The 72,089-nt window shown below is 48.1% G+C and overlaps 1 protein-coding gene across 1 annotated transcript; it reads left to right on the top strand.

Moving 5' to 3' along the window:
* Positions 1-33,857: 33,857 nt before the first annotated feature.
* On the top strand, positions 33,858-40,568 carry LOC100279781 (uncharacterized). Its single transcript, NM_001152739.1, has 6 exons — positions 33,858-36,132; positions 36,711-36,905; positions 37,529-37,833; positions 37,948-38,133; positions 39,043-39,220; positions 39,684-40,568. The coding sequence occupies exons 1-6, from the start codon at positions 33,916-33,918 to the stop codon at positions 39,825-39,827; spliced, it is 3,225 nt and encodes a 1,074-aa protein (NP_001146211.1). The 5' UTR covers positions 33,858-33,915; the 3' UTR covers positions 39,828-40,568.
* Positions 40,569-72,089: the final 31,521 nt, after the last annotated feature.

The raw sequence follows: 72,089 nt of genomic DNA, 5'->3' as shown, positions 1-72,089 counted from the left end.
CACCGCCAGCGCTGAGAGCGCCACTCTTCGCCACAGGCACTGTGGCAGACACCGTTGTCACCATCGCAGGCGGAACAACAACCAGTTGCCCCTCGCCTGATCCTGCGACGCATCAACAGTAAAAAAAAACGGGCCAACGACTTACCAGTGAGATAATCATCCACACTAATATCAGTGCCGAAATCGGCAATGCGCTTTCCCGGCGGAGGCAATTCTCGGGCCTTCGCGGCTTCGGTCGAGGTAGACTTGGCTCCGCCGGCGCCAGCTGCCTTCACGACATCCGGCACCTTGCTGGACCCAGGGCCGGTCGACTTCGCCGCCAGCGTCGGCTGGCTACCGCCGAGGACGGCAGCCTTCGCGGTCCCCCGCGCCCTCTTCGGCCTAGCCTCGGGCAGCCTGACGACCGCCCGACGCTTTTGCGCAGCTTCCTGATGATCCTTATCCATCACTGCCGACACAACAACAGCAATATTCCGTTCATAAGGAAACACTCTGAAGTCACGAACCATGCGATATGTAAAAAAGTCTTCGCCGACCGTGCGGGGGATCGGAACGTTCTTAGGCCACCAACCCCCGGTAACCTTCAGCATCCGCGCCGAAGACTCCCGGAGCTCGGGCGAAGACATCCTTCCCCCGGGGGCCGCGCATGTCCCCATCAACTCCATAGCAAAGCTATCGGAGACCCCCAGTCCTCCCATAGCAGTACCTAGCTTCCTCTTCTTAGAGGATGGGGCAGCCGCCGGTGCGGGGTCGTCTCCGGTCTCCGCCGCCGGTTTCTTCCCGCGACGGTCGACATCGTCCTGCCCGGGATAACCGCCATACGGTAGACGGTTCAACTCGAAGACCCTGTTCAAGCGATCCCACCGCACCATCCTCCGCCTCACGCACGAATGCGGCGGGATCGCGGCTATGCAAATCCAGTGCGAAGGCGGGACTTCGCACTAGCATCCCACCACGGGAAGGCATCTGGCGAGGGCATACTTCGCCCAGCGCACAGCCATGAGCCAAGGGCCACACCCCATACGCGACAAATTCCTCAACCAGATCCCGCCCGCTACTCAGGCCGGCCGCGCATCGCAGAGCCCCTTCGTCTGCATTCTCCTCCGCCACTTCAAACTGCGGGTATGCTGAGTAATAATGCGAGCACATCTCGGCCACGGGGAGCCCTGGATGGTCTTCGACTGTGCCCTCGGCAACGTAGAACCAAAACTCCCACCAGTTGCCCCATTTATTGCGGGCGCAAGGAACCAACTCAACGACTTCCATCGAAGTCTTGCCGGTCTTCGACGTAAATGTACAGGACCCAAATTGGGCAATCTTATCTCCGATCATCCTTTTTTGCCAATGCAGACAATAATACTTCGTGAAGACTTCGACCGATGGCTGCCCGCCGTACGAAGTTGTTGCCCAGACATATTTTGACAGGGCCACCACGGCATTCGGCGTCAGCTGGTGGACCTGGACGTTGAATCTGCGCAGGACTTCTCCCACGAATCGATGCGCGGGCAGACGAAGACCAGCGGCGAAGAACGCCTCGAAGACAACCAACTCGCCTTCTGGCTCGGGGACCTCCTCCGCCCCCGGGACACGTGCCACTCCGCCGCCAAAATAACCAAGCTGCTGCATGTCTTGCACGCGAACCGAGGACATCCACCATGCGCCGAAATCCACCATGTCGCCGGCGTGCAACTCCTCCGCCGCCACGTTGCTCAGCGTCTCCTCAGACGACGCGTCGGCCGGCGGCGTAGCGGCAGCAGAAGAAGAAGAGGACGGCATCGCTACGTACCGGCGGCGGCGGGCGGTCTGCTTCACACGGGCTAGATCTCCGACGAGCAAGAGCAAGGAGGGCAGACGAGCAGCGAGCGATTTCAGAAGGCAGTTAGGGTTTTTGCGGAGCGCGGAAAGATAAAGTTCAAAACGCGCCACCCCCCGCCCCCTTTTATACACAGGGCGCGACGCTTCGGGAAACCCGCAATCCCACAGTACGGCGTCAATCAACGGTCATGTCAAAAACCCCCGCGGAACCACTTCGAGCGAGGGCAGCATCTCCGCCATCTAGCGACGTCTTCGGCACCAGATGACTTAGTCGAACTGGTCCCTCGGAGGGCAAATGTTGGGGTGAAGGCGAAGACGCCACCCTTCGCTCGATGCCTTCGCCGTCCTCGCTGCACCAACGGAGACAAGACAATGGGCAGACTCACCCTTCATCCCATACGTCACCGGTTGAAGACCTATGACGAGGTCGTCTCATCTTGCGACCTCGTCCAGCATGGAGGCCCACGTGTGATCCGGCCCATTGTAACAGGCCCTGCGTGGCCGCTGCGCATTACGGGCCTAATTTGTAAAGGCATCCCTGTAATTACGGTCTGTAACCCCGCTTTATGGGAATATTCCGGGGATAACCTAGGTGTCTGAGGGCACATGCATCCTTAACACAGGACGCTGGGCACACAGATACCTATAATTACCCCCGCACAGTGCCCTTGAGAGGCTAGATTAACAGAGCTATTGCCATCTCGTGCAAAAACCCTGTTTGCGTTGCTACACTCCCCCGTTGGATCAATTTGCATCGGAGAGCAAGTCCCAACAACCCTTATAGGGCATCGAGCTAAGCCAATTAACATGGTATCGGAGCCAAGGGCTTAATCACTCGATCCATGTTCATTGTTATATCCTCCTCCTCTCCTACTGTCGTCTCATCTGTTGTGCCGTCCATCATGTCCACCACTATCATTCCCCTCCACCATGTTGTCACCATCAAGCTCAACAAAACAACTTCTTTATATGGCGTGCGCAGCTGCTTCCATACCTACGTAGCTCCAAGCTTATCGGATACCTTGACGGCACCCTCATCGCACCGGCGTCACAAATCGCGGCGTCCGCACAAACTGGCGTTGAGCTGGTTCCCAATCCTGCCTATGAGCAATGGTACAATACTGACCAGCATGTCCTGAGCGGGCTCCTCTCATCGTTGACTAAAGAGATGATTTGCGATGTCCTGGATGCCAAGACGTCAAAGGAAGTCTGGGATTATATCCGGACGAAATTTTCCCCCTCGACCCGTGCTCGCACAGTGCAATAACGCGTCGAGGTTGCCACCGTCCATTAAGGTGATCTGTCTGTGGTAGATTACTTTCACAAAGTCAAGAACCTTGCCTCACAGTTGGCTACTGTGGATGTCGCTCTTCATGATGAGGATGTGCAAGCATATCTTCTAGCTGGGCTTCCGTCGGACTACGACCCCTTGGTTACATCTATAACGACCAAGGACTACATCTCCCTCGACAACGTCTATGCTCACCTCATCACTTTTGAGGCGTGTCAACTACGACATCATGCAGATCTTCAGCTATAGATGGGGTCATCTGCCAACTACACTGGCTGAGGTGGCCAGTCCAAGGGTCGTGGTGGTGGCCGCTCCTGTGGTCGTGGAGGTGGGCGGCCTCTTGGGGTGCTCTTTCACGTCCCAACGACCGTCGTCCGTCTAGCTCTACTTCGCGCCCCATCTGCCAGATTTGCGGCAAGGAAGATCACATGGCCATACGCTGCTGGTACCACATGGACGACACCTACTTCGAGGAACCTCCTTCCACACACATCGCCACCACATCCTCGAAGGTTGATACCAACTAGTACACCAACACCGACGCCACCGACCACATCACCAGCGATCTAGACCGTCTTAACGTCCGTGAATGCTACCACAGCAATGAACAAGTCCATGTCGGCAATGGATCAGGTTTGTGAATTACGCATATTGGTCATTCCTCTCTTAATATTGCCAACCGTCCTCTTGTGTTATGTAATATCCTTCATGTTCCCAACATTACTAAAAACCTTCATTCAGTGCATATTTTTCACGAGATAATGTTGTATTTTTTGAATATAATCCTTGGTATTTTTCCATTAAGGACCAGCAGTCGAGGAAAAGCCTTCTAGACGGGCGATGTGAGTCAGGACTCTATCCAATCAAGTCCACAAATCTTCCGCGCTCAAACATGCTCTTGCAACAAGATCTACTACATACTCTTATTGGCATGCACGCCTTAGACATCCTGCACCCCAAGTAGTTCGGTCTATTTTGCATTTAAATAAACTCTCGTGTTCTAGAGATCATTCATCGTCACTTTGTAATGCGTGTTAGCTTGCTAAAAGTCATCAATTGCCTTACACACATTATGTTCATCGTTCTACTTCTCGTTTGGAGATTATTCACTCAGATGTTTGGGGCCCTGCCCCTAGCTCTATTGGTGGTTTTTCTTATTACATCAGTTTAAATGATGACTTTAGCAAATTTTGCAGGATTTACTTAATGCATGCCTAAACTGATTCTCCTCGTATTCATAGAGTTTAAGACTCATGTAGAGCGTCTCCTTGATAGAAAGATCAAATGTATTCAATCTGATTGGGGTGGAGAATACCAAAAAATACACATCACTTTCTTCCGCTCCATGGGTATTGCCCATCGCATCTCGTGTCCTCACACACACCAGCAAAACGGCTTAGACGAACAAAAACATCGACACATTGTAGAGACCGGGCTTGCTCTTTTAGCTCATGCACATGTTCCCATTAAATTTTCCCGCTTTTCTCACCACCACCTATCTAATAAATCGCATGCCTACTCGTGTCATCGATAATACTAGCCCTTTAGAGCGCTTTTTTCACACTTCTCTAAATTATTCTATGTTGTGTGTTTTTGGATGTGCTTGTTGGGCTCATTTCGGCCCTACAACAGACATAAGCTATCCTTTCGATCTAAGGAGTGTGTTCTTGGGCTATAGATCACTCCATAAGGGGTACAGATGTCTTGATCCCAATTTTGGTCACATCTATATTTCAAAAGACATTGTTTTTTATGAGAATGTTTTTCCTTCCAGAGTTTGTCCTATGATCCTAACACTCCATTACGTAACAAAGAAATGGACGATTGCAAGATTTTGTTGAGCTATGATCCTATGCATGTTCGTTTGTCTGTTGTTTCTTTGGATGCAGCAGATCTGGCGCAATCCTCGGTGCTAGGACCATCTCCCGCTCGGACGGAGGAGCCTCAGGATTCAGCAGACAATTATCCTGCGCCCTATATGGCATCAGTGGACGCCAATCCATCTACCCACACTCTGCTTGGAACGACACCACATGGTGCCCCAGTAGCTTTGGTCCTTGCTTCTAGTTCTGAGGAGCATGCAATACTGGCACCGGTGTCTCACCCTGCTGAACACCCATACGACACGAGACTTTGGCACAATATTCGCAAGCCCAAGCAATGCACAGATGACACTGCTACATACTTTGTGGTACTGTCATATGATTCATCTCCTACTTATCACATTGTTTCTCTTAATGATCCTCTTTAGAGACTGGCTATGGATGATGAGTATTGTGCTCTCATTAAAAATGCTACTTTGCACCTTGTTCCTCCTCGACTTGGCTTGAATGTGGTCGATTGCAAATGGGTCTTCAAAATAAAGCAAAAACTTGATGGCTTGGTTGATCGCTATAAGGCTCGACTTGTTGCTAGAGGATTCAAGCAGCAATATGGTGTGCATTATGATGGCACCTCCAGTGCAATTGTAAAGCCCACTACAATTCGACTTCTTCTATCATTGGTTGTCTCTTGTGGCTAGGTTATTGTCGGAGGGGAAATTCTCCGACCGGGTGGCGGAATGCACCCGCCCTAAATCCTAAGATGAGGGGGGGCCTAAGCGTTTTGCAAGTCTGTTAAGCGATGAACAAACACAAGAACACACAAGAGTTTAGAGTGGTTCGGGCCGCCGGAGCGTAATACCCTACTCCACTGTGTGATGTATTGAGCTTGAGAGCTTGTATGAACTTGTGAGCCTAAGCTTGGTCTAAGTGTGTCCGAGTGAGCTTGAGTCTGTAACGTTGTGTGCCTCCCCTTTTATAGCTGAAGGGGGGCACGTACAAGGGTGCTAATCCCCAACATGCGGGCCCAGGGGCATAACGGATGTAATCCTTGGAGCAACTAATGCCAGTCGCCAGTGCAATCTCCTTGCGCCCAGATATCCGTAGCGCGCGTAGTATTGGCGTGCAGGGGAAGCTTCCCTGGCCACGTACGAGTGATGATTAGCACAGTGTGTGCCGCAGCTTGGGTGCACTGCCTGCCAGCGGAACAGACAGGCATGCCGCCTGTGAGACGGCCTGGTCACTGCCTGCCAGTGGAGTGGAGAGGGCACATTAAATGCTGAGGTGGCACATCGCCTGCGAGTGGAGTGGCAGGGCTCATTAAATGCTGAGGCGGCACATCACCTACCAGTGGAATAGATAGGCGGCGCGCCTTATCCGCAATAAATGCAGCACCGCGCGGCCTAGAGGCCTTACGTCAGGCTTCGCCTGCTGGCTTACGTCATGGGCAGTAGGCCACGTGGCAGCATCGAGTCTCTGCCTGAGCGGGGAGCAGAAGTGTACATGGTATGGTCCGGACACGTGTCGGCTCCAGACCCCCGCCTGGCCTTGATTAAGGCCTGGGTATTCTTTATCCCAGAATCCCGGGACCCTGCTGAGGGTGGCCCAGACCCTACACAGAGAGGTCTGGGACCCGTCCCGAGGGTCTGGTCTGTACCCGCGGAGGTCCTGGACCCTGCCCAGAGGTCCGGTCCGGATATGCAGGGGTCCAGCACTTTCCCATTGGGGTCCAGACCCACCGTTGATACCTTGGAGGATATTGTCTTCCCTGGCCATGTGGCGACCTCGGAGCCGCCCACGTGGAGGGCCCGGGTGCTGTTCACCGCGCGACTAGGGATAGTCGCGCGGGCACCGTGTCTTCATACTGTAGTAAGGGGTACCCCTGATTCAGGGTATCGACAGTGGCCCCCGGGCCCGCCTCATGGGAGGATACGAGCCTGTAGATGGGGCCAAAGCTTGATCGGCGGTTGGCGCGCTGCTTCCGTGCGCTTGTTGTAGTAAGGGGTACCCCTGATTCAGGGTACCGACAGTTATTCAGCAAATCAATATTCAAAATGCCTTCCTTCATGGTTTTCTTGACGAAGACATCTATATGAAGCAACCACCTGGGTTTGAGGATTCCACTCGTCGAGAGTATATTTACAAGCTTGATAAGTCATTGTATGGCCTCAAATAAGCTCCACGTGCATGGTTCTCTCGCCTAAACACTACATTACTTGCCCTGGGTTTTTCGGCCTCAAAAGCAGATATATCTCTGTTTATTTTTAACAAAGGTGGCATCAAGATCTATTTTATTATATATGTTGATGATATAATCATCATTAGTTCCAGTTTAATGGCCATTGATCGCTTGCTTAGGCAACTCGGAGATGGTTTCGTAGCAAAAGATCTTGGACCCTTGAGCTATTTTTGGGTGTTGAAGTACATCATCATATTAATGGTCTCATCTTAACACAACACAAGTACATTCATGATCTTCTTTCCCAGACTAATATGCTTGCTGCTAGTGCTGGTGTTACACCGATGGTCCCCGCTGAAAAGATTACTCTAACAAATGGAGAACCTTTATCACCAGAGAACTCCACTCGGCATAAGTCTGTTGTGGGAGCACTCCAGTATCTATCATTGACTCGACCAAATATTTTGTTCTTGGTAAATCGTGTTTGTCAGTTATATGGCTGCCCCTACTTCAGTGCATTGGACTGCAGTTAAACACATTCTTCGTTATCTCCAGGACACAATTGATTATGGCTTATGTTTTATCAAGACTGGATCATTGCTACTTAGTGCCTTTTCAGATGCAGATTGGGCTGGTAATTTGGATGATCGACATAGTATCGGTGGGTACGCCATTTTCTTGGGGGCAACCTTATTTCTTGGAGTTCTCGCAAGCAAGCTACAATGTCTGGACAAACACTTAAGCTGAATATAAAGTCATCGTTAATGCCACAACAGAGATCATCTGGCTTCAGGTTCTTCTTCACGAAATTTGCATTCCTCTTCCACGACCACCGAGCCTATGGTGTGATAACATAGGCGCTTCATATCACATGGCAAAACCAGTTTTTCATTGTCGTTTGAAGCATGTGGAGATTGGTTATCATTTTGTCAGAGAGCCTGATGCCATGAAACAACTAGAGGTTCGTGCCATATCGTCGGAGGATCAAGTGGTCGACATCATGACAATGACACTTCTTACTCCGATATTCAAGCATTTCAGAAACAATACGAACTTATTTCAACAGCTTCCAGATTGAGGGGGTATTAGATGAAAACATAGTTTGTTACGTCTATTCCTAGATTAGAGAGAGTTGTGTCTCTCAACCATGATTCACAGTGGGTTAGTTGTGGATTACGATCCCATCCATGTATATCCCTATCTTCTCTCTTCTCTATAACCGCATATATCAGCAATATATAAACACCGGTCATAACCCCTAAAGGGCATCGAACCAAGCCAATTAACACAAGTATATAACTTGCATGAAACTAATCTGTAAATTTCTAGCACATGATCACAACAAGAATGATAACCTCCAAATCGACATCCTGCTATGCCATCTCAAGATAAGGCAAGCAGTTAGAATAAACAGAAAGAACCCATTATGGAAGCTCGCAACAATCTAAAATCATCAAATCCATCAGCATGTTGCAAACAAAATAAGAGTCCTCCACATGTTCTAAATCTAAAATTTGTGAAGAATATATCACACCTTTGTGTTAGTTTCCATTGGAGTAGACTTTTCCTCGGGATCTTGTGCTTCGTTTTCAGCTGCAGGAGCAGGCACAATGAAAGCATCTAGGCCCCTGGTTGCTTTTAGTGATTAATGACAACGTAATATTATATGTGACTAACATGTGTTTTGTAGAGGCAAATGGTAAGTTAGGTCGCATTACAGGTAGATGTACTACAATGGTGAAAACAATCCCGGAGATAAGAACTTGAAGCGACAGCTAAAGCGACGAAGCAAAAAGTGAAGGTCTTCGTATTACGAGTGTCAAGGAGTTGCGGACACTCGTGATATAGTTAGGACTTTTATTTTGTTTTAGTCGTACTATAAAGAGGGTTGTCGATGAGTAGTTTGACCAATAGAGTTCTAGTGTAGTGTTGGTGCATATTCACACTCACATATAGTGCTAGGTGTCACTCTAGAACATACTCACGAGTTAGAACGAAAACTGAATTGAAAAACAGCACAAAACAGAAACTAGGGTTTCTGGCTTTGGGGCACCAGACTGTCCAGTGTGCACCGGACTGTCCGGTGCACCCTCTGCCAGTGGGGCCAGTCTGGCCCAGGGAAGAGGGTTCCCTGCACGCAGAAACCCGAGAGCGTGCTGTTAGCGAGTTGAATTTTAGTGGCACACCGCGCACCAGACTGTCCGGTGTGCCATCAGCCCAACCGCTAGCTGTCAGAACTAGCCGTTGGAGTCGACCGTTGTTGCACCGGTGGCGCACCGGACTGTCCGGTGTGCCCATGCGTAGGAAAGTTCCTGTAACGGCTAGTTGGTGGGTGAGGGCTATTTATACCCCCTCCACCCACCATATTAAGTGTCTTGCTGCCCACATTTACTCCTACACTTTGGTAGAGCATTGCAAGCACCACAAAGCCTAGTGAGGTGATTAGTGAATCTTAATCCCGCATTTGGACCTCATTAGCGCTAGCGAGAGCCACCTAGAGCACACACCGCATGCATTAGGCTTCTCTTGGTCAAGCAAAAGTCTACGGCTTGTTACTCTTGGTGATCGGCATCACCTAGATGGCTTGGTGGTGTTGGGAGCTCGGTGATCACCGTGGAGATTTTGTTTGTGACCCGACTCAAGTTTGTAAGCGGTCGTGAGGGATCCACCGCGCCGGAGTGGCAAAGGATCATCTCATAGTGAGCACTTGGTTCTTGCGAGGACCAAGGGGGAGCGATACCCTTGCGCGGGTGCTCCAACGACGACTAGGGGAGAGTGCCGACTCTTCGATACCTCGAGAAAAAATGGAGGAGTCTTCTAAACCTTGTTTTACATTCCGCACTTAATTCAAGTATTTTACATTGTGTATTTGTTTAGCAAGTATTTGAAGTATTGTCTTAGCATTGTTGTATTTCTAGTATTATTCACTTATTGCTAGTTGTTGGGGTGAAGTTGGGGTCTTTTTTAGGTTTTAATTATTGTTGATTTTTTAGAAAAGCCCAATTCACCCCCCTCTTGGGTATCAAAGCCTTGTTGCTCTTAGATTAGCTTAATCGGTAGAGTAACGATGTCCGGTGGGGATGGGCCTCCTCCCATTTTTGATGGTGACGATTTTCCATATTGGAAAATTCATATGGAAGCTTACTTAGAGGCTATAGACATTGGTGTCTACAAAGCCGCCACACAAGGTTTTCCCGAACCTAGAGATCCCACAAATCTTGTAGGTGAAGAGTTTAACTATGAGAAATGGAATGCTAAGGCCAAAAACACTCTTTTTAGAGGCCTTTGCAAAGATGTATTTAATAGAGTTAGAAACCATAAAAATGCTCATGATTTGTGGATGGACATATATGCTCTACATGAAGGAACTAGAAGTGAGCGTGAGGAGAGATATCACATTGCTATGAGAAAATTAAATTCTTTTGAGATGCTTGCTAATGAAAATGCCAATGTTATGTACTCATGTCTCAATATTCTTGTAGAGGAGGTAAATGGCTTGGGGCTTACACAAATTTCACAACTGGATGTTGTGAGGAAGATTCTCAGTGTCCTCCCAATTGACAAATATGGATCTTTCAGTTACCACACCTACACAGATTTTGGGAAAGATCAATGTTCATGAGATGTATATGCATATCAATGACAAGGATGAGTCATCTTCCAAGAGAAAGGATTTGGCTCTCAAAGCAAATTAAGAAAGAAAAGGAAAATCTAAAGTGCAAATTGAGGAGGAATCCTCAAGTGATGATGATCTTGATGCTAGCATTGCCTTGATGGTGAGGAAGACCACCAAGATGTTAAAGACGCTCAACAGATAAGGCATCAAGTTTGACTCTAGAAAGAAGAAATTCTTTTCGAGTAAAAGAAAGCTCATTTCTAAAATGGATTGCTACAACTGTGGAGAGCTTGGTCATCTTACTCATCAATGTAACAAGCCTAAGAAGAACAAGTTCAAGGGCAAGAAAGAAGATGACAGTGATGATGAGAAAAAGTAAAAGAGATTCTTCAAGAGGAAAGATGGGAAGCACAAGAGGTTCAACAAAAAGAAAAATGGAAATGCATACATTGTTGGTGACTGGCTCACTGACATTGAGTCATCAAGTGGATCTTCTTCAAGTGAAGAAGAAAATGATGAAAAAGTTGCAGCCATCGCTGGGGACTTCTCTTCACCACCACCATCACCATCATCGACTTCTCACCTATGTCTGATGGCTAGAGGTGAACAGAAGGTACAAAATGATAATGATATTATTGATGATAGTGATAGTGATAGTGATAGTGATGATGAATTTGCTTCACCTTCCTATGATGAACTAGCTAACTTGCTTAAGGATACACTCAAATCATTAGGAAGTCAAAAGCTAAATGTGATAAGTTGAAAGATGAAAATGAATTTTTAAATGCCAAATATGACATAGTTATGAAAGCTAGTGATGAAATGAAAGAAGAAAACAATACTATGTCATCCACTGTAAATGATCTTACATCCTCCCTAAAAGATGCTAAGGATAAATGTGACAAGTTAAATGAAGCTAATAGGGAGTTGAAAGATATACTAGTGAAAATTAAGGAAGACTATATTAAGATTAAATTTGATCATGATAATATTCTTGTTGAAAATGAACTTTTATCTTGCAATACACATGAGGCTATTAACCCTGTTGTTAAGATTGATGTAGCAACCTCATGTGGTGATTTGAGTCAAGGTGATCAAACTAGTCTACATGATGAACTGACCGAAAAAGTTGAAGTCTTGACATTAGACAACCAAAAATTGAAGAGATACTTGACTGATGCAACTACTAGAGGAAAGGTTGCCATTGAGAACAATGGCTTCAACAATGAGTTGGCAGTGGATAATGAAAGGCTTAAAAATGAGGTCAAGAAACTTAAGAGTGAAAATGAACATCTTGCAACAAGTGTGCAAAAGTTCAACAAGGGCCAATACCTCCAAAATGAATTGCTCATGAACACTGTCATGAAAAACAACAAGAGTGGTATTGGATATAATTCTTTTGTGCAAAAGAAAGCTACAACTCAATACAAGCCAAAGCAGACTCATAAGCCTATCAAATGCTTTGAATGTGTAAAAGAAGGTCATTTTGCCCACAACTGCAAAGCCAAACCACCAACTCCCTTGCCAAAGCACTCAAGACCATTTGCCTTCAATGCTCATTATGTTCTAAGAAAAGTAGCAAATGGAAAAGTCAAAGTTACATTCCTAGGTCCACCAAGCAAGAGTAGACCTAGACAAATTTGGGTTGCAAAGTCCTTGATTGAGAAAGTCACTGGTCCTATGCAATATAGGGCCCTCAAAACTCAAGCTTGATTTGCCTGTGGATGTAGGTGAACTACAAGACTGGTGGGAGCCATTGGGTTATTGATAGTGGATGCACACAACATATGACAGGCAACCCACGGATGTTCACCTCACTTGATGAGAATGTTGATGGACAAGACAAAATCACATTTGGAGACAATTCAAAGGGAAAAGTTCAAGGATTTGGCAAGGTGGCAATTTCAAATGATCTATCAATTTCAAATGTTCTCTTGGTTGCACCTTTGAGCTTCAACTTATATCAGTGGGTCAACTCTGTGATCTTGGACTTCAATGCTTATTCACTCCAACAGAGGTTATTGTATCAAAAAATGGATGATGAATCAGTGGTGTTCAAAGGATTTAGATACAACAATCTCTACTTAGTGGATTTCACCTCTGAAGATGCAGACTTAAGAACTTGCCTCTTTACCAAAGCATCACTTGGATGGCTATGGCATAGAAGGCTTGCACATGTTGGAATGAGCACACTCAAGAAAGTATTAAAGAAGGACATGGTTAGAGGACTAAAGGATGTTGTATTTGAAAAGGACAAGTCGTGTAGTGCATGTCAAGCCGGAAAGCAAGTTGCTAACACACATCCTACAAAAGCTTTCATGTCACCATCAAGGCCACTGGAACTACTTCACATGGATTTATTTGGACCAACAACTTATGCAAGTGCTGGTGGCAACCTCTAATGTCTGGTAACAGTTGATGATTTCTCAAGATACACTTGGGTGTTCTTTCTCCATGATAAATCTGAAGTTGCATCTATATTCAAGAAGTTTGCCAAGAAAGCTCAAAACGAATTTGATTGCAAGATCAAGAAGATTAGAAGTGATAATGGAAAAGAATTTGATAACACCAACATTCATGAATACTGTGATGAGATTAGGATCAAGCATGAAGTATCAGTAACATATACACCTCAACAAAACGGAGTTGTTGAAAGGAAAAATAGGACCTTGATCACACTTGCAAGGACAATGATTGATGAGTATAACACACCGGAGAGGTTTTGGGCCGAAGCTGTCAACACTGCATGTTATGCATCAAACAGGCTATTTCCTCACCGGCTACTTGCAAAGACTCCCTATGAACTGCTAAATGGGAAAAAGCCAGACGTCTCCTTCTTTCGGGTGTTTGGATGCAAATGCTACATTTACAAGAAACACCATCACCTGGGGAAGTTTCAAAGACGTTGTGATATTGGTTTTCTACTAGGTTATTCATCAAAGTCCAAAGCATATCGAGTATTCAATCATGCACTGGCGTGGTAGAAGAAACATATGATGTGGAGTTTGATGAGACTAATGGCTCCCAAGGAGCACTTGAAAATCTTGATGATGTAGGTGATGAGCCACTTAGGGAAGCCATGAAGTACATGCCAATTGGAGTTATCAAACCAAAAGAAGATGAAGAAGAGGTGCAAAACATTGACAGGCCTTCTTCATCAAGTGTACCACAAGATGATGAAAAAGATGAGAGGCATGCAAATGAAGATACATTTGTCTCTCATGAAAAAGCAAGGGTACAAGTCGAAGATATTGATGCTCTAGGATCTTCTTCCCAAGTGGTTGACAGGAGAAACTCATCACTACTTCAAGCACACCCACAAGATCAAATCATTGGGATTCCTTCACAAGGGATTATTACTCGATCACATAAACATGCTTCTTTTATTGAACATCACTCCTTTGTTTCCTATGTTGAGCCTACATGTATAGATGAGGCGCTACAGGATCCGGACTGGGTGAACGCCATGCATGAAGAACTAAACAACTTCACCCGTAACCAAGTTTGGACCCTGGAGAAGCCCCCACAAGATGCAAGGATCATTGGAACAAAGTGGGTGTTCAGAAACAAACAAGATGATCAAGGCATGATTGTAAGGAACAAGGCAAGACTTGTTGCAAAGGGCTTCTCTCAAGTTGAAGGCTTAGATTTTGGAGAGACCTTTTCACCGGCTGCTCGACTTGAAGCCATCCATATCCTACTCGCATATGCATCATGCTATGATATAAAGCTTTATCAAATGGATGTAAAAAGTGCATTTTTAAATGGCTTCATAAATGAACTTGTATATGTTGAGCAACTAGTCGGGTTTGAAGACCCTAGATATCCTAACCATGCTTACAGGTTGTCCAAGGCACTATGTGGGTTAAAGCAAGCTCCAAGGGCTTGGTATGAGCGTCTTCGCGACATCCTCATCGAAAAGGGCTTCAAGATCGGGACCGTCGACACAACCTTATTCACAAAGAAACATAACAGTGATATTTTCATTTGTCAAGTATATGTTGATGACATAATCTTTGGCTCAACAAATGACTATGATTGCAAGGAATTTGGTGAGTTGATGTCGAAGGAGTTCAAGATGTCAATGATTGGTGAGCTGACGTACTTCCTCGGCTTTCAAGTCAAGCAAATGAAAGATGGTAACTTCCTCTCACAAGAGAAGTATACCAAAGACTTGTTAAAAAGGTTCAACATGGAGAAGTGCAAACCAATCAAGACACCTATGCCAACAAATGGACATCTCGACCTAGATGAGGGAGGTAACTCGGTTGATCAAGCTCTCTACCGTTCTATTATTGGTAGTTTATTGTATCTTACCGCATCTAGGCCCGATATCATGTTTAGTGTCTGCATGTGTGCTAGATTTCAATCAAATCCTAAGAAAGCTCATCTTCGCGCTGTTAAAAGGATTCTTAGGTATCTCAAGCACACCCCAAGTGTTGGCCTTTGGTATCCCAAAGGAGCTACTTTTGACTTGATTGGCTATTCCGATTCGGATTATGCCAGTTGCAAAATTGATAGAAAAAGTACTTCTGGGGGTGCCATTTGCTTGGGAGACCACTAGTATCATAGACATCCGAAAAGAAAAATAGTGTTGCCTTGTCAACCGCCGAAGCGGAATACATTGCCGCGGGTGCTTGTTGCACACAAATTTTATATATGAAACAAACTCTTCTAGACTATGGCGTAGTTCTATAAAAGGTACCCTTGTTGTGTGACAATGAGAGTGTTGTTAAAATTGCTAATAATCATGTACAACACTCTTGCACCAAGCACATTGATATCCGTCATCACTTCCTTAGAGATCATGTTACTAAAGGAGACATCATTTTAGAAGGAGTGAGTTCGGAAGATCAATTAGCGGATATTTTCACTAAGCCACTTGATAAAACCCGCTTTTGCATGTTGAGGAATGAATTAAACATACTTGATCTCAAAAATTTTATTTAAAGATCTCAAAATGGTGTTGTCAAGCCTGCATTGCATATTTAAATTTCTTGTATTGCATTTAGGGTTTGTCCAACCTAGTTAAGATAACCGCCAACAAAGCGAGTGAAAAAGCTTAACTCGGGCTCAAACTTGACAAGTCGTAGTTTTAAGCTTTTAGTACTTAAATTCCTACTTACTATGCAATTTTTGGTTCTTAAGATATGCATGAGGCACTACACTTAGGGGGAGTATTCAAAACTCAAATCGTTCATAAAACCCCTAGTGCAAAGCCAAAATGCAAATCTCACCATTTGGCTATTTTCTCTAAAAAATATCTAGCCTATGGCAAAATATTTTGAAAATTATGGGGAAATATATGAGGGTGTCGATACTTGTCCCAACATGTGTTCTTTTGTGTGATTATAAGTTGGGATTTGGTTTGGTTAAAAACTAAATAGAAATATTTGAAAATTTTCAAAATCTCCTCTCTCTAGGCTCACCGGACAGTCCGATGCACCGGCCGCACGCGCAGATCCACTTTCTCTTGTGCGCTGTCTGGTGGTTCACCGGACAGCTATTGTGCGTTGTTCGGTATGCACCGGACAAGCACTATAGACTGTCCGGTGCGCCCATAACACGTTTTAAAAAGGCCTCCAGCCTGAGCCCGAGCCAGAGGCCTCCACTCCTTCCTCTCTCTGGCTCTGTCTCTCAGTTCTTGGCGATTCCCCCTCTCCTCTGCGACGGTGATCGCCAGCGGCGGTGCTCCGGTGATCCTCTCAAGCGCAGGCTCTGCTCCTCTCTGGTGAGCTGACTTTCCCCTATTTCCCCCTCTGTTGTTTTCCTTCCCCCTGTTGTCTGTGAACAACTCACTCCAATCCTTCCACCCTTTGATTTCATTCAAATCTTTGCAAAATTCCTGTGATCCAAGCACTTATGTGTGTACATGTGTATCATTTGAACACCCCTGCAGGTTCCTAGCTCCTTTGGGATGGTTTCACCGCCTAAACTAGCCATTTCACCGAAAACCTAGATCGACGCACGCGCGTGCTCGGTGAAATGCCCAAACCAACCAAAAATGCTCTAATCGATCCCAAATTTTTCAGGCACCTTTACGATACCTTCAGTAACATATTCGCCAAATTTCACGCCAATCCGATATCCCAGGCTTTAATTTTACCCAAATTTCCCTTTATAGCCATTGATTCCGAGCCGAGTGCCACAATTCCACTTTCTTCGCCTAAAATCAAACCAAGCGCACACTTCACTCATATTTACCCATATAAACTTATTCGTGAAGTATCAGCTCAATTCCAAATCATTTCATGCCTCATTTCCAATTTCAAACCTCTTATGACACTATTTATTGTTCAAATTCTTTTTTCATGTCGTTTGACCTATCAATCGCAAAATCACTCGATTTCCGTGTCATAACACTCTGTGTATGTATTTATTCACATTTCATATACTTATGACTATGTGACTAATACGTGCTCACCTCTTCTGTCATTTCAGTGACCTCACCTTCCCGTGAGCCGTCTCCTGTCCTGCCTGGATTCTCTCCCTCTCTCGTGAGATTTCCATGTCATTATCCATTCTTTTGCCATCTTATCGGCTGCTATCTTCTTGTGCTTAGCTTCTCTCTCTCATATGCAGTCTTCAGGTCAGGATGGTGCGCACGAAGAATGTGTCGGCGCCAGGGGAGGAGACGACGAGGATCCTCCTCGCCCCTTCAGGCAGGTCAAAAGGAAGACTGTCTACTTGGAGCAGCAGGAAGCCGCAAGAAGTGGCATTTGGATAGAGCAGCCCGAGCAGCTCTAGCAGCAGCTGAGCGGGCAGAGAGAGGCGGTCAACTGTAGATCTCATCTTATCAGATTGCCTACCGAGTTTGTCGAGTCGCCTCTCGGCCTCGCTCCTCCGCACCTACTACTCCTGCCACTGCTACCACTCCCGCCACTGCTACCACTCCACCTCCCACTTCGCCCGCTCCAGTCACAACTGCGCCATCCTGATAGTCGCCTAGAGGGGGGTGAATAGGGCGAAACTGAAAATTTACAAATATAAACACAACTACAAGCCGGGTTAGCGTTAGTAATAAGGAAACGAGTCCGAGAGAGAGGGTGGAAAACAAATCGCAAGCAAATGAAGAGTGTGACACGCGAATTTGTTTTACCGAGGTTCGGTTCTTGCAAACCTACTCCCCGTTGAGGAGGCCACAAAGGCCGGGTCTCTTTCAACCCTTCCCTCTCTCAAACGATCCCTCGGACCGAGTGAGCTTTCTCTTCTCAATCACTTGGAACACAAAGTTCCCACAAGGACCACCACAAGTTTGGTGTCTCTTGCCTCAATTACAAGTGAGTTTGATCGCAATGAAAGAATCAAGAAAGAAGAAATCAATCCAAGCGCAAGAGCTCGAAAGAACACAAGCAAATCACTCTCTCTAGTCACTATGGCGTTGTGTGGAATTTGGAGAGGATTTGATCTCTTTTGTGTGTCTAGAATTGAATGCTAGAGCTCTTGTAGTAGTTGGGAAGTGGAAAACTTGGATGCAATGAATGGTGGGGTGGTTGGGGTATTTATAGCCCCAACCACCAAAAGTGGTCGTTGGGAGGTTGTCTGCTCGATGGCGCACCGGACAGTCCGGTGCACACCGGACATGTCCGGTGCCCCCGCCACGTCATCACTGCCGTTGGATTCTGACCGTTGGAGCTTCTGACTTGTGGGCCAGCCTGGCTGTCCGGTGCACACCGGACATCTCCTGTTCATTGTCCGGTGTGCCAGTATGGGCGCGCCTGCCTTCTGCGCGCGCAGAGCGCGCATTAAATGCACCGCAGGGAGCCGTTGGCGCGGAGATAGCCGTTGCTCCGGAGTTGCACCGGACAGTCCGGTGCACACCGGACATGTCCGGTGAATTATAGCGGACTACCCGTTGGAGTTTCCCGAAGCTGGCGAGTTCCTGAGGCCGCTCCTTCTTGGAGCACCGGACACTGTCCGGTGTACACCGGACAGTCCGGTGAATTATAGCGCGAGTGCCTCTTGGAAATTCCCGAAGGTGGCGAGTTCGAGTTGGAGTCCTCTGGTGCACCGGACATGTCCGGTGGTGCACCGGACACTGTCCGGTGGCACACCGGACAGTCCGGTGCGCCAGACCAGAGGTGCCTTCGGTTGGCCCTTTGCTCTTTTGTTGAATCCAAAACTTGATCTTTTTATTGGCTGAGTGTGAACCTTTTACACCTGTATAATCTATACACTTGGGCAAACTAGTTAGTCTAATTATTTGTGTTGGGCAATTCAACCACCAAAATTAATTAGGGACTAGGTGTAAGCCTAATTCCCTTTCAATCTCCCCCTTTTTGGTGATTGATGCCAACACAAACCAAAGCAAATATAGAAGTGCAAAATTGAACTAGTTTGCATAATATAAGTGTAAAGGTTGCTTGGAATTGAGCCAATAGAAATACTTACAAGATATGCATGGATTGTTTCTATTTTATTTAACATTTTGAACCATGCTTGCACCACATGTTTTGTTTTTCCTTTTCAAAGTTCCTTTGCAAATAGTCAAAGGTAAATGAATAAGATTTGTAAAGCATTCTCAAGATTTGAAATTTTCTTCCCTTGTTTCAAATGCTTTTCCTTTGATTAAACAAAACTCCCCCTAAATGAGATTTTCCTCTTAGTGTTCAAGAGGGTTTTTGATATATCGTTTTGAAATGCTACTTTCTCCCCCTTTTGAACACAATAGGATACCATTTGATAAAATTCTTTGAAAACACAAAGTTTTTGAAATAGGTGGTGGTGCGGTCCATTTGCTTTGGGCTCATACTTTCTCCCCCTTTGGCATGAATCGCCAAAAACGGATTCATTAGAGCCCTTTTAGTGCTATCTTCCCCTTTGGTTATAAATAAGTGAGTTAAGATTATACCAAAGATGAAGTCCGGTCCTTTTCTTTGATGCTCATTCCTTTTCTCCCCCAAGAATGGAGAGTTGCTTGGAGTGACGGCGAAGGATGAGTTACGTAGTGGAAGCCTTTGTCTTTGCTGAAGACTCCAATTCCCTTTCAATATACCTACGACTTGGTTTGAAATAGACTTGAACGCACATTTAGTCATAGCATATAAAAGAGACATGATCAAAGGTATATAGTAGAGCAATGTGTGTAATTTAACAAAAGAAGTTCCTAGAATCAAGAATATTGAGCTCATGCCTAAGTTTGTTAAAAGATTGTTCATCAAGAGGCTTGGTAAAGATATCGGCTAATTGATCTTTAGTATTAATGTAGGAAATCTCGATATCTCCCTTTTGTTGGTGATCCCTAAGAAAATGATACCGAATGGCTATGTGTTTAGTGCGGCTATGCTCGACGGGATTATCCGCCATCTTGATTGCACTCTCATTATCACATAGCAAAGGGACTTTGGTTAATTTGTAACCGTAGTCCCGCAGGGTTTGCCTCATCCAAAGCAATTGCGCGCAACAATGGCCTGCGGCAATGTACTCGGCTTCGGCGGTGGAAAGAGCGACCGAATTTTGCTTCTTTGAAGCCCAAGACACCAAGGATCTTCCCAAGAACTGGCAAGTCCCCGATGTGCTCTTCCTATTGATTTTGCACCCCGCCCAATCGGCATCCGAATAACCAATTAAATCAAATGTGGATCCCCTAGGATACCAAAGCCCAAACTTAGGAGTATAAGCCAAATATCTCAAGATTCGTTTCACGACCGTAAGGTGAGCTTCCTTAGGGTCGGCTTGGAATCTTGCACACATGCATACGGAAAGCATAATATCTGGTCGAGATGCACATAAATAGAGTAAAGAACCTATCATCGACCGGTATACCTTTTGATCCACGGACTTACCTCCCGTGTCGAGGTCGAGATACCCATTAGTTCCCATGGGTGTCTTGATGGGTTTGACATCCTTCATCCCAAACTTGTTTAGAATATCTTGAGTGTACTTTGTTTGGCTTAGGAAGGTGCCCTCCTGGAGTTGCTTGACTTGGAATCCTAGAAAATACTTCAACTCCCCCATCATAGACATCTCGAACTTTTGTGTCATGATTCTACTAAACTCTTCACATGTAGACTCGTTAGTAGACCCAAATATAATATCATCAACATAAATTTGGCATACAAACAAGTCCTTTTCAAGAGTTTTAGTAAAGAGTGTAGGATCGGCCTTTTCGACTTTGAAGCCATTAGTAATAAGGAAATCTCTAAGGCATTCATACCATGCTCTTGGGGCTTGCTTGAGCCCATAAAGCGCCTTAGAGAGCTTATAGACATGGTTAGGGTACTCACTGTCTTCAAAGCCGGGAGGTTGCTCAACATAGACCTCTTCCTTGATTGGTCCATTGAGGAAGGCACTTTTCACGTCCATTTGATAAAGCTTAAAGCCATGGTAAGTAGCATAGGCCAATAATATGCGAATTGACTCAAGCCTAGCTACGGGTGCATAGGTTTCACCGAAATCCAAACCTTCGACTTGGGAGTATCCCTTGGCCACAAGTCGAGCTTTGTTCCTTGTCACCACACCATGCTCATCTTGCTTGTTGCGGAAGACCCATTTGGTTCCTACAACATTTTGGTTAGGACGTGGAACTAAATGCCATACCTTATTCCTAGTGAAGTTGTTGAGCTCCTCTTGCATCGCCACCACCCAATCCGAATCTTGGAGTGCTTCCTCTACCCTGTGTGGCTCAATAGAGGAAACAAAAGAGTAATGTTCACAAAAATGTGCAACACGAGATCTAGTAGTTACCCCCTTATGTATGTCGCCGAGGATGGTGTCGACGGGGTGATCTCATTGTATTGCTTGGTGGACTCTTGGGTGTGGCGGTCTTTGCTCTTCATCCTCCTTGTCTTGATCATTTGCATCTCCCCCTTGATCTATGCCGTCATCTTGAGGTGGCTCATTTGATTGATCTTCTTCTTCATCAACTTGAGCCTCTTCCTCATTTTGAGTGGGTGGAGATGCTTGCATGGAGGAGGACGGTTGATCTTGTGCTTTTGGAGGCTCTTCGGATTCCTTGGGACACACATCCCCAATGGACATGTTCCTTAGCGCGATGCACGGAACCTCTTCAATACCTATCTCATCAAGATCAACTTGCTCTACTTGAGAGCCGTTAGTCTCATCAAACACAACGTCACAAGATACTTCAACAAGTCCTGAGGACTTGTTAAAGACTCTATATGCCCTTGTGTTTGAGTCATATCCTAGTAAAAAGCCTTCTACAGTTTTAGGAGCAAATTTAGATTTTCTACCTCTTTTAACAAGAATAAAGCATTTGCTACCAAAAACTCTAAAATATGAAATATTGGGCTTTTTACCGGTTAGGAGTTCATAGGATGTCTTCTTGAGGATTCGGTGAAGATATAACCGGTTGATGGCGTAGCAAGTGGTGTTGACCGCCTCGGCCCAAAACCGATCCGAAGTCTTGTACTCATCAAGCATGGTCCTTGTGTAGGAGCTCTAGTGGCCTGTCGGTCGTCATGATGTTCTTGTGTGGATGATGAGCGCCAACTTGCTTTCCTGCCTGACATGCGCTACAAATCCTGTCTTTCTCAAAATGAACATTGGTTAGTCCTAAAATGTGCTCTCCCTTTAGAAGCTTATGAAGATTCTTCATTCCAACATGGGCTAGTCGGCGGTGCCAGAGCCAACCCATGTTAGTCTTAGCAATTAAGCATGTGTCGAGTTCAGCTCTATCAAAATCTACTAAGTATAGCTGACCCTCTAACACACCCTTAAATGCTATTGAATCATCACTTCTTCTAAAGACAGTGACACCTATATCAGTGAAAAGACAGTTGTAACCCATTTTGCATAATTGAGATATAGAAAGCAAATTGTAATCTAATGAATCAACAAGAAAAACATTTGAAATGGAGTGGTCAGGTGAAATAGCAATTTTACCCAAACCTTTGACCAAACCTTGATTTCCATCCCCGAATGTGATAGCTCGTTGGGAATCTTTGTTTTTCTCATATGAGGAGAACATCTTTTTCTCCCCTGTCATGTGGTTTGTGCACCCGCTGTCGATGATCCAACTTGAGCCCCCGGATGCATAAACCTACAAAACAAGTTTAGTTCTTGACTTTAGGTACCCAAATGGTTTTGGGTCCTTTGGCATTAGACACAAGAACTTTGGGTACCCAAACCCAAGTCTTTGACCCCTTGTGCTTGCCCCCAACATATTTGGCAACTACTTTGCCGGATTTGTTAGTCAATACATAAGATGCATCAAAAGTTTTGAATGAAATGTTATGATCATTTGATGCAATAGGAGTTTTCTTAGGCAACTTAGCACGGGTTGGTTGCCTAGAACTAGATGTCTCACCCTTATACATAAAAGCATGATTAGGGCCAGAGTGAGACTTCCTAGAATGAATTCTCCTAATTTTGCTCTCGGGATAGCCGGCAGGGTACAAAATGTAACCCTCGTTATCCTGAGGCATGGGAGCCTTGCCCTTAACAAAGTTAGACAATCTTTTAGGAGGGGCACTAAGTTTGACATTGTCTCCCCTTTGGAAGCCAATGCCATCCTTGATGCCCGGGCGTCTCCCATTATAGAGCATACTTCTAGCAAATTTAAATTTTTCATTTTCTAAGTTATGCTCGGCAATTTTAGCATCTAATTTTGCTATATGATCATTTTGTTGTTTAATTAAAGCCATATGATCATGAATAGCATCAATGTTAACATCTCTACATCTAGTGCAAATAGAGGTGTGCTCAACGGTAGATGTAGAGGGTTTGCAAGAATTAAGTTCAACAATCTTAGCATGTAGAATATCATTTTTATCTTTAAGATCGGAAATTGTAACTTTGCAAACATCAAAATCTTTAGCCTTAGCAATCAAATTTTCATTTTCTAATCTAAGGCTAGCAAGAGAAATGTTCAATTCTTCAATCCTAGCAAGCAACTCATCATTATTATCTCTAGGGTTGGAAATTGAAACATTGCAAACATGAGAATCAACCTTAGCTAACAAATTAGCATTTTCATTTCTAAGGTTGTCTATTGTTTCATGGCAAGTGCTTAGCTCACTAGATAATTTTTGACATTTCTCAATTTCTAGAGCATAAGCATTTTTAACCTTAACATGCTTCTTATTTTCTTTAATAAGGAAGTCCTCTTGAGTGTCCAAAAGGTCATCCTTTTCATGAATAGCACTAATCAATTCATTAAGTTTCTCCTTTTGTTGCATGTTGAGGTTGGCAAAAAGAGTACGCAAATTATCTTCCTCATCACTAGCATTATCATCACTAGAGGATTCATATTTAGTGGAGGATTTAGATTTAACCTTCTTTTTGCCGTCCTTTGCCATGAGGCACTTGTGGCCGACGTTGGGGAAGAGAAGCCCTTTGGTGACGGCGATGTGGGCGGCGTCCTCGTCGTCGGAGGAGTCGCTTGAGCTTTCGTCGGAGTCCCACTCCCGACAAACATGGGCATCGCCGCCCTTCTTCTTGTAGTATCTCTTCTTTTCTCTCCTCTTGCCCTTCTTGTCGTTATCCCTGTCACTGTCACTTGATAATGGACATTTAGCAATGAAGTGACCGGGCTTACCACATTTGTAGCAAACTTTCTTGGAGCGGGACTTGTAGTCTTTCCCTCTCCTTTGTTTGAGGATTTGGCGGAAGCTCTTGATGACGAGCGCCATCTCCTCATTGTCAAGCTTGGAGGCGTCGATTGGTTGTCTACTTGGTGTAGACTCCTCCTTCTTTTCCTCCGTCGCTTTGAACGCGACGGGTTGTGCTTCGGACGTGGTGGGTTCGTCAAGCTCATTGATCTTCCTTGAGCCTTCGATCATGCACTCAAAACTTACAAAATTCCCGATAACTTCCTCGGGGGTCATTTTAGTATATCTAGGATTACCACGAATTAATTGAACTTGAGTGGGGTTAAGGAAAATGAGAGATCTTAGAATAACCTTAACCATTTCGTGGTCGTCCCATTTTGTGCTCCCGAGGTTGCGCACTTGGTTCACCAAGGTCTTGAGCCGGTTGTACATGTGTTGTGGCTCTTCCCCTTTGCGAAGCCGGAACCGACCGAGCTCCCCCTCGATCGTTTCCCGCTTGGTGATCTTTGTGAGCTCATCTCCCTCGTGCGCGGTTTTGAGCACATCCCAAATTTCCTTGGCGCTCTTCAACCCTTGAACTTTGTTATACTCCTCTCTACTTAAAGAGGCGAGGAGTATCGTTGTTGCTTGAGAGTTGAAGTGCTCGATTTGGGCCACCTCATCCTCATCATAGTCCTTATCCCCTACGGATGGTACCTGTGCACCAAACTCAACAACATCCCATATACTTTTGTGGAGTGAGGTTAGATGAAATCGCATTAAATCACTCCACCTAGCATAATCCTCACCATCAAAAGTTGGTGGTTTGCCTAATGGGACGGAAAGTAAAGGTGCATGTTTAGAAATGCGAGGGTAGTGTAGGGGGATCTTACTAAACTTCTTACGCTCTTGGCGTTTAGAAGTTACGGAGGGCGCATCGGAGCCGGAGGTCGATGTTGATGAAGTGTCGGTCTCGTAGTAGACCACTTTCCTCATCCTCTTTTGCTTGTCCCTACTCCGATGCGACTTGTGGGAAGAAGATTTTTCCTTCTTCTCTTTGTGGTGAGAAGATTTCTTCTCCTTCCCTTTGTTGGAGGAGCTCTTCTTCTTCTCCCTCCTCTTGGTGCGGGACTCTTCCGATGAAGTGCTCCCGTGACTTGTAGTGGGCTTTTCGCCGGTCTCCATCTCTTTCTTGGCGTGATCTCCCGACATCACTTCGAGCGGTTAGGCTCTAATGAAGCACCGGGCTCTGATACCAATTGATAGTCGCCTAGAGGGGGGGTGAATAGGGCGAAACTGAAAATTTACAAATATAAACACAACTACAAGCCGGGTTAGCGTTAGTAATAAGGAAACGAGTCCGAGAGAGAGGGTGGAAAACAAATCGCAAGCAAATGAAGAGTGTGACACGCGGATTTGTTTTACCGAGGTTCGGTTCTTGCAAACCTACTCCCCGTTGAGGAGGCCACAAAGGCCGGGTCTCTTTCAACCCTTCCCTCTCTCAAACGATCCCTCGGACCGAGTGAGCTTTCTCTTCTCAATCACTTGGAACACAAAGTTCCCACAAGGACCACCACAAGTTTGGTGTCTCTTGCCTCAATTACAAGTGAGTTTGATCGCAATGAAAGAATCAAGAAAGAAGAAATCAATCCAAGCGCAAGAGCTCGAAAGAACACAAGCAAATCACTCTCTCTAGTCACTATGGCGTTGTGTGGAATTTGGAGAGGATTTGATCTCTTTTGTGTGTCTAGAATTGAATGCTAGAGCTCTTGTAGTAGTTGGGAAGTGGAAAACTTGGATGCAATGAATGGTGGGGTGGTTGGGGTATTTATAGCCCCAACCACCAAAAGTGGCCGTTGGGAGGCTGTTTGCTCGATGGCGCACCGGACAGTCCGGTGCACACCGGACATGTCCGGTGCCCCCGCCACGTCATCACTGCCGTTGGATTCTGACCGTTGGAGCTTCTGACTTGTGGGCCAGCCTGGCTGTCCGGTGCACACCGGACATCTCCTGTTCATTGTCCGGTGTGCCAGTATGGGCGCGCCTGCCTTCTGCGCGCGCAGAGCGCGCATTAAATGCACCGCAGGGAGCCGTTGGCGCGGAGATAGCCGTTGCTCCGGAGTTGCACCGGACAGTCCGGTGCACACCGGACATGTCCGGTGAATTATAGCGGACTACCCGTTGGAGTTTCCCGAAGCTGGCGAGTTCCTGAGGCCGCTCCTTCTTGGAGCACCGGACACTGTCCGGTGTACACCGGACAGTCCGGTGAATTATAGCGCGAGTGCCTCTTGGAAATTCCCGAAGGTGGCGAGTTCGAGTTGGAGTCCTCTGGTGCACCGGACATGTCCGGTGGTGCACCGGACACTGTCCGGTGGCACACCGGACAGTCCGGTGCGCCAGACCAGAGGTGCCTTCGGTTGGCCCTTTGCTCTTTTGTTGAATCCAAAACTTGATCTTTTTATTGGCTGAGTGTGAACCTTTTACACCTGTATAATCTATACACTTGGGCAAACTAGTTAGTCCAATTATTTGTGTTGGGCAATTCAACCACCAAAATTAATTAGGGACTAGGTGTAAGCCTAATTCCCTTTCACATCCACCACCTCAGCCATACCTACCACCTCCATCACTCCTGCTTCCACTGCTCCTCCTCCCGCTCCCTTTTCCGCTCCACCCGTCCCACCTGCCTGCTTCCGGGAGCGAGATGAGATCGAGGTGCGACCACTGGCTGCCGATCCTCGATTGATAGATCTTCAGCGTGCTACAGCGGCCCGGGTACGTCAGTTCAAACACGTACCCGTGGAGACTTGGCTTCCTGCACAGAGAGACCCTGCAGCGGCAGATCTTTTCAGCACCAGGATCCAGGAGTCTTTCTTTAGAGCACAGATGCCAGGCCAGATTGCTCTGCGAGCGCACCAGCTATTGGATCTCCCTGTGTTTCTGCTAGCCACCGGTGCGGACTCTGAGATACACCTCTCATATTTGCCTGGACTTCTCACTCTTCTGACTACCAACGGCAGATATGCTGAGGAGTGGGTCCAAGTGTTCTATGCGTTAGTATGGATCGACCCCGATCACCAATGGATGAGGTTCCGCTTTGAGCGAGAGGATGTTACTCTGCATGCTAGCCAGATTCGCCAGCTGTTTGGATTCAACGAGTCATCGACTCGTCTTCACAGCTTGTGCTACGGTACCTTTGATCCTCCCTGTCGCCCTCACGACGGAGTTGCTCCAGCTACAGCTCACGTCACAGCTTTGTTCCGACCGCCCTTCTCAGATGGGTCGCGACGTTCTCCGGCAGATTTCACTACAACGGCCAAGTACTTATATCAGCTCATGAGACGGACGCTACTGTCGTGGATGGGTTATAGGGAGGCTACCACTCATATCCAGTTCTGGCTTCTTGGTGCCCTGATTTCTCACTCAAAGTTTGATGTTGTTGACTTCCTTATATGTGAGATAGAGGACACCATATTGGATGGTCTACGTGCCTGGCGACAACTGCCATATGCTCACTATCTCTGCCACATCTTCGCTCAGCTGATCCGGCCACCGCAGTTCCAGGGCACTCTTGAGGCCTCATGCCTCCACTTTGGCTCCTACCGTCCAGCCCCTGAGGACCCAGTGCCGGTACCTGATACCGTGATCGACACTCAGGCAGAGGATACGACCTACCATCAGACTGAGACTCAGGGCGCAACAATTCCTGACGACGACGATGATGATGATTTTGGGATTCTGCCTCCGCCTCCTATGCCTCCCCGCTCACATGATCATGAGGCCGGGAGTTCCAGTGCTGTTCCTGCTGCCCCTCCTACTGTTGACCCTGCTCTGGCTGCGATCCTTCAGGCTCTTACATAGCAGCAGGCTCTTATGGCATCCGAGCAGGCTTGACTGGCATCTGAGCAGGCTCGACAGGCAGCTGAGCAGGCTCGTTAGGCAGCGGTCCAGCAGCAGATGTCCGAGAGGATGCTTTCTCTATTTCAGACTATTTATGACAGGCAGGTCACTCTGCAGCAGCAGTTTTTGGTAGATAGGGCTGAGCACCGGGCATTCATGACTCACATTCTTCAGAATACCGGTGTTCAGATTCCTCATGTTCAGTCAGCACCCCCTCCATCTCTTCAAACAACAATTATGCCAGCCATTCAGGAGGACCCCCTCTTCCTTCAGTTGGTCCTTCTACCTCTCTGATCCGGCCGGTCACCCTTGACTTCTCGTTGCCGGTCATCAGCTCTGTCAGCGCTCAGCCGCCAGTGCCACCAGCTCTTGCTGTTACCACTGTTGTTGTGGCGGTGTCTGTGACCTCTTCAGCTTCGATAGCTCCTACAGCGCAGCCTTAGTCCGAGTCAGTACCAGCTGCGGCTTCTACGACAGATTCTAGATCCTAGATTGACTCTGACCATCAGCTGGCGTTTGCTCTTCTGCCACGACCGCGACCGGATGCGCCCCCGCCTCCTCCTTCCTCTTCTGGTCTGTAGGTTTGGGTTTCCTTTTGGTGTTTGACGCCAAAGGGGGAGAGATATGAGAGTTGTGAGAGCTAGGGGGAGTTAGGGAGTTAGTAGAGAGTCATTTTGATGTAATATATGTGCTTGATACTCTCTGTACTAGCTCCACTTTTGTATGATGATTTTGGCTCACAAACACTATTAAATGCTCTCGATGCTTATGTTGACTGTGTGTGTATTGTGCTTTCACCCTATATGTTATCACCAGTCTTCTAGTTCTTGTTCATCGATTTTATTTCACTTTTATATGAACAAGAAACTTACGATGTGTATGCACTCTCTCTTATTATTATGATACACACTCCTTCTGTAAAAAATTATTGAGTATAACTAACCATCTTCTCTATTGACAGAAATTTCAAAACAAACTACTCTCACAATCTTGTAGGGTTGTCATCAATCACCAAAAAGGGGGAGATTGAAAGCATCTAGGCCCTGGTTGGTTTTAGTGATTAATGACAACGTAATATTATATGTGACTAACGTGTGTTTTGCAGAGGCAAATGGTAAGTTAGGTCGCATTACAGGTAGATGTACTACAACGTTGAAAACAATCCCGAAGATAAGAACTTGAAGCGACGGCTAAAGCGACGAAACAAAAAGTGAAGGTCTTCGTATTCCGAGTGTCAAGGAGTTGCGGACACTCGTGATATAGTTAGGACTTTTATTTTGTTTTAGTCGTACTATAAAGAGGGGTTGTCGATGAGTAGTTTGACCAAGAGAGTTCTAGTGTAGTGTTGGTGCATATTCACACTCACATATAGTGCTAGGTGTCACTCTAGAACATACTCACGAGTTAGAACGAAAACCGAATTGAAAAACAGCATAAAACAGAAACTAGGGTTTCTGGCTTTAGGGCACCGAACTGTCCGGTGCACCCTCTGCCAGTGGGGCCAATCTGGCCCAGGGAAGAGGGTTCCCTGCGCGCAGAAACTCAAGAACGCGTTGTTCGCGAGTTGAATTTTAGTGGCACACCGGACAACGCATCGGACTGTGACTGTTCACTGTCCAGTGTGCCATCTGCCCAACGGCTAGCTGTCAGAACTAGCCGATGGAGTAGACCGTTGGCGCACCGGACTGTCCGGTGCGCTCATGCGCTGGAAAGTTCCTGTAACGGATAGTTGGTGGGTGAGGGCTATTTATACCCCCTCCACCCACCATATTGATTGTCTTGCTGCCCACATTTACTCCTACACTTTGGTAGAGCATTGCAAGCACCACAAAGCCTAGTGAGGTGATTAGTGAATCTTAATCCCGCATTTGGACCTCATTAGCGCTAGCGAGAGCCACCTAGAGCACACACCACATGCATTAAGCTTCTCTTGGTCAAGCGAAAGTCTACGACTTGTTACTCTTGGTGATCGGCATCACCTAGACGGCTTGGTGGAGTTGGGAGCTCGGTGATCACCATGGAGATCTTGTTGGTGACCCGACTCAAGTTTGTAAGCGGTCGTTAGGGACCCACCGCGTCGGAGTGGCAAAGGATCATCTCATAGTGAGCACTTTGTTCTTGCGAGGACCAAGGGGGAGCGATACCCTTGCACGGGTGCTCTAACGAGGACTAGGGAAGAGTGCCGACTCTTCGATACCTCGGAAAAAATTGGAGGAGTCTTCTAAACCTTGCTTTATATTCCGCACTTAATTCAAGTATTTTACATTATGTATTTGTTTAGCAAGTATTTGAAGTATTGTCTTAGCATTGTTGTATTTCTAGTATTATTCACTTATTGCTAGTTGTTGGGGTGAAGTTGGGGTCTTGTTTAGGTTTTAATTATTGTTGATTTTTAGAAAAGCCTAATTCACCCCCTCTTGGGCATCGTGACCCTTTCACACAGTAGTATTAGGCTCATGAACATTCACATCAGTACCAGAACCAGGATCACTTGGTGCATCATTTGTGTCCATCTTTGTAGTATCCTTGGGAGCTTCATTAGCAGATGAGACTAGAACTACCATATCCTCCTCTAGCATATACACACAAAAATAGCAAAAAGCACATTGTTGGGAACACTTTACAGCCAAAGAAGGTTGAATGATTGCCTAGTCTAGCAACTTAGCATGGCTGAATCAACTGTGACAATCCCATGGATGTTGAGACACACTTTAACTTTCAAGGCCTCCTTTGGAATAGAAGTTTAGTAAAACATAGGGATGAGAAAAATGTAGGAATAGAGTTGCATGTCACCTTCAATTCTATAAGAAAATTTTTAAGAGGTTGGACCTCATATTAAAAATCCTCAAAAATCTCACTACAATGCTCAATTCCATAGGAATTCTATAAGATTTGTAGCAAGTAATCCTCTGTTCCAAAGGACAACATAGGAAAACTTTTCATAGTGTTTTAATCATTCAAAATTCCTTCACTTTCCCCTTGTTCCAAAGGAGACCTCAATTTGGCCTTCTCACATCTAGAGTTAGATGCTCGTACGTTGCTATGGTTTCTATTTATGTTTAAGTAAAGGGTACAAATCACAAAGACATGTATTATGTTGGCTACCTAACTAATATAACACATGTCTTTGTGATTTATAAGTGTGAATATGGGTTTGGAGCCAACAACCATGGTTTGAATCCCCATTTCTGAATATGGTGAGCATGACAACGATGGAAACCATAGAACTGTGAGAACTGGTGCTTTATATAGTAGAGATACGAGTCCAAAGTTTTCTTTCAATTAAGGGAGAAATATGTTGTGAACCTGTATTCATCACCTAGGGTGATGGACTAGTGGCCCATCACCTGGACCTGACCTAGGACGCCCTGCCCGCGTGCCCCTGCCCACATCCCGCCCCATGCTTGTCCAGGAGATGAGCCGCCACACGTGCCCACTCAGGAGCTAAGCCAGCGCCCATGACCTAGCCACGAGCCAAGCTGCCTCACCTAGCACACGCCCTCTCACCAGCCGAGCCGCTATACCCGTGCGTGCTCCCCTCACGAACCGAACCGAGATATAATAACTTATCAATCATGAATGCCTTAACGCCCTCAAACGGCTTAATGTTTTTTGTACGCTGTATGACTTAATGGTACCTAAATGATTGAAATGACTTAATTTTGTCTAGAATTACTGAACTAAAAACAATTAATATCTAGAATAAAATATGGAAAAGTGTCTGAAAATAAAAATGCTTAATGTTGCCTATATGCTAGAATGACATAATGTTGCCTATAATGACTAAACCAAAACATGAAATGTCTGGAAAATCATGAAGAACTACTAAAAACAAGAATTACTTAATATATCTTGAAATGAGTTAATATTTTCGAGAATGACTGAACTAATTACATAAGAAATATCTGAGAAAAAAATGAAAAATGGTTGACACAACAAACAACTTAATGTATTTTTGAAAAATGACTCAGGCCTTGTTTGGTAGAGCTTCAATTCAAGAATTTCAACTTCTTCCACTCAAACAGGTCCAGCTCCATGAGCTCTAGCTTTTAAAAAAAAATCGAAACTAGAGGCCAGTTTCATGAAATTTATGAAGCTCCTTAGAGGGTGCTTCAAAAACAATGTTTTTATATCTCCTGAAAATTACCCGCCATGCTACTGTTTACGCAACATACAACTTATGTTCTCTCTCGCGATAGCCCACTAATCATCAAGGGTAATGAAGGTAACTCACACAAATCAATTGTACTATAGAAACCGGAGTCTATATGCAAGCCAAATGCTCTTGGAACCCACCTTAACAATTTGTTGGAGCTGTTTTATGGTGAAGATGGAAAACCAAAGCTGAAGTTTTTGAAGTAAAACTCTTCCAAACATACCCTTAATGTTGATTCCAACAACATAAGAAATGTCCGAGAAAACCCCAGAAAAATGTCTGAAAGAATAATAACTTGATGTTTTATGAAAAATGACTTAATATTTAATAGAATGACTTAATGTTGCTTGGAATGAATTAATGTGGCTAGAAACGAGTCGCACGGAGCGGAGCCGCGCAGACACGAGCCACGTGGGCGCAAGCCATGCGGGGGCGGTGCGCGTGGTCGGACGCCAGGGTGGTCCAGGTGAAACCCTAGATGATGAATAGAGCGTGTGGTTTTCAGCGTAAAACGTAAACCAAAACAACGTAAATGCATACAAATATTAGCGTAAATCGTAGATCTGTTTCGTAACGACGAATGTGGTCTGAAATTATGGCGCGAAAATCACGCACGGGTTTTGGCACGGGCGGATTCCAGCGTGGGTACAAATTTTAGCGTAAATCGTCTATCTGTTTCGTAACAACGAATGTGACCCGAATGTATCTCTCTCCACACGATGTTGTCGTAAAACACAACAATAAATATTGTAAATTGATGTAAACCACATCAATAAATGTTATAAATAGACACTTAATATTTACGAGAATAATTTAATGTTGATTGGAATGGTTCACTGTGATATTACTAGCATTGAACTAAAAAATCCTGCAAATAACGGCTCAGCAACCACTAGCCAGTCATATGGTCGAGTACTCAATCAAACCGCTTATGAGGAACAAGAAACTTTACCGGTTATCAATTTATAGGAAAAAAGGGGAATAAGAAATTGGTGTTCCATCTACGAGATTCAGGGTCTGTTTGGTTGGGCTGTGGCTGTGAAAAAAGTTGCTGTGGGCTGTGAGCTGTGGAAAAAGCTGCTGTAGGCTGTGAGCCGTTAAAAAGCTAAAAACCGTTTGGTGGAAACCACTAAAAATCGTTAAAAGTTCTTCGATATATGTTTTCATAGTTTCATCCGAAAAGTCACTAAAAGCAGGTTCAGGGGTGCTTTCAGATTTGCACTGTGAGAAAGTCAGCTTTTAAAAAAAGCTGCTTCCTGGATCCAGCCCTTTGGTTGGCTTTTGGCTTTTAGGGGGCAAAAGCCAAAAGCCAAAAGTCAAACCAAACACACCCTCATACACTCAACTCCCTAATAGTCTAGAATCATTGGCTAAATAGCACTTAGGTTCAAAAGGCTCAAAAGCGCATGACGGACAAATCACATAGATCCACGACGTTCCGAGCTCCCGGAGTCCCGGTTCACCAAGCCCTTGCTCTCTGACTTGCGGGCCCACCATTGACTAACTATCGTCCCCACCAAACACCCTCCGTCCACCTCGTCCTGCTAACCCAAACGAACGTGCCTCTCACTAGTCAGTCTCTCCCCCACCCGTCCCTCCCGATCCTCTCTTGGATCTCGCCGCGCGCCCGAAGGCGAGCGGGGCCGCGATGCCTGCGGCGGCCGTTCCCGGAGGCGGTGGCGCCGCCGACGCCGAGGAGCTGTTCCGCACCAAGCGCATCCCGGAGATTCGTGCGGCTGAGGGCGCCACCCGACGCGAGATCTCCGCCAAGGAGGAGGAGCTCAGACAGCTCGTCGGGCGCAGCTACCGCGACCTGCTCGACTCCGCGGACTCCATCCTCCTCATCAAGCAGTCCTCCGATGTCATATCCGACAACCTCGCCCGCATCTCTGGCTCCTTGTCGTCGCTCTCGCCGCCCCATGAACCCTCTCCCGCCGTAAGCGCCGCCTCGCCGTCTCCGTCTGCTGGAGGGCGCGCGAGGCTGTACTCGCTGGCCGCGCGCGCCAAGTACCTTGTTGACACGCCGGAGCACATATGGGGTCGGCTCGATGAGGGCCTGCTCCTTGAGGCGGCGGGGCGGTACCTTCGGGCGCAGGTCGTACACGGGCGGCTCTCCCGCGACGCCACGGCCGCCGCGCGGTTCCCTCTCCTCGCGCACCAGGCGCAGCTCGTGGAGGCGTTCCGGCCGCAGATCTCCCAGCGCGCGCGCGAGCGCCTCGCCGACCGCCGCCTCCCCGTAGCGGCCCACGCTGACGCGCTTGCCGCCGTGGCCGCTATTGACTCCCCCTCGCTTGCCCCGGCCCAGGCTCTCCTCCTCTTCCTCACCTCGCGCCGCGCTTGGATCTCCCAAGCCCTAGCTGGGCTCGCCTCGGATCTGTCATCATACACCTCTGTGCTGTGCGATATCGCGAGGATCGTGCGGATCACGCTTGGCCACGTTGGACAGTTGTTTGTGCCTGCACTCAGTGATATGCCGTTGTTCTTCAAGACGGTGCTTGAGAAGACGCCGCCTGAGCAGTTGTTCGGTGGCATTCCGGACCCTGATGATGAAGCACGGTTGTGGAAGGAGCACATGAACCAGCTTGAGGCTACAATGGTGCTGCTCGAGGCAGATGCCATTGCAGGGGCCTGTACGGATTGGCTCAAGGAATGTTGCACTAAAATTTTTGGTGTGATTGCTGGTGAGCAGAAGTTGGTTGATGCCATTGGGAGTGGGGAGCTGCTTGGATCAGTGCAAAGGCTTGTACGTGAAGCACTAGATGGGAGGGACGGATTGGAGGGAAGTTTGGAGCAGTGGCTGAAGAGCGTCTTTGGGTCAGATATTGAGTCGCCATGGGATCAGATCCATGGGTTGATCTTGAAGGACGGCAAAGATATTTTTGAGGATTGGATGGAGGAAGCATTTGTGCGACGGATGAAGGACATTGTGCATTCAGAGCTTGATAGATTGGGTGCTAGTGTTAACGTGAAGGAATTAGTTCATGCTATTGGTGCCAATGCTGATCCAAAGGATGCTGGAGATTTTCTTGCCTACCTGCGGAAATCTTCTAAGGGTGGTGGTTTCTGGTTCTCAGAGTCTAAGATAAAGAAAGGCGGAGTTTTGGCACACTTGAAACCAATTGCTGATGAAAATGATTTCCATAGTTGCCTAACATTGTATTTTGGGCCAGAAGTTAGTCGGATCAGGAGTGCAATTGACAGTAAATGCAAGAATATCCTGGATGATCTGTTAAGCTTTGTGGAGTCACATAATTCAGCCCCAAGGCTGAAGGAGTTGGTGCCATACCTCCAGGAGAAATGCTACAGGACCATCTCGGGAGTATTGAAAGAATTAGAAGCTGAGCTCAGAAAGCTTTCTGCTCTGTTGGGAACCAAAAAGGAGGGTAACGACATACCTGCAGCTTCTATTATAGCGGAGAGGTCTCTCTTCATTGGTCGAATCTTGTTTGCCCTGAGATACTATTCAAGTCATGTACCCCTGATACTAGGTTCCCCAAGGGAGTGGGTAAAGGAGGCTGGTGGTGCAGCATTTGCCAGGCTATCATCACCTACACCAAGACATTCAAGGGCATCTTTCGATTCTTTAGTACCTTTTACATCGAGAAGGCGCACATTTGACAGTCCCAAGAGTCCTGGAAGGCAATTCTCGGATAGCCCCAGAAGACAAACTATTGCTGCTGCAGTATCTTTGTTTGGAGCTGATGATAGATCCAATCCTAGACTTGATGAACTCAATAAGACCATGCAGTCACTTTGCATCATGGCTCATAATGTATGGATAACATGGGTGTCCACCGAATTATCTCACATTCTTTCATATGATATCAGCAAAGATGATTCACTATCCTCTTCGACTCCTTTGAGGGTACACCTCTGAACCTGCTCGCAGTTCCGATATCTTTTAGTGTATAGTACATTGTAGTTTTTGAATATACATGACTGCATTTTATTTGGTTTGGAAAACTTAAGTAGATTCACATGTATAATAACCTAGCATATAGGACCATCTCTGAACAGGTTGAGGGCAATATGTGTTTGTACCTTACCTAGAGAGAGACTAGGTGAATTAAGGAAAATTGTGGGTAGGTGTACAATGTCCTTCTTGAGGCCTTATGAAGAACACTAACTTTGGACATAATATCTCATATAAGATTTCGAGAGTGATTGAGGAGCTAGAAATAATATTTAAAAGGAAGCAGGGACTATGTGTTTGGTTTTCACCATTGGGCATAGTGCAATTGCCGCTTATCCTGCCTAGGTGCCTGCTTATCAATAATCAGACACTTAGCATCACTTACATAAACTGGCCTAATCCAAGCACTAAATTTTGCTACTTTACCCAGAGCTTTCAAGCTATTTAGTGTACAAAACAAATATTATTTCGTTTTATTGTAGATACAGAATTCTAATTGCTTTAGTTGTGTGGTTTGGTTGCATTGCTAGGGCTGGGAAGTCACTGTAATTAAACAAGATGAAACAACTGAGGGTCCCTTGGAGATGCAAATAGCTCTTCCATCGATGCCTTCATTGTACATCATATCATTTCTTTATCAAGCATGTTTGGAGATTCATAAGGTTGGAGGGCACATCCTGTACAGGATTATTTTGCACAATTTTGCATGGGAGCTACTGCAGAAGGTATGTCCCTGTTACAAGTTCACAGTCATGATGCATTGGACTCAAAATCGAAGTATTTTATATAAACTTCTAGCCAAGAATCCAGAGTTGATTCTTTGTTTTTTTCTTCTGTAATTAAGCTGCTCCTTAGATCTGCACAAACCACAAAAATCTTCTCTGTTAGTTTTATTTGGCACACTTGGTTTTTTCATGCATTACAACTTTCTTTGTGTTTTCTTTATCCATGGACTCAGCATGGAGAATGTTGGAATTACTTAGAGATATTTGACATCACAAAGATAGTAACAGTGACACATCTGATGGATTTTTTTTTGGCCTGTCCTGTTTAGTGCTAGGAAAGTATAATTCATGTTTCTCATTTTCTCCAGTATGGGAAGAGATTCTCAGTCAAACTATTGCAACTTAAGAAAGATTCCTTTGTTTTCTAAAATAGTAACCAGTCTTCAATTTAGGTGTATTGAGACTGGAACTAGTGCCACATCTAGATTGTTTCTTTAGATGACCTAGTCGCTGCCTGTTTCATCAAAGTTGTCTCAAACTGTACTGATGATGATTTCATATGAGCCTGGCAGTATGCCTTTCAAGAAATGTGATTCATTGGTCCAGCTCTTAAATATATGCAGGTTGTCAACATTTATGAAAAATTTCTTTCATGTGTTGAATCTGGGAATTCTACGGTTTCAGAGAAAGGAATTCTGCAAATACTGCTAGACTTGCGTTTCGTTGGTGATGTCCTATCAGGAGGTAAAAGTTCTTCCACCAACAGTCCTGAAATGCAGACAAAACAGGATTTTTTGCCAAGCGCCGTCACCAAGACTTCCTTCAGGAGAAAACAGTCACAATTACAGGCAGACTCAGCTGTCATAGAGCCTATAAACAAGTTAGTCAACAGGCTCTCACAGAGATTGGATCCTATAGACTGGGCCACGTAAGATATTTTTCTAATTTAAATTGTTACCTGTCATGTTATTAAATTATGTAACAAATAAACTGCAGACTCTGTTTTGCATTCCTCCCAACTGAAACCTGTGTCTTTAAATAGGTATGAACCTTACCTGTGGGAGAATGAGAAGCAATCTTACAAGCGTTATGTTGTTCTTTTTGGTTTTTTGGTCCAATTGAATCACAAGTACACTAGTACTGTACAAAAATTACCAACAAAATCAAATACAGATTCAAATATCATGAGGTGCTCTCAGGTTCCAAGATTCAAGTACCTACCAATCAGGTAAATGATCTGTCATGTGTAAATAACTAAATTATGAATTTATATATTGCCAAGTGCATGTCCCATCAGGTGATTTTGAAAGGTGTTTTTGACTTAGTTTTGTGCTCAAACCAACCTGTCAGCAGTGTACCTACCATTGCAATCAGCAGATATAATTATGATATGTTTTTTTTTGCTTGACAACATTTGTTGACAACACATCCATAGATGCTTGTAAAACCTGATGTATTTCTATGCCATAATTTTGGATCATATAATGGCCAACTTCATAGCATTCTGCAAAAGGTCATCTGCTAACTGTCATGGATATTTTGGCCTTGGTGGTCTGGAGCATCTGGAAGCAGAGAAATGACTTAATCTTCAGGAATATTGTTCCCTCTTTTTCCTCTTGGTGGAGTTGCTTCAACGACATGCTGAAGCTGCAAATGCTTAGATTTAGCAGCTCTCTTAAATCCAGGGTTGCTTTATGGCTAAACTCTCGATAGCTTTACCCCTCTCTACCCTTTTTATTTGTTTCTTTAAATCTGTCGCACTTGTATTTTTGTCATCCTTTTTTATTAAATAAAATCGTGCTGTAGGGGTTTACCCTACAGCCTTTCACCGAAAAAAAAAGAAAACATTAGCGGGATATATAATATTACATCTTCAGTGTTCAATCCTTACAAGTGATATTACTTGTAACTTTGGATAACACTTTATACCCTATTATGGTGTACTATATGGATGGCTAGGTAGTAGTAAATGACAAGATGAACAGTTAAATGGACATTCTTATCTTTGTTTTCCTTTTTTCCATTTAGCAATCTATGTTAGTGTTCGGATATTCTTTTGGGGATTTCAGATGGCTTGTGGAGAATATACTCTTTTTTTAGATTCTGATATGTTCCTTTTTTGTCATCTTGCCTACAGTGCCCCGGTTATATCATCAAGATCACACAAATCGTCACTACAGTCGCCGTCTAGTGACTCCACATCGAAAAATACTTGGAAATCCTATTCAAATGGAGATGGATCTAGTACACCAGATTTTGATGATAATGCAAGTCTTGTTGGTGCTGCTCCGTTGCTTAAGTCATTTGTTACCCAGGTGAGCAACTGACTACAAGTTTATTGATTGTTAGCTTCAATTCTAGCCTAAACAAGCAAACACTACCTGCGTTCTGTATAACATTAATTTATCCATCAAAATTCGTTCTGCCTGGCCGAGGAAATTTTCCATTAGCATGGTATGAAATACTTGCAGAATTAGCCTTGGAAACAGCGAAAATTTATGAGCACTGACTGATTCATATTTTGTGACTGTTGCTAGCACATTTTTTTTGAGGCAACTATGTCTTGTTTTCTATTAATTTTTCATTTAATCCTAGATCTGTGGGAACTAGAAGACATTTTTCTTTCTTTGCACAAAAGGCAAATCAAGACATTTTATCTTTTTACATGTTTTTTTGTCTATCCCTTTTACAAATCTTATAATTGATACAGCCTATAATCGTTTTACCTTTTTAAGTGAATTCAAATATTGAGCAAGATATCTTCATGTCATTTGTCAGGTGGGGAGCAAATTTGGGGAGAACACATCGAGATGGGGGTCCATGCTCTCTGACGGGCAGGTTGGTAAGCTAAGTGACATCCTTCCTGGACCAGCAGCTGGGTTTTTCTCTTCTTTCACATCTGGAGCTCGATATGATTCATAGTAATTGCACCATGACCCTTGATCTTTAACCCTTACTATGCGTCGTATGGAAACCCACATGTGTCATCAAGAGAACAGAAGAACTGTTGGCAGGTGTAGTATGCCTTTGGAAATCTGTTGCTCACAGAATGATTCCACAATGCTGGTCCCGTGTTGCTTGGCATATCCTGCCGCGCTTCTTCACATCTTATTGTGACTAGACAGTGTCATGGAGAAATTCAGGAAATTATGATGGAAAAGATGAGATTTATTCTGTATCGGCTGCCCACAGGTGAATGAGTGGTTAGGGAAATCAAAAGTTTGGTTTCACCGTATTTCCTGCTTGCAAATTGACTTGGTACATAGGACAGAGAAGTGCAACTCGCCGCGGATGCCTGCCTCACTTTTTTGGGGGGAATCATGTTGTGGATACACGGCACTTGAAGTTGTGAAAAGAATTTTGAGGTTCCATTCTTTCTTTCTTATCTTTGGCTCGGCGAGTTGACTGATTTTCTCATCGGAACATTGCCGGAACTGTGAGGTTGCGGTTTTACCATGTAGGGAAATTTGCAGAATGTGTACACTGGAAATATAGGAATAATAAAAGTCTGTATCATGCATTCAGAAAACCTGCGTTCATGTCCATTCAGCACAATGCAGCGCTCAAGGGCCTGTTTGGTTGGCATGCTGCTTGCCATGGCCTTTCTGTATTTGTTTACATGTGTGGGTTTAAGTTGTTACAGCAGGTATAGTTGCTGATTTTATACGTGCCTCATTAGAGCAGAAATTATTATAGCAAAACAAGCATCTAAGCAGGACCGCAGAAAATTTGGCTGGCATAAGGCTTTGATTGGTTCCTCGCATCTCCTTTATCATGGCAGTTTTGGTTGTATGTATCGACCGACGCCGACGCCTGTATGCTGTATGTATGTCTTATTTAGTGTACTATACTGGCCTGTTGGATGTGCCCAGACACAGGATGAGCTTTACTGTCACCGGTGAACCTAGCTCTCTGGTTGGATGCGCCGCGTCTCAAGCAAAAAAATGCTAGGCCTGGGCTCAGGGGAAGGGTCATTTTCACACGGCCATTGCGAGTTGTAAGTGCAGGTGCAGGGCCACCAAGGCCCTGTTTGGTTTTAGGGGCTAATTTTTAGTTCCTCCATTTTATTCCACTTTAGTCCCTAAATTGTCCAATACGAAAACTAAAATAAAGTTGTAGTTTCTGTATTTGATAATTTATGAACTAAAGTGGAATAAAATTAAGGGACTAAAAATTAGTCCCTAGTAACCAAACACTCCCTAAATCCGCTCACTTTTCGTAGCAGGATCGCTATATCCACTCTGTTGTTTCACCCAAAGCTGTCGCGCGCGGTAGATGAGATGTTATCAGCATGTGCTGCATGTGGTTGTGGTCATTGCCATGGATTAGAAAGCTAAGGTTCTCCGCTTTCCGTGATGCGTATGCTGTAATTCGTTTGATTTTTTAGACCAAATTTGACCAGCTAGTTTTTTTTTCATTTTTTTTGAAAAATCAAAAAACAAAGCCTAATACATGCCAAACAATATCACATTAAAAGTTAGTAATAATTATGAAGTTTTTGAATAAGACGAGCTGATCAAATTTGATAAAAAGTCAACAATATCACAATAAAAATTAATGATGATTATGATTTTTTGAATAAGCCGAGTCGATCAAAACTTGAGGTAAAAGTCAAAAGAATTATAAATTGGAACGGAGTGAGTATATTGTAATGGTTCGATACAAGTAAAAATGGGTAGTTCCAAAGAATATGGTAGCGAGAAGAGAACTGTGGGCTCATATTTTACCGACTGCCAAAAGGTGTCAATTTAAACAGTTAGGCCTTATTTAAATGAACTAAAGTTGATAGTTATTTGACTAAAAAATTGCTAGTAGAATTGGGTGGCTAATTAATAGCTGGCTAGATATAAGCTAATCTTAGCTAGGTTGAACTAGCTAATAACTATGGGTGATTGAGGGTGTAACTAAAAGTTAGTTGAACTATTAGTTAAAGGTATTTGGATGTATCCAACTAAAACTAGCTAATAGCTGAATTATTAGTTGGGTCATTTAGATGTCACCAACAAATTTTAGTAGCTAACTATTAGCTTTAATGCACCTGTTTGAATGCACTAGTTAATTGGTTAAAAAATTGTTAGTGAAGTTAGTTGGCTAATAAACAGCTAGCTAAGGCCCCATTTTGGTAGAGCTTCGCTCCCAGATTATGTGTCGGGGACCATAATTAGGGGTACCCTCAAGACGCCTAATTCTCAGCTGGTAACCCCCATCAGCATAAAGCTGCAAAGGCCTGATGGGTACGATTAAGTCAGGGATCAGTCCACACGAGTGACTCGATCTCGCTTCACCCGAGCCTAGCCTCGGCCAAGGGCAGCCGACCTCGAGAGACTTCCGTCTCGCCCGAGGCCCCCTTTTATGGCGGACACATCACCGGCTCGCCCGAGGCCTTGGCTTCGCTCAGAAGCAACCTTGACTAAATCGCCACACCGACTGACCAAATTGCAGGGGCATTTAACGCAAAGGTGGCCTGACACCTTTATCCTGACACGCGCCCCCGGCAGAGCCGAAGTGACCGCCGTCACTTCACCGCTCCACTGGCCAGTCTGACAGAAGGACAGCGTCGCCTGCGCCACTCCGACTGCAGTGCCACTCGACAGAGTGAGTCTGACAGGCAGTCAGGCCTTGCCAAAGGCGCCACGGCGAACTCCGCTCCGCCCGACCCCAGGGCTCGGACTCGGGCTAAGACCCGGAAGACGGCGAACTCCGCTCCGCCCGACCCTAGGGCTCGGACTCGGGCTAAGACCCGGAAGACGGCGAACTCCGCTCCGCCCGACCCCAGGGCTCGGACTCGGGCTAAGACCCGGAAGACGGCGAACTCCGCTCCGCCCGACCCCAGGGCTCGGACTCGGGCTAAGACCCGGAAGACGGCGAACTCCGCTCCGCCCGACCCCAGGGCTCGGACTCGGGCTAACACCCGGAAGATGACGAAACTCCGCTTCGCCCGACCCCAGGGCTCGGACTCCGCCCTGGCCTCGGCCGAACGACTTCCGCCTCGCCCGACCCCTTGGCTCGGGCTCGGCTACGGCAACGGAAGACAGACTCAACCTCGGCTTCGGAGGAACCCCCACGTCGCCCTGCCTAGGGCACAGACCGCCACGTCAACAGGAAGCGCCATCATCATCCTACCCCGAATCGACTCGGGTCACGGAGAACAAGACCGGCGTCCCATCCGGCCAGCTCCGCCAGAGGGGCAATGATGGCGCTCCACAAGCTCTATGACGACGGCGGCCCCCAGCTCTCTTACGGAAGCAGGACGACGTCAGCAGGGACTCGACCGCTCCAACAGCTGTCCCTCCGCCAGGCTCCGCCGCACCTCCGACAGCCACGACATCACGCCAGCAGGGTGCCCAGATCTCTCCGGCTGCCACATTGGCATGTACCTAGGGCGCTAGCTCTCCCTCCGCTAGACACGTAGCACTCTGCTACACCCCCCATTGTACACCTGGATCCTCTCCTTATGACTATAAAAGGGAGGACCAGGGCCTTCTTAGAGGAGGTTGGCCGCGCGGGACCGAGGACGGGACATGCGCTCTCTTGGGGCCGCTCGCTTCCCTCACCCGCGTGGACGCTTGTAACCCCCCTACTGCAAGCGCACCTGACCTGGGCGCGGGACGAACACGAAGGCCGCGGGACTTCCACCTCTCTCACACTCGACTCCGGCCACCTCGCCTCTCCCCCCTTCGCGCTCGCCCACGCGCTCGACCCATCTGGGCTGGGGCACGCAGCACACTCACTCGTCGGCTTAGGGACCCCCCTGTCTCGAAACGCCGACAGTTGGCGCGCCAGGTAGGGGCACGCTGCGTGCTGACGAACATCTCCCCGTCAAGCCCCAGATGGGCAGTCTCCAGCAACCTCTCCGGCCCGGGACGGTGCTTCGTTTCGGGACTCTTGAGTTCATGTCCTTCGACGATAGCTACGACATGATACTTCTTCCACCGCCGCGCGACTACGACAATGGCGGCCGACTACCCGCCCGCCGGCGGCGGAATCGACGACGTCTTCCCCGCGTGGTGGAAAGGCAACATTCGGGCTCGCTCCGTTCTCTCCCCCGCCAACGGAGGAGGAGGCGGGGCCGTCAAGGCCAGGTGGGAGGCCGCGCTTCGTCGGCCGTCGAGCGAATCGACGCCCCCGACGCCCCGACGGAAGGCACGCCGGACGTCGACCTCGCGTTCAAAACGGAGGCAAGCGCCGTCCCCCCGCGGCACGCTGACCCCGAGCAAGAAGACGACGCCGGCGCGCTCGCGGAAAGCCTGCAGGACGTCGCCCTCGAACCAGAGAAGACGGTGCAACCAGTCCCCGATGTGACTACGTCGCTCCTCGTCGACCAAAAGGTACCGACTAACTCCCATCTTGCGTCATTTCGACTCGGCCTCAACCCGCCAAACGACCTCGTTTTGGCGGGCGCTCGCATTGAGGCGAGTGCAACCCCACTGAGGTTCCGTATGCGGTCGCCTTGGGACCGACTGATGGACGTCTCGACCTACGGGCCCTCTGGGTCCGAGGAAGATGACGATCCCAACATCGGATGGGATTTCTCCGGACTTGGCAACCCCAGTGCCGTGCGAGACTTCATGACCGCATGTGACTACTGCCTATCCGACTGTTCCGATGGAAGCCGCAGCCTTGGCGACGAGAGCTGCGGCCCAAGCCGCGAATGTTTCCACATCGAGCTAGGGGATCCCTCCGAAGGCAACCATCTTGGCATGCCGGAGGACGGTGATCTCCCTAGGCCGGTGCCTCGCGCCGACATCCCACGGGAGCTAGCTGTGGTCCCCGCTCCGGCGGGGGGTTACGACCCACAACTCGAGCAAGTCCGCGAGGCGCAGGCCAGGCTCAACGAGGGAACAGAAGCGCTTGAGCCGATCCGTCGGGACGTCGGACAGGCATGGGTGGGCCAACCCCTGGCCGGAGAAATACGTCACCTGCCCCAAGGTCTCCAGCACCGCGTCGCCAACGATGTCAGGATCAGGCCGCCGCCCGCATCCAGCGGGGTTGGTCAGAACCTGGCAACCGCAGCAATGCTCATCCGCGCGATGCCGGAGCCGTCAACCACCGAGGGTCGGCGAATCCAGGGGGAACTCAAGAATCTCCTGGAAGGCGCTGCGGCCCGGCGGGCCGAGAGCACTGCCTCCCGAAGGCAAGGATATCCCTCGGAACCTCATGCCGCGACTTCCCGATTCATGCGGGAAGCCTCGGTCTACACCGGGCGCACGCGCAACACCGCGCCTGCGGCCCCGGGCCACCTCGGCAACGAGCACCATCGACGCGACCGTCGGGCTCACCTCGACGAAAGGGTGCGCCGAGGCTACCACCCCAGGCGTGGGGGGCGCTACGACAGCGGGGAGGATCGGAGTCCCTCGCCCGAACCACCCGGTCCGCAGGCCTTCAGTCGGGCCATCCGACGGGCGCCATTCCCGACCCGGTTCCGACCCCCGACTACTATCACGAAGTACTCGGGGGAAACGAGACCGGAACTGTGGCTCGCGGACTACCGCCTTGCCTGCCAACTGGGTGGAACGGACGACGACAACCTCATCATCCGTAACCTCCCCCTGTTCCTCTCCGACACTGCTCGCGCCTGGTTGGAGCACCTGCCTCCGGGGCAGATCTCCAACTGGGACGACTTGGTCCAAGCCTTCGCTGGCAATTTCCAGGGCACATACGTGCGCCCCGGGAATTCCTGGGACCTTCGAAGCTGCCGGCAACAGCCAGGGGAGTCGCTCCGGGACTACATCCGGCGATTCTCGAAGCAGCGCACCGAGCTGCCCAACATCACCGACTCGGATGTCATCGGCGCGTTCCTCGCCGGCACCACTTGCCGCGACCTGGTGAGCAAGCTGGGTCGCAAAACCCCCACCAGGGCGAGCGAGCTGATGGACATCGCCACCAAGTTCGCCTCTGGCCAGGAGGCGGTCGAGGCTATCTTCCGAAAGGACAAGCAGCCCCAGGGCTGCCCATCGGAAGGAGCTCCCGAGGCGTCTGCTCCACGCGACGCCAAGAAGAAAGGCAAGAAGAAGTCGCAATCGAAACGCGACGCCGCTGACGCGGACCTTGTCGCCGCCGCCGAGTATAAGAACCCTCGGAAGCCCCCCGGAGGTGCAAACCTCTTCGACAAGATGCTCAAGGAGCCGTGCCCCTACCATCAGGGGCCCGTCAAGCACACCCTCGAGGAGTGCGTTATGCTTCGGCGTCACTTCCACAGGGCCGGGCCACCCGCCGAGGGTGGCAGGGCCCGCGACGACGACAAGAACGAAGATCACCTAGCAGGAGAGTTCCCCGAGGTCCGCGACTGCTTCATGATCTATGGAGGGCATGCGGCGAATACCTCGGCTCGGCACCGCAAGCAAGAGCGCCGGAAGGTCTGCTCGGTGAAGGTGGCGGTGCCAGTCTACCTAGACTGGTCCGACAAGCCCATCACTTTCGACCAGGCTGACCACCCCGACCATGTGCCGAGCCCGGGGAAATACCCGCTCGTCGTCGACCCCGTTGTCGGCGATGTCAGGCTCACCAAGGTCCTGATGGATGGGGGCAGCTGCCTCAACATCATCTACGCCGAGACCCTCAAGCTCCTGCGCGTCGATCTGTCCTCCGTCCGAGCAGGCGCTGCGCCCTTCCACGGGATCATCCCTGGGAAGCGCGTCCAGCCCCTCGGGCGACTCGACCTCCCCGTCTGCTTCGGGACACCCTCCAACTTCCGAAGGGAGACCCTGACGTTCGAAGTGGTCGGGTTCCGAGGAACCTACCACGCCGTGCTAGGGAGGCCATGCTACGCGAAGTTCATGGCCATCCCCAACTACACCTACCTGAAGCTCAAGATGCCGGGCCCCAACGAGGTCATCACCGTCGGCCCCACGTACAAACACGCGTTCGAATGCGACGTGGAGTGCGTGGAGTACGCCGAGGCCCTCGCCGAGTCCGAGGCCCTCATCGCCGACCTGGAGAACCTCTCCAAGGAGGTGCCAGACGTGAAGCGCCATGCCGGCAACTTCGAGCCAGCGGAGACGGTCAGGGCCGTCCCTCTCGACCCCAGTGGCGACACCACCAAGCAGGTCCGGATCGGTTCCGGGCTCGACCCCAAATAGGAAGCAGTGCTCGTCGACTTTCTCCACGCAAACGCCGACGTCTTTGCGTGGAGTCCCTCGGACATGCCCGGCATACCGAGGGATGTCGCCGAGCACTCGCTGGATATTCGGGCCGGAGCCCGACCCGTCAGGCAGCCTCTACGCTGATTCGACGAGGAGAAGCGCAGAGTGATTGGCGAAGAGATCCACAAGCTAATGGCAGCAGGGTTCATCAAAGAGGTATTCCATCCCGAATGGCTTGCCAACCCTGTGCTTGTGAGGAAGAAAGGGGGGAAATGGCGGATGTGTGTAGACTACACTGGTCTCAACAAAGCATGTCCGAAGGTTCCCTACACTCTGCCTCGCATCGACCAAATCGTGGATTCCACCGCTGGGTGCGAAACCCTGTCCTTCCTCGATGCCTACTCAGGGTATCACCAGATCCGGATGAAAGAGTCCGACCAGCTCGCGACTTCTTTCATCACGCCGTTCGGCATGTACTGCTATGTCACCATGCCGTTCGGTTTGAGGAATGCGGGCGCGACGTACCAGCGGTGCATGAACCATGTGTTCGGCGAACACATCGGTCGCACAGTCGAGGCCTACGTCGATGACATCGTAGTCAAGACAAGGAAGGCTTCCGACCTCCTCTCCGACCTTGAAGTGACATTCCGGTGTCTCAAGGCGAAAGGAGTCAAGCTTAATCCTGAGAAGTGTGTCTTCGGGGTGCCCCGAGGCATGCTCCTAGGGTTCATCGTCTCCGAGCGAGGCATCGAAGCCAACCCGGAGAAGATCGCGGCCATCACCAGCATGGGACCCATCAAGGACTTAAAAGGGGTACAGAGGGTCATGGGATGCCTCGCGGCCCTGAGCCGCTTCATCTCACGCCTCGGCGAAAGAGGTCTGCCTCTGTACCGCCTCTTAAGGAAGGCCGAGTGTTTCGCTTGGACCCCTGAGGCCGAGGAAGCCCTCGGCAACCTGAAGGCGCTCCTTACAAAGGCGCCTGTCTTGGTGCCCCCGGCGGACGGAGAAGCCCTCTTGGTCTACGTCGCCGCGACCACTCAGGTGGTTAGCGCCGCGATTGTGGTCGAAAGGCAAGAGGAAGGGCATGCATTGCCCGTTCATAGGCCGGTCTACTTCATCAGCGAAGTGCTGTCCGAGACTAAGATCCGCTACCCACAAGTTCAAAAGCTGCTGTATGCTGTGATCCTGACAAGGCGGAAGCTGCGACACTACTTCGAGTCTCATCCGGTAACTGTGGTGTCATCCTTCCCCCTGGGGGAGATCATCCAGTGCCGAGAGGCCTCGGGCAGGATCGCAAAGTGGGCGGTGGAAATCATGGGCGAAACGATCTCGTTCGCCCCTCGGAAGGCCATCAAGTCCCAGGTGTTGGCGGATTTCGTGGCCGAATGGGTCGACACCCAGCTGCCAACGACTCCGATCCAACCGGAGCTCTGGACCATGTTTTTCGATGGGTCGCTGATGAAGACAGGGGCCGGCGCGGGCCTGCTCTTCATCTCGCCCCTCGGAAAGCACTTGCGCTACGTGGTGCGCCTCCATTTCCCGGCGTCCAACAATGTGGCCGAGTACGAAGCTCTGGTCAACGGATTGCGGATCGCCATCGAGCTAGGGGTCAGACGCCTCGACGCCCGCGGTGATTCGCAGCTCGTCATCGACCAAGTCATGAAGAACTCCCACTGCCGCGACCCGAAGATGGAGGCCTACTGCGACGAGGTTCGGCGCCTGGAAGACAAGTTCTTCGGGCTCGAGCTCAACCACATCGCTCGGCGCTACAACGAAACCGCAGACGAGCTGGCTAAGATAGCCTCGGGGCGAACGACAGTCCCCCCGGACGTCTTCTCCCGGGATCTGCATCAACCCTCCGTCAAGCTCGACGACGCGCCCGAGCCCGAGGTACCCTCGGCTCAGCCTGAGGTACCCTCGGCACAGCCCGAGGTACCCTCGGCCCCCGAGTGCGAGGCGCTGAACGTCGAGAAAGGGCAGAGCGGGGCCACGCCAGATCAAGATTGGCAGGCCCCGTACCTGCAATATCTCCGTCGAGGAGAGCTACCCCTCGGCCAAGTCGAGGCTCGGCGGGTAGCGCGACGCGCCAAGTCATTCGTCTTGCTGGGCGACGAAGAGGAGCTCTACCATCGCAGCCCCTCGGGCATCCTCCAGCGATGCATCTCCATCGCCGAGGGTCGGGAACTGCTGCAAGAAATACACTCGGGGGCTTGCGGCCACCACGCAGCGCCCCGAGCCCTTGTCGGAAATGCTTTCCGGCAAGGCTTCTACTGGCCAACGGCGGTGGCTGACGCCTCTAGAATTGTCCGCACCTGCGAAGGGTGCCAATTCTATGCGAAGCGGACACACCTGCCCGCTCAAGCTCTGCAGACAATACCCATCACCTGGCCCTTCGCTGTATGGGGTCTGGACCTCGTCGGTCCCTTGCAGAAGGCGCCCGGGGGCTACACGCACCTGCTGGTCGCCATCGACAAATTCTCCAAATGGATCGAGGTCCGACCTCTGAACAGCATCAGGTCCGAGCAGGCGGTGGCGTTCTTCACCAACATCATCCATCGCTTCGGGGTCCCGAACTCCATCATCACCGACAACGGCACCCAGTTCACCGGCAAAAAAATTATTGGATTTTTGCGAGGATCACCATATCCGGGTGGACTGGGCCGCCGTGGCTCATCCCATGTCGAATGGGCAGGTAGAGCGTGCCAACGGCATGATTCTACAAGGGCTCAAGCCTCGGATCTACAACGACCTCAACAAGTTCGGCAAGCGATGGATGAAGGAACTCCCCTCGGTGGTCTGGAGCCTAAGGACGACGCCGAGTCGTGCCACGGGCTTCATGCCGTTTTTCCTGGTCTACGGGGCAGAAGCTATCTTGCCCACCGACCTGGAATACGGCTCCCCGAGGGCGAGGGCCTACACCGAACAAAGCAACCAAGCTAGCCGAGAGGAATCGCTGGACCAGCTGGAGGAAGCTCGGGACAGGGCCTTACTACACTCGGCGCGGTACCAACAGTCCCTGCGACGCTACCACGCCCGAGGGGTCCGGTCCCGAGAACTCCAGGTGGGCGATCTGGTGCTTCGGCTGCGACAAGACGCCCGAGGGAGGCACAAGCTCACGCCCCCCTGGGAAGGGCCATTCGTCATCGCCAAAGTTCTGAAGCCCGGAACATACAAGCTGGCCAACAATCAAGGCGAGATCTACGGCAACGCTTGGAACATCGAACAGCTACGTCGCTTCTACCCTTAAGATGTTTTCAAGTTGTTCATATACCTCGCACCTACGCAAAGTTTAGTCGTCAAGGAAGGGCCGGCCTAGCCTCGGCAAAGCCCGACCCTCCCTCGGGGGCTAAAAGGGGGGAGACCCCCTCTGCGTCGAATTTTTCCTCGAAAAAGGATCTCTTTTTTAGCAGGATTTCTTTCATGCTTCTTGACTACTTCGGAAAGCGGATCCTGGAAACGACGGAGTACACGTAAGCAGCCAAGGCTGACCGAGCCGAGGGACTCCTACGCCTCCGGGATACGGATACCTCACTCATCACCTTCTGCGACAAGTAACTTGCGCTCGGATAAAGCGACTCCGTGGACCGAACAAGTCTTCATGTTCGGAAGCTCTCCTGCCGAAGCAGTCCTTCAAGCTTTCTCGACTAAGTCGGGGACAGGGCCTCATGGACGGGTGAAAGTACGCGTAAGCGGCAAGGCCGACCGAGCCGAGGGATTCCCACGCCTCTGGGATACGGATACCTCACTCGTCCCTTCCGCGAAAAGCAACTCTCGCTCACACAAACATCCCTGTTACCAACAGAGTCCAGATGCTCGAAACAAGAGGAAAAAAGACGCAGCTTCGCAAGCGCGGCGAGGGTGTGTTTTTCTGGCCTCGGCGGCCGCAGAAAGCACACGCTACGAGATGATCTGATCCTGCAGGCTCGGGTCTTCACGCTGAAGGGAGCCGTAGCACCCTCGGCATCGACGACGTCTTCAGCAAAGTCCGACCCAGCCTCGGGCGGCGACGCGGTCCAGGGACTCCTCCGGGAATCCGGCCCGAGCAGGCGGCTCGACCGGTTACCCCTGGGGCCTCGGTCAACCGGCTTCCAAGGGCGCCAGCCCGACCCGAGGCCTCGACTGATCGACTTTGGCGTCGGCTCCGCTGACGGACAACAACCGCTCCTCCCCCCATCACTGAGTGAAGGAGCGGGCCACCGCCCACGCAGGGGCCGACTCCAACTCGGCACGCTCCCCTCCCCAGCCTTGGTGATGAAAATCCTTGAGGCTGAGGGAGGGGCGGGGGCCGCAGCCCGACTCGCTTTCCCCCACCATCAAGCCGGAGGTCACCATCTTGGGTGACCGCCGGTGGAGGGGTGCGGCCGGGCTGCATGATGAAAATCCTTGAAGCCGAACGATGGCTGAGAGGTACCAACTCCCATGGAGTTGCGTTCCTCCAACGAGGAGGCGGAAAGGCGGCGGATACCCCCCATCCGGGGGCTTGGAAGATGGAAAGACACGATGCTTAAGGGAGGAAGAAGACATGGTTGCCTTCCGAAAGGAGTCTCCCTCCTTTTAAAGGCAACTCTCCCTACGTGCGCCCCCAGGCGCCGCGGGCTGAGTCTTCTCCAACACGCTCCAAGGCCCTCCCCTGCGACTCGGAGGCTGGGTCCCGCATGTCATACAAACCAGCTCAGGGCAGAAGAAGCCAAACCGCCGCGCGTGGTGCGCACGACCGTCCAGCGGTTACAAGCGACCCCCCATTTTCGCCCAGACCAACGGGCAGAAGGGGCGGGCAGCCATGCAGGCGGCATGCAACCGCGCCAGACGGACGCGCTTCTCCGACTTCTGACACGCCAGCTTGGGAACCCAGGCCCACGCGTCGAGCAACCGGCGCGCCAGTTGCTGCATGCAAGCAACCGCACCGCCACTTGTGCCACCATCGCGCCTCTTCGGTTGCGGAGCCTATGCCGCGACTCGAGGCGACCCAACAGCGCCAGCCTGGCGCGTCGGTCAAAGCGACCGAAAGTGGGCCGGCTGTAATAGCGGTGGCAGGCGGGCGAGCGCAGCGGTCACGTCGTCAGCCAGGCTCACGTCCCATCCTGGGACAGCAAGAGAGCCTCCTCTCACGGCGTGGAGACGGTGCACCCGTGACCCGTTCCTCGAACGGATCGCACGCGCGCAACGGCCGCCCCGCCAACCACTCGCCCCGTCGCATTAACTCCGCGGCGGGACAGGCGGCGTCTCTGACGGGAGGAGCGCGCGACGCTTCACCTTCGCCATAATAACCGCGTCAGAAAAGGTACGCCACGTCGTCCGATTTCGTATCCTTTTCCGTTTTCCTCTTTCTCTATCTCTTGCAACAGGGACCGGGAAAGGAGGATACCCCGAAAGGGATCCTTCTCCGCGAAGGAACCGGGCTCCGAGCCCCCCACTACTGATCAGGGGTTCGAAGGCTGGCCCTCCGAAGGGTTCAACAGCCGCCTCAGATCGCGTGGGCCCGACACCCACTACTGGTCAGGGGTTCGAAGGCCAGCCCCCCGAAGGGTTCCATGGCCGCCTCAGGCTACTCGGGCTCCGCGCCCATTACTGATTAGGGGTTCGAAGGCTGGCCCCCGAAGGGTTCACAGTCGCCTCAGACACCGAGCGAGGGATGACCAGGGGTACGTTCGATACATAACCAAGGCTCGGGCTGCGCTCCCGAGGTACCCTAGGACATTTCCGAGACCAGCGGGAACGATCTTGTAACGGAATCCCATCGGAGGGAGGCATCGAGCCCTCGGACCCCGTCGCCAGGGGACCGGGTCCGGCAAATCACCCGCAGGTACTTTTGGGCGTGCCTCTGGGCCCCTAGCCGACCCCCAACGAACGGGGCACGGACGTCCACTCGGATTACCCGCTTGCAGCTCACCGGAGACACCATGTTCGGTGCCCATCGAGGGTAACATGGCGCACTCCCCCCCTCCTCCTTGCGGAAAGGCGACGTAGGGGCGTATGTAAAAAGTCGAGTCTGTCCCTGATCGTCCTCTCGCCCTGTGCAGAGGCTCGGGGGCTGCTCTCGCAAAAACCGGCTCCGGCCAAATCGTTGACAGCGTCAACATACCAGCCCGAGAGCTTGGGCCCCGACCGTGCACCCGGGCTACGGCCAGTTCGCATGAGGGAACGACCAGACCAGCCGAAGCGTTACGCGAGGTATTAAGACCTCGAAGGAGTGTAACCACTCCTCCGAGGCCTCGGGGGCTACACCCGGCGGGTGCGCTCGCGCGCACCCACCGGAACGAAATGCAACCGAGAAAGGCTGGTCCCCTTGCAAAAAAGTGCGACAAAAGCCTCCAAGCGAGTGCTAACACTCCCTTCGAGGCTCGGGGGCTACTGTCGGGGACCATAATTAGGGGTACCCTCAAGACGCCTAATTCTCAGCTGGTAACCCCCATCAGCATAAAGCTGCAAAGGCCTGATGGGTACGATTAAGTCAGGGATCAGTCCACACGAGTGACTCGATCTCGCTTCACCCGAGCCTAGCCTCGGCCAAGGGCAGCCGACCTCGAGAGACTTCCGTCTCGCCCGAGGCCCCCTTTTATGGCGGACACATCACCGGCTCGCCCGAGGCCTTGGCTTCGCTCAGAAGCAACCTTGACTAAATCGCCACACCAACTGACCAAATTGCAGGGGCATTTAACGCAAAGGTGGCCTGACACCTTTATCCTGACACGCGCCCCCGGCAGAGCCGAAGTGACCGCCGTCACTTCACCGCTCCACTGGCCAGTCTGACAGAAGGACAGCGCCGCCTGCGCCACTCCGACTGCAGTGCCACTCGACAGAGTGAGTCTGACAGGCAGTCAGGCCTTGCCAAAGGCGCCACGGCGAACTCCGCTCCGCCCGACCCCAGGGCTTGGACTCGGGCTAAGACCCGGAAGACGGCGAACTCTGCTCCGCCCGACCCCAGGGCTCGGACTCGGGCTAAGACCCGGAAGACGGCGAACTCCGCTCTGCCCGACCCCAGGGCTCGGACTCGGGCTAAGACCCGGAAGACGGCGAACTCCGCTCCGCCCGACCCCAGGGCTCAGACTCGGGCTAAGACCCGGAAGACGGCGAACTCCGCTCCGCCCAACCCCAGGGCTCGGACTCGGGCTAACACCCGGAAGATGACGAAACTCCGCTTCGCCCGACCCCAGGGCTCGGACTCCGCCCTGGCCTCGGCCGAACGACTTCCGCCTCGCCCGACCCCTTGGCTCGGGCTCGGCTACGGCAACGGAAGACAGACTCAACCTCGGCTTCGGAGGAACCCCCACGTCGCCCTGCCTAGGGCACAGACCGCCACGTCAACAGGAAGCGCCATCATCATCCTACCCCGAATCGACTCGGGTCACGGAGAACAAGACCGGCGTCCCATCCGTCCAGCTCCGCCGGAGGGGCAATGATGGCGCTCCACAAGCTCTATGACGACGGCGGCCCCCAGCTCTCTTACGGAAGCAGGACGACGTCAGCAGGGACTCGACCGCTCCAACAGCTGTCCCTCCGCCAGGCTCCGCCGCACCTCCGACAGCCACGACATCACGCCAGCAGGGTGCCCAGATCTCTCCGGCTGCCACATTGGCATGTACCTAGGGCGCTAGCTCTCCCTCCGCTAGACACGTAGCACTCTGCTACACCCCCCATTGTACACCTGGATCCTCTCCTTACGACTATAAAAGGGAGGACCAGGGCCTTCTTAGAGGAGGTTGGCCGCGCGGGACCGAGGACGGGACAGGCGCTCTCTTGGGGCCGCTCGCTTCCCTCACCCGCGTGGACGCTTGTAACCCCCCTACTGCAAGCGCACCTGACCTGGGCGCGGGACGAACACGAAGGCCGCGGGACTTCCACCTCTCTCACACTCGACTCCGGCCACCTCGCCTCTCCCCCCTTCGCGCTCGCCCACGCGCTCGACCCATCTGGGCTGGGGCACGCAGCACACTCACTCGTCGGCTTAGGGACCCCCCTGTCTCGAAACGCCGACATTATGCGGAGTGAATCTGCAGAGCTATGCTAAACAATAGTTTTATGAGGATCACTCCTAAAGTGAAATCTGTGAAGTGATTCCTCAAAATGAACTGGGGACTGGGAGCTAAAAAGTTGTTTCTCCTTATTCACTCCCACCATATAGCTAGGGTCTGTTTGGTTTGTTGCCTAACTTTTTCTGTCTAAGGTTAGTTCTTTAATTCGGGCGACTCACCTTAGCCAAAGTGTTACACAGTTAGCCGCGAACCAAACGTGCCCTTAGACTTTTCATAGAGTTTATCATATGGTTTCATTTGAGAATTAATTCTAACCACAGAATCACTCCTCTCATAGAATCACTTATACCAGAGAATCAGAGTCAGTGGGGGCTCTACCAAACAAGCCCTAACTATTAGTTAATTTGCTAAAAGTAGCTAATTGCTTAATTATTAGCTGACTGTTTGGATAGCTTCAGCTAATTTTAGTACCTAACACTACATGAATCTGCGTAAAGAACGTGGATGTGAAACTATCGAACTTACTATATAAATCGTCGAATTATTAGCTTTAGTGCATTCAAGTATAGGTTTAGTAATTAATCGTTTGAGAGGACCACCCATATATATTCACTATCACCAAAGGGTTTGCGATATGAACAATTCGATCAAGCAATTGGTCATTTCCCTAAATTGAAAAGGTTTATTTATACCGATTGCTTATTTCTGCACGTGCATCCCACGAAACTTTGGCCCACATGCACTAGAAGACAAAAAGGAAAAAGTTATAGGCAAGCTCACATGTCATTGCCACCGGAGATGAAACCGCTTGGAGAGATGGGGTTCATATTGAAAATCATCTAAAGGGGGTAAATAGATAAAACCTGATATTTATAAGCTTGAACACAAACTTCACCTGGGGTTAGAGTTAGAACGAGTATATAGTGAATCAGAGTGCGGAAGAGTATATCTTCTTGCTATGAGTTGCTCAATCAACTGAGGATAACTTTGGGAGCCAACTCAAATTGATCGCAAGCAAGAGAAATACAGAGTGGAGAATTAGAAGCAAATCACAAAGATTGTGATCAATGCAAAGACACGAGCGATTTGTTTCCCGAGGTTCAACTCCGAAAAGTTTACGTCCCTATTGAAGAGTCCATAAAGGACGAGTCTCCTTCAACCCTTTCCCTCTCTCACACAGTCACGAACATCGGGTGAGTTTTCTCACTATCTCAGGGACACCAAGTCCTGTAAGGATCTCCACACGAAAAACGAAGTCTTTTGCCTCACTTCACAATCAAAAGAATGTGGAAGGGAGTGAGGATGAAAACTCGAAACAAGAACACAAGAACTCGCAACTCTCAATTGCACAAGCCGCTAAGTCTCTCAAACACAAATCGATCAAATGTGGCGCAAGATTGGTTTTAAATGATTGGATAGGTTGCACTTAATGTGTATTATGTTGAAGTGAGTCTTGTGTCTTCAATGTGCTGGTTGGGGGTATTTATAGCCCCCAACAACCAAAAGAGTCGTTGGAGTTGTTGGGCAAAAAGTTGTTTGCGCAATGGTGCACCGGACCCTGAATAGTGTCGGTCAGGTGTGCTACCAGGCCATGAATAGTGTCTTTGCAGGTTACCGTTATGTTCCGTCTGCCGACCGTTGGGATCTTGTCAGACGATCTAGTGCGCCGGCTCAAAAAATGCCATTTGACATGCTCTATGTGTAGACGGTCTGGATAGCCACCGGATGGTCTGGTGCACCACCGGTGCACTAGCCTATTTTTGGCTGAGTCTGAGTCTTCTGCACGGACGGTCCGGTATGCCACCGGACCGATGCCTCTGGCAGCATCCTATTTTTTCTCACTTTGTCCAATTCTTCTCCAAATCCTTTTGACTGACTTTGAGGATGTTCCTATGACTTAGACAAGCATATATAGTGACAATTCAACTAGCCTAAGTCATGGTTTTTGGACTTTTAGTTCTCTCCAATTTAGAATCCTAATTTTGCCCAAACTAGCTCCAAAAGTGTGATTTTGCGAATCTGAGTGTCACACCCAGTTTTGGAAGGCAAACCGAATGCGAACCATGTCGTGCCAGGATAAGAAACTCACGTACACAGCGATTACATAATTGGACATCATCACACAATGCTCGAAGTAAATAGCGGAAAGGTACTTGATTACATCAAGATGTCCAAGACATTCATAGAGTCTATTACATAACCATTGTTCAACATAATTATCAAAGTGCGGAATTACGAAACGTAGATGCTAAGCCTACACAGGCAGCTGACTGGGGGTTTGCCACTAAGAAAGAACTAGAACTCGTTATATTCCTGGAACTCCTCGAAGTCATCCATGTTGCCAGCATCACCTCCTGAGCATTGGGTACACTGGGGACAACCTGGGGTGGGGGTGGTGTGTAAAGCAAGGGTGAGTACACATCAACGTACTCAACAAATGTCCCGTTTGGCTAAAGTGGACTAGCTGTATATGGAGTTGAGGTCAAGTAGTTGCTTTTAGTTGGTCAAGTATTTATTATTATTAGTAGAGCCAAGTTTTAGTAAATAACTCAGTTATTACCCAGAAGTACCTCCTCAAAAGAGGAAATACCAGAGATCAGATTTTATAATATCATTGTTAATCATCAACATAATAGTATCCAAAGTTCTAATCAATGAGGATCCCAAGGCTGCTCTTAACCGTGAGCTCGGCTGATATACCAGTTTTTAACACTCTACATAGGTTGTACACTTTACCCACAAGTCGTGATCCCTTTCTAGCCTGGGTTGTACAGACCCGATCTTCACTACCAAGGTGAATGGCCAGAGATACACTATGTAGCCTTTACAAAGACTCCCCTGGTGCATAGCTGCTCGTTAGGTTTCGCCAGTCGTACAAACGCAGTACACCTCCCCAAGGTGGGTGACTAACAAAACCAAATCGAAAGAACCTCTGCATACCAACCTTAGCAGAGCGAGCACTACGCCCCGGCCCCCATTGACGGCCCTCCGGCAAAGCCAACTACACCCCAAGTTCATCTAATTAATCAGCTAAGGGCATCCCATTCCATCATGGTTGTACTGTTATCTCGGTGGTCACTCCACGAACAGGTCCTTACAGAGAGGTACTCAAGAAAAAGGCCTGAACCCCCTAAGGTATCACAAAATCATCCACATAATCAGGATAACAGTATCGTATCATAAATGTTCACATCATGTTCATTGATTAAGTTAAGGCAGTAGCAACATGCTAACCATGATAATCCCAAAAGGTAAATAAGGATAAGTGAATACAGACTAGTCAATCCTTAGGTTTCATAAAGTAATGTGAGACAGTGAATCATAAAGTATGTAGGATATAATAGGTCAGAGGACACTTGCCTTCACCAGGTGGTTGCTCAGGGAGGTCTCCAACAACACACTCAGAAACCTCGGACTGCTCGTTGTCTAAATAAAGCGAGCATGCATTCAATACATTTGGAAAGTACAGATGAACATCACACCAAACATGTACAAACATTGGAACACATACTAAAAAGACACAATACTACCTAAGGGATAATGAATTCAAAGTATAATCATAAACTATAATATACATTAACTTTATTTGGAAATAGATTATTATTTCCCTAAGTGTTACTTACAAGTGCATAAACATAGATTAATTTTTTATTGTGACCTAAAATTTAGAACAGGGATGAACTTATGTAATACATATTATTAATCTCACAAGCTTAAACAAGTTTAAATCTCTAAGGTTCTGCTTTTATTTATTTTATTGCATAAATAGAAATGCATCTACATTAGTTCATATTCAATCCTAAAAATTAGAGTGTGCAGTTAGTAAGTGAACCTATTTTATTTAAACAGAGAATAATTCTATGAACATTTTGCAATTTGAATCACTAAATTTGGAGTTCATATGCAAAAGTTATGAAATAAATAAGTTTGGGAATTCAAAATATGATATTAGGGCCAATTCTGTGAATATTTAAAAGTCTAGGGCTAAATATGCAAGATTACAGGGGTCTGCACGCGAAAACCAGGGACGGCGGGTTGATTTCTAGTAAACCGAGGGTCTCTTTAAGAAAACTACCACGCGAAGGGGTATCGGGTGAATCTAACCCTTAGATCAGAAACTGACGGCTGAGATTAGATCTGCGGCCGAGGGCGCGCGGGGGGGGGGGGGGGGGAGCGCTGACAGGCGGGCCAGGTGCGTCAGCGACCGAGGGGGGCGCAATGACCGAGCTGGCCCAGCGCCAGGGGACTTGGGCGCTGACAGGCGGGCCAAGGGCGCAGGGCGTGCTTGCGCGAAGCGGTACCCGCGGTCCGGGCCATGCGATCAGGATCGGACGGAGAGGATCAGAGTCAGGCCAAGGGCGCAGGGCGCGCATAGCGGTACCCACGGTCCGGGTCGTGCGATCAGGATCAGACGGAGGGGATAAGAGGCAGGCCAAGGGCGCAGGGCACGCGAAGCGGTATCCACGGTCCGGGCCGTGCGATCAGGATCGGACGGAGGGGATCAGACCGAGGAGGGGTGAACGGCTGCGGGCGGCGCTGCTCCTCTCCGCAGCGGTGAGGTCGCTGGAGTTGAGGCAGGCGTGAGCTAGGGGGGTCCATGGTCGCCGGAGTTGAGGCAGGGAGGAAGAGGGTGCCACGGCGAACTCAATGGCGGGAAAAGGGCCATGAATCCACGGGCAAAGAGGGGAGAACGGTGGTGAGAAAGCCTCGGGCGGGCCGAAGCAACTCCGGTGAGCCATTCCGGCCACGAGGAGGGGATTTAAGGCACGCTAAGGCCTGGGCTAGCTTAAGCAGAGGCAGGGGCAACACAGGGACCTACTCCGGTGAACTAGACCGGGCTAAATCGGCCGGCCACCGCGCGAGCACGGGGGACCGCGGCGGTCGAGCACCGGCGAAGGCGAAATTAGCCGAACACAGGGCGCAATAAGGGAAATTGGGCACGGGGACGGGTGTCTCACCTTGGGGCGGAGCTCGGGGAGGCTGGGTGTGGTCTCCGGCGAGCTAGATGGCCAGGAACACGGGTGCGGGTCTCCGGTGGCGGCTGGCGGCATGGGTAGAGCGTGATAGAGGGTGAAGCTGAGCGAAATGAGGCGAGGGGTGTGCACGGGGCACTGGCGGGGCTCTAAGAAGGGAGCTGGGCGCGTGGGCAGGCGTCGTGGCCGAGAAATCTGGCGACGTGCGCGAGTGCGCACGCATCGGTCCACGACGAGCGCGGAAGGGGCGGAACTGACAGGGTAGGCCCACGGCGCAGAGAGAGAAGAAAGGGGTACGCGGGGCAACGGCTCGACGACTGGCTATCTAGGCCCGCGAGACAGAGAGAGAGAGAGGGAGTGCGCGGGCGAAAGAAACTGGCACCGACAGATTGGCCCCACTGGGCAGCGAGCAAGAGAGGGAAGGCGCGTGCGAGAGAGAGCTACCACTGACAGGCGGGGTCCGCCTGTCAGGCAGCGCGAGCGCGCGGCCTGGCTGGGCCGAGCTAGGTCGGCTGGGCTGCTTTCTCCTTTTTCTTTTTCTCTGGATTTACTAATTCCTTTTCTATTTATTTTCTATAGAGTTTTCAAATCCAAATTCAAACTAGGTTTCAAATTCAAATAAATTCAAACTTGTGCAACACTTCAAAGAATATTTTAAGCTCAACATGATGCAACATGTCATGACTCATAAGGTTTTGGCAAAAATAAATAATTAACCTCCACTAGTTTAAGCTATTTCTAATAAAAAGGAAAAAAGGGAGAGAGAATCTAGAGAGAGATAAACCTAGAGTGAGAGAGAGAGAAGAGTCACACATGAATTTGGGAGATAATTAGAAAGAAATTTTATACCCCCAAATTCAGGGTGTTACACTGAGCTAACCAACCTCCTTAGATGTATCAAAAAGGTTCCTAGGGGTGCTTAGAACTTATCTAAAGTGTGGAAATAGGTATAGTTCATCTTGTCCAAGTTTTACCCCTCATTGGTTGGTTTTGAGTTGTTTCTAACTTAGAACTTTATTGAATGTACTTATGCACATGTGAATAAAAGACTAGGGAAACCAGTCAATCCATAAGGTTGTGATGGTCATCAAGCACCAAAATAAATTCGAGATAATGGTTAAGCCCATTTCCCTTACAATCTCCCCCTTTTGGTGATTGATGCCAACACAAACTAAAGCAAATATAAAGTACAAAATTATAACTAGTTTGCAATTCAGACAAGTGTTCATAAGCAACTAAAATAAAAAGCAATTCTAAGTACATATGTATGTTTTTAACATAGTTAAAATTTTGAACCACAATTGCACCACTTAGCTTGTTCTGCAAATCTTTTTATAAAAGCCATTCAAATTCATTTTTCACTTGGCCGAAGGTAATGGAATTTTCAAAAGCATCTCTAAGTTTAAATGATTCTCCCCTTTTTCAAATGTTTTTCCTTTGGTCAAATGAAAGCTCCCCTTTGTCGTAAATTGTCTTTCTCCTCTTAGCCATCAAGAGGGTTTCACAAATGATTAAAAGTTTTGAAAATAGGATGGTGGTGCAGTATTTTGCTTTGACGGTTGGTGGTGTGGTCCTTTTTGAAAGGGAAATAGTATCAACATTTCATATAATCGATTTTGGTGTTTGACGACCATCACAAACCTTGTGGACTAACCAGTTTGCCCAGTTGATCATTTCACAGGTGCATAAGTTCATCTACAACTGTTCTAAGTCGACTGTCTGGAATACCGTAGATTATTCCGGACAGGAGAAGCTTTTTGGAAAAACACCTACGCGCGGACCGTCCGGGCCCTTGCGGCGGACCGTCCGCGACACTAGGGTGACCCTCGGGCAGAACCAATGCAAAAACACAAGTCTACAATACAGACCATCCGACGGAAAAGCAAGCACCGTCCGAGACCAAGCGCGGACCATCCGGCCTTAGGCGCGGACCGTCCGGTCGGTGAACAACCAAAAACCCCGAAGGTGACGGGTTCGGTAAAATGAATTATAGCGTCCTCGCGGACCGTCCGGGGTGCACGACCGGACCGTCTGTGACTGCCTTTATCTGACATCTGACGACACATTTAATGCATTATAGTTGTTACTGCTGACCGTTGCGATTTTAGTCATTGATGTGTAGGGGCGGACCGTCCGCGGTTGGCAGAAAAGGAGCAACGACTAGGAAGTGGTTGGGGGCTATAAATACAACCCCAACCACCTCCATTCACTTCACCCAAGCATTCCAATCCTCTACATTCAATACAAGAGCTAGCAATCTATTCAGAGACACAATCAAAGCTTCCAATCTCTCCAAGTTCCACAATTGAGACAAGTGATCATTACTGATTAGTGACTTGAGAGAGAGAGTGATCCGTGTGTTATTTGTCGCTCTTGTCGCTTGGTGTTTGCAATCGTGCTTTCTTCTTCTCTCATTCTTATTCTTAAGTGACTTGTAATCAAAGCAAGAGACACCAAGTGTGTGGTGGTCCTTGCGGGGTCTAAGTGACCCGTTTGATTAAGGAGAAAGCTCACTCGGTCTAAGTGACCGTTTGAGAGAGGGAAAGGGTTGAAAGAGACCCGGTCTTTGTGACCACCTCAACGGGGACTAGGTTCTTTGGAACCAAACCTCGGTAAAACAAATCATTGTGTTCACCCGTTTTATTTCCTTGGTTGTTTTGTTTTCCCTTCTCTCCCGGACTTGACATTTATTCTAACGCTAACTCCGGTTTGTAGTGTGTTTAAGTTTGTAAATTTCAGATTCCGCCTATCCACCCCCCTCTAGGCGACTTTCAATTGGTATCGGAGCTCGGTGCTTCATTAGAGTTTAACAACTCGAAGTGATGTCGGGAGATCACGCCAAGAGGGAGATCATGACCGGCGGTGACAAGTCCGCAAGCTCGAGAAGAACTCATTCGAGGGAGTCCAGTCACAAGAACAAGGAGGAATCCTCTTCCTCCATCAAGTCACAACGGAGAGGTGACAACAAGAAGAAGATGAAGAAAGTGGTCTATTACGAGATCGACTCTTCGTCACCCTCCGGCTCCGGCTCCGAATCAGCGTCTGTCACTTCTAAGCGCCATGAGCGCAAGAAGTATAGTAAGATGCCCCTCCGCTATCCTCGCATTTCCAAACGCACTCCATTACTTTCCGTTTCCCTAGGCAAACCACCATTTTTTGATGGTGAGGATTATTGTATGCGGAGTGAAAAAATGAGGCATCACCTAACCTCACTCCACAAAAGCATATGGGATATTGTTGAGTATGGAGCGCAGGTACCGAAGGTAGGGGACAAGGACTATGATTCGGACGAGGCCGACCAAATTCGGCACTTTAACTCCCAAGCCACAACTATACTCCTCGCCTCCTTGTGTCGAGAGGAGTATAATAAGGTGCAAGGATTAAAGACGGCCAAAGAAATTTGGGACGTCCTAAAGACCGCGCACGAAGGCGATGAGGTGACCAAAATCACCAAGCGGGAAACGATTGAGGGGGATCATCCTCAACCAAGGAGAGGAGCCACAAGCGATGTACAACCGGCTTAAGACCTTGGTCAACAAAGTGCGCAACCTCGGGATCACAAAATGGGATGACCATGAAATGGTCAAGGTTATTCTAAGATCACTTGTTTTTCGCAATCCTACACAAGTTCAATTAATACGTGGTGATCCTAGATATAAGCTAATGTCTCCCGAGGAAGTGATAGGAAAGTTTGTGAGCTTTGAGTTGATGATCAAAAGCTCCAAACAAATTGTCGAGCAAGGCGGCACCTCCACGCCCAAGGTGCAACCCGTCGCATTCAAAGCGATAGAAGGAAAGAAAGAAGAGTCTACATCAAGTAGGCTCCCCATTGACGCCTCCAAGCTTGACAACGAGGAAATGACGCTCATCATCAAGAGCTTCCGCCAAATCCTCAAGCAAAGGAGGGGGGAAGATTACAAGCCTTGCTCCAAGAAAGTGTGCTACAAGTATGGTAAGCCCGGTCATTTTATTGCTAAATGTCCATTATCTAGTGATAGTGACAGGGGCGACGACAAGAAGGGAAGGAGGAAAGAAAAGAAGAAGTACTACAAGAAGAAGGGCGGTGATGCCCATGTGTGTCGGGAATGAGACTCCGATGAGAGCTCCACCGACTCCTCCGACGACGAGGACGCCGCCAACATCGCCGTCACCAAAGGCCTCCTCTTCCCCAACGTCGGCCACAAGTGCCTCATGGCAAAGGACGACAAAAAGAAGAAGGTAAAATCTAGAGCCTCCACTAAATTACGACATCTAGTGTTGAGGGTAGCTCTAGTGATGATGAAGATGATTTGCTTGCACTTTTTGCCAACTTAAACATGCAACAAAAAGAAAAATTAAATGAATTGATAGGTGCTATTCATGAGAAGGATGAACTCTTGGACAGCCAAGAGGAATTCCTTATTAACGAAAATAAAAAGCATGTTAAGGTGAAAAATGCTTATGCTCAGGAGATAGAAAAATGTGAAAACTTGACTAAAGAGCTTAGCATTTGCCATGATACTATTTCCAACCTTAGAACTGAGAATGTTAACTTGATTGCTAAGGTTGAGAAATCAAATGTTTGCCATGATTCATTTGCCAATCTTAGAAATGAAAAGGCTAGTTTAATTGCTAAGATTGATAAATTAAATGAATTCTAGCTTTAAGACTGAGAATACTAGTTTAATTTCTAAGGCTAAAGATTTAAATGTTTGCAATGTTTCTATTTCCAATCTTAGAAATGAGAATGCTATTTTACATGCTAAGATTGATGAATTAAATGCTTGCAAACCCTCTAGATCTAGTGTTGATCATGTCTCTATTTGTACTAGATGTAGAGATATTAATGTTGATATTATTCATGATCACCTAGCTTTAATTAAACAACAAAATGATCACATAGCTCAACTAACTGCTAAAATTAATGAGCATGAAATAGAGAATGAAAAAATTAAATTTGCTAGAAGCATGCTCTATAATGGGAGACGCCCTGACATTAAGGATGGTATTGGCTTCCAATAGGGAGAGAATGTCAAGCTTAATGCCCCTAAGAGATTGTCTAACTTTGTAAAGGGCAAGGCTCCCATGGCTCAAGATAACGAGGGCTATATTTTATATCCTGCTGGTTATCCTGAGCACAAGATTAGGAGAATTCATGCTAGGAAGTCTCATTTTGTTTCCCATCATGCTTTTATGTATAAAAATGAGGCTTCTAGCTCTAGAAAATCAACCCATGTTAAATTGCCTAAAAAGAAATCTCCTACCGCATCAAATGAACCTAATGTTTCATTTAAAACTTTTGATTCATCTTATGTGCTTACTAACAAATCTGGCAAAGTAGTTGCCAAATATGTTGGGGGCAAACACAAGGGATCAAAGACTTGTGTTTGGGTACCCAAGGTGCTTGTTTTTAATGTGAAAGGACCCAAGACCGTTTGGGTACCTAAGAACAAGGCCTAAACTTGTTTTGTAGGTTTATGCATCCGGGGGCTCAAGTTGGATCATTGATAGCGGATGCACAAACTACATGACAGTAGAGAAAAGGATGTTCTCCTCCTATGAGAAAAATGATGATCCCCAAAGAGCTATCACATTTGGGGATGGAAATCAAGGGTTGGTCAAAGGACTTGGTAAAATTGCTATATCACCTGACCATTCCATTTCCAATGTTTTTCTTGTAGATTCTTTATATTACAATTTGCTTTCTGTTTCTCAATTATGTAAAATGGGATACAACTATCTTTTTACGGATATATGTGTTACTGTGTTTAGAAGAAGTGATGATGCAATAGCATTTAAGGGAGTATTAGAGGGTCAGCTATGCTTAGTTGATTTTGATAGAGCTGAACTCGATACTTGCTTAATTGTTAAGACTAATATGGGTTGGCTCTGGCATCGCCGACTAGCCCATGTTGGGATGAAGAATCTTCACAAGCTTCTAAAGGGAGAACACATTTTGGGACTAACAAATGTTCAATTTGAGAAAGACATGGTTTGTAGCGCATGTCAAGTGTGGCAGAACCACCCGAATTATTCCAGCTTAAGTGCTCATGTCACGCCTCAGGGGCCGTAACACACTTAAATCGGAATAACCCGTCAGTCCTTCAGATTGTCCACGACCGCCCGTGCACCGCGCCGTGCCTATAAAGCCTTCCCAGGCGCGCCCCACTTCGCCCCGCACTCACCCTCACCGGCCAGCCACTTTCCCTTAGCTCCGGCGAGCTCAATTCCGCCCACCATTGCCGCCAGAGCTTCGGCCACCGTGGCCAGCCCACTCCAGCCACCCTCAAGTCGAGCCAGTGCTTCGGCTAGCTCCGCCAGTAGCCCGTGAAGCTTGCCAAGCCCTCGGACCCGGCCGGACTTCACCGGAGGCCCGAGATCGACCTCACCGGACTTCGGTCTTCCGCCGCCGCGCGTGGACCGAGCTATCCAGTGAGTCTCCGACCAATTCCTTGCACCCATGTCTTCTCTGGCACCCCATGAACCTCTCTGACAATCTTTGGGAAGAGGTCTGAAATTCAGAAATTCAGAAATCTGAATTTCTCCAAGGGTTCATAGTTCAAGGGCTGATTTGGGGATTTATTTGAGTTATTTTGGCTAAGCTTTCTCAACATTTCTTGTTGCTTGATAAATATACTTTAATTTTTATAATTGGCTCAAGTCAAGATTTTAAATTTTTCATACCCTTTTTCTTATTTTCTTTAATTTTGCTCATGGGCTCACTTAGGGTTCTTGTTAGGGTTGCACATTCTTATTTTTTTAAAAGACTCAATTGTTTTGATCATGATACTTTTAAGTATATACTTGGTGGATTCTTTCTTACTTATGTTAATTTGATGCTCATGCTTACTTTGATTCTCATGAAATAATGGTTCTAGGGTTGGTATTTGAGAGAAACCCTAGGTGACACTGGGGTGTCACATCAAGCAGGAAAGCAAGTTGGTACCCATCATCCACACAAGAACATCATGATGACTGATAGGCCGCTTGAGCTACTCCACATGGATTTATTCGGCCCGATAGCTTACATAAGCATCGACGGGAGTAAGTATTGTCTTGTAATTGTGGATGACTATTCTCACTTCACTTAGGTATTCTTTTTAAAGGAAAAATCTCAAACCCAAGAGACTTTAAAGGGATTCTTGAGACGAGCTCAAAATGAGTTCGGATTGAGAATCAAAAAGATAAGAAGCGACAATGGGACGGAGTTCAAGAACTCTCAAATTGAAGGCTTTCTTGAGGAGGAGGGCATCAAGCATGAGTTCTCTTCTCCCTACACACCTCAGCAAAATGGTGTAGTGGAGAGGAAGAATAGAACTCTATTGGACATGGCGAGGACCATGTTTGATGAGTACAAGACTCTGGACCGGTTTTGGGTTGAGGTGATTAACACCGCCTGCTACTCCATCAACCGGATCTACCTTCACTGAATCCTCAAGAAGACATCATACGAACTCCTCACCGGTAAAAAGCCCAATGATTCATATTTTTGAGTCTTTGGTAGCAAATGTTTTATTCTTGTTAAAAGAAGTAGAAAATCTAAATTTGCTCCTAAGGCTGTAGAAGGCTTTTTACTTGGTTATGACTCAAACACAAGGGCATATAGAGTCTTCAACAAATCCACTGGATTAGTTGAGGTTTCTTGTGATATTGTGTTTGATGAGACTAATGGCTCTTAAGTAGAGCAAGTTGATCTTGATGAGCTAGATGATGAAGAGGCTCCATGCGTCGCACTAAGGAACATGTCCATTAGGGATGTGTGTCCTAAGGAATCCGAAGAGCCCAAACAAGTTCAAGATCAACTGTCATCTTCCAATCAAGCATCTCCACCAACTCAAGATGAGGATCAAGCTCAAAATGATGAAGATGAAGATCAAGAAGATGAGCCACCTCAAGAGGAGGATAATGATCAAGGGGGAGATGAAGTTGATCAAGACAAGGAAGATGATCAAGAAATTCAGGGTCAAAGACCGCCACACCCAAGAGTCCGCCAAGCGATTCAAAGAGATCACCCCGTGAACTCAATTCTCGGTGACATTCATATGGGGGTAACTACTCGATCTCGAGTCGCTCATTTTTGTGAACATTACTCTTTTGTGTCCTCTATTGAGCCATACAAGGTGGAGGATGCACTAAGAGATTCGGATTGGGTGTTGGCAATGCAAGAGGAGCTCAACAACTTCACGAGGAATGAGGTATGGCATCTTGTTCCACGTCCTAATCAAAATGTTGTAGGTACCAAGTGGGTATTCCGCAACAAGCAAGATGAGCATGGTGTGGTGACAAGGAACAAAGCCCGACTTGTGGCCAAGGGATATTCACAAGTCGAAGGTTTGGATTTCGGTGAAACCTATGCACTCGTAGCTAGACTTGAGTCAATTCGCATATTACTTGCCTATGTTACTTACCATGGCTTTAAGCTTTATCAAATGAACGTGAAAAGTGCCTTCCTCAATGGACCAATCAAGGAAGAGGTCTATGTTGAGCAACCTCCCAGCTTTGAAGATAGTGAGTATCCTAACCATGTGTATAAACTCTCTAAGGCGCTTTATGGGCTCAAGCAAGCCCCAAGAGCATGGTATGAATGCCTAAGAGATTTCCCTATCACTAATGGCTTCAAAGTCGGTAAAGCCGATCCTACACTCTTTACTAAAATCATTGCAAATGATTTGTTTGTATGCCAAATTTATGTTGATGATATCATATTTGGGTCTACTAACAAATCTACTTGTAAAGAGTTTAGTAGGATTATGATTCAAAAATTCGAGATGTCTATGATGGGGGAGTTGAAGTATTTTCTAGGATTTCAAGTGAAGCAACTCCAAGAGGGCACCTTCATCAGCCAAACTAAGTACATTCAAGACATACTCAACAAGTTTGGAATGAAGGATGCCAAGCCCATCAAGACACCCATGGGAACTAATGGGCATCTCGACCTCGACACGGGAGGTAAATCCGTAGATCAAAAGGTATACCGGTCGATGACAGGATCTTTACTCTATTTATGTGCATCTCGACCAGATATTATGCTTTCTGTATGCATGTGTGCAAGGTTCCAAGCCGATCCTAAGGAAGTTCACCTTAGGGCCATGAAAAGAATCATGAGATATTTAGTTTACACACCTAAGTTTGGTCTTTGGTACCCCAAGGGATCCACCTTTGATTTAATAGGGTATTTAGATGTTGATTGGGCAGAGTGTAAAATTGATAGGAAGAGCACATCAGGGACTTGTCAGTTTTTGGGAAGATCCCTGGTGTCTTGGGCTTCAAAGAAACAAAATTCTGTAGCTCTTTCTACCGCCAAAGCCGAGTATATTGTCGCAGGTCATTGTTGCGCACAATTGCTTTGGATGAGGCAAACCCTCAGGGACTATGGCTACAAATTGAGCAAAGTTCCTCTCCTATGCGACAATGAGAGTGCAATCCGCATGGCGGATAATCCCGTTGAACACAGCCGCACTAAGCACATAGTCATTCGGTATCACTTATTGAGGGATCACCAACAAAGGGGGCTATCGAGATTGCCTATGTTAGCACAAAAGAACAATTAGCCGATATCTTTACCAAACCATTAGATGAGAAAACCTTTACCAAACTTAGGAATGAGCTAAACATTCTTGATTCTCGGAATTTTGATTAAAATATTGCACACATAGCTCATTTATATACCTTTGATCATATCTCTTTCATTTTGGTACAAATGCATAATTCCTATCATTTATGTACCAAGGCTACGACTAATGTGTTTTCAAGTGTATTTCTACTAAGTCATAGATTAGAAGGGAAATGGAGTCTTCGGCGAAGACAAGGCTTCCACTCTACTCTATCGGTATCATTTACCCTTCGCCATCACTCCACATCACTCTCAAATTGGTATAATCTTTCACTCATATTTACTTGTACCAATGGGGGAGAAAGTAAAAGGGCTCTCAAAAGACTCCGTTTTTGGCGATTAATGCCAAAGGGGAGAAATATTAAGCCCAAAGCAAAAGGACCACACCACCACCAATTTCAAAGTTTTTAAAAGAAGATTTCAATTGGTATCTAAATCTTTTTCATATTTGTAAAACCCTCTTGAATACTAAGAGGAGAATTTCAATCAGGGGGAATTTTGTTTAAGTCAAAGGAAAAGCATTTGAAACAGGGGGAGAAAATTTCAAATCTCGAAAATGCTTCTCGAAATCTTATTCATATACCTTTGACTATTTGCAAAGAGACTTTGAAAAGATTTTCTAAAAGAATTTGCAAAAAACAAAACAAGTGGTGCAAATGTGGTCCAAAATGTTAAATATCAAATCAAACTTATATACTTAGAAATGCTTACATTCCAAAATAACTTATGCACATCTGTCAAAATGCAAACTAGTTATGTTTCTACACTTTGTATTTGCTTTGGTTTGTGTTGGCATCAATCACCAAAAAGGGGGAGATTGAAAGGGAAATAGTTTCAACATTTCCTATAATCGATTTTGGTGTTTGACGACCATCACAAACCTTGTGAACTAACCAGTTTGCCCAGTTGATCATTTCACAGGTGCATAAGTTCATCTACAACTGTTCTAAGTCGACTGTCCAGAATACCGTAGATTATTCCGGACAGGAGAAGCTTTTTGGGAAAAAAACACCTACGCGCGGACCGTCCGGGCCCTTGCGGCGGACCGTCCGCGACACTAGGGTGACCCTCGGGCAGAACCAATGCAAAAACACAAGTCTACACTACAGACCATCTGACGGAAAAGCAAGCACCGTCCGAGACCAAGCGCGGACCGTCCGGTCGGTGAAGAACCGAAAAACCCGAAGGTGACGGGTTCGGTAAAATGAATTATAGCGTCCTCGCGGACCGTCCGGGGTGCACGACCGGACCGTCCGCGACTGCCTTTATCTGACATCTGACGACACATTTAATGCATTATAGTCGTTGATATAGCCGTTATTGCTGACCGTTACGATTTCAGTCGTTGATGTGCAGGGGCGGACCGTCCGGACTAGGGGCGCGGACTGTCCACGGTTGGCAGAAAAGGAGCAACGACTAGGAAGTGGTTGGGGGCTATAAATACAACCCCAACCACCTCCATTCACTTCACCCAAGCATTCCAATCCTCTACATTCAATACAAGAGCTAGCAATCCATTCAAAGACACAATCAAAGCTTCCAATCTCTCCAAGTTCCACAATTGAGACAAGTGATCATTAGTGATTAGTGACTTGAGAGAGAGTGATCTGTGTGTTATTTGTCGCTCTTGTCGCTTGGTGTTTGCAATCGTGCTTTCTTCTTCTCCCATTCTTATTCTCAAGTGACTTGTAATCAAAGCAAGAGACACCAAGTGTGTGGTGGTCCTTGCGGGGTCTAAGTGACCCGTTTGATTAAGGAGAAAGCTCACTCGGTCTAAGTGACCGTTTGAGAGAGGGAAAGGGTTGAAAGAGACCCGATCTTTGTGACCACCTCAACGGGGACTAGGTTCTTTGGAACCAAACCTCGGTAAAACAAATCACTGTGTTCATTTGTTTTATTTTCTTGGTTGTTTTGTTTTCCCTTCTCTCCCGGACTTGACATTTATTCTAACACTAACTCCGGCTTGTAGTGTGTTTAAGTTTGTAAATTTCAGATTTCGTCTATCCACCCCCTCTCTAGGCGACTTTCACTTTTGCTTTGGCCTATTAATTTCTCCTCCTTTGGCATTAAGCACCAAAAATGGAGAAATCTGAGGGCCTTTAACAACAAGGATATGAAAAAATTGGGCAAAAGAGTTTTTGATACAGACGGATATGCAGTTGAAGCGTTGCCTTTGCCTTTAACTCCATTTCCCTTCCAATCTAAGACTAAGTATAGAAATACAATTGGAAGCACCTTAGTTTTAGCCTTGGCATAAGAAGAAGAAACATGCATTTGTACCAAATGAAGGAGATACGTCGTCATCAAAGGTATGAAATGAGCAATGTGTGCAATATTTCAATTAATGTCCTCGAAATCTAAGACATTTAGTTCACCCCTAAGCTCACAAAATCTCCTTTCATCCAGGGGCTTGATGAAGATATCGACTAACTGTTTGTGAGTGCTGACATGATCAATTACGATATCTCCCCTTTGCGAGTGGTCTCTCAGGAAGTGATACCAGATGTCTATGTGCTTTGTGTGGCTATGTTCAATGGGATTTTTCGCCATGAAGATTGCACTCT

Source organism: Zea mays, chromosome 3 (assembly GCF_902167145.1).
Source record: "Zea mays cultivar B73 chromosome 3, Zm-B73-REFERENCE-NAM-5.0, whole genome shotgun sequence".
Lineage (NCBI taxonomy): Eukaryota > Viridiplantae > Streptophyta > Magnoliopsida > Poales > Poaceae > Zea > Zea mays.
Note: the sequence above shows the minus strand (reverse complement) of the source record. Positions and strands in the feature narration are given on the sequence as shown.

Bases quoted from the DNA above. Each gene is read 5' to 3' on its own strand.
- LOC100279781 (NM_001152739.1), top strand. From the start codon at position 33,916: ATGCCTGCGGCGGCCGTTCCCGGAGGCGGTGGCGCCGCCGACGCCGAG. The intron at 38,134-39,042 runs GTAAATGATCTG...TCTTGCCTACAG, and splicing joins TTCAAGTACCTACCAATCAG to TGCCCCGGTTATATCATCAA. The intron at 39,221-39,683 runs GTGAGCAACTGA...GTCATTTGTCAG, and splicing joins TTAAGTCATTTGTTACCCAG to GTGGGGAGCAAATTTGGGGA.